Source organism: Amblyomma mixtum, chromosome 1 (genome assembly GCF_055824585.1).
Source record: "Amblyomma mixtum isolate Tamu chromosome 1, ASM5582458v1, whole genome shotgun sequence".
In the NCBI taxonomy this organism is placed as follows: domain Eukaryota; kingdom Metazoa; phylum Arthropoda; class Arachnida; order Ixodida; family Ixodidae; genus Amblyomma; species Amblyomma mixtum.
Window position 1 is genome coordinate 66,025,625 of NC_143012.1, and position 71,673 is coordinate 66,097,297.

The 71,673-nt window shown below is 49.9% G+C and overlaps 2 protein-coding genes and 1 non-coding gene across 3 annotated transcripts; 2 read left to right on the forward strand and 1 right to left on the reverse strand.

The window, feature by feature from the left end:
- Nucleotides 1-1,737: 1,737 nt before the first annotated feature.
- LOC149366566 (uncharacterized) lies at nt 1,738-18,830 on the forward strand. Its single transcript, XM_089571286.1, has 6 exons — nt 1,738-2,244; nt 2,338-2,475; nt 3,774-3,890; nt 12,997-13,242; nt 15,743-15,897; nt 18,709-18,830. Exons 1-6 carry the CDS (start codon nt 1,738-1,740, stop codon nt 18,716-18,718), a joined length of 1,173 nt encoding a protein of 390 aa, XP_089427412.1. The 3' UTR covers nt 18,719-18,830.
- An 18,015-nt stretch (nt 18,831-36,845) lies between these two features.
- TRNAT-AGU (transfer RNA threonine (anticodon AGU)) lies at nt 36,846-36,919 on the reverse strand. The gene has a single exon. It is a non-coding gene; the product is annotated as a tRNA-Thr (tRNA).
- A 6,139-nt stretch (nt 36,920-43,058) lies between these two features.
- Nucleotides 43,059-54,182, forward strand: LOC149366568 (uncharacterized). Its single transcript, XM_089571298.1, has 3 exons — nt 43,059-43,385; nt 49,938-50,159; nt 53,994-54,182. The coding sequence occupies exons 1-3, from the start codon at nt 43,155-43,157 to the stop codon at nt 54,180-54,182; spliced, it is 642 nt and encodes a 213-aa protein (XP_089427424.1). The 5' UTR covers nt 43,059-43,154.
- Nucleotides 54,183-71,673: the final 17,491 nt, after the last annotated feature.

Below are 71,673 nucleotides of genomic sequence, written 5' to 3' on the forward strand. Positions count from 1 at the left end.
CTCCCCCGTAACATGGACACCGACATGCACGTAAACAGGCGACAAGCGCGGGCTCGGGCTCTTGAGAGACAACACGGCTCCCGACCTGGTGTATATTATGTAGACGTAGCAGGCCCATCGCCCACGGGATTTTACACGGCCGCTGTCGTTCACCAGGAAATGCACGTTGATGGACTCTCTTTTCGAGCCCCGAATTCAATGCGAGCCGAGGAAGTAGCGATAGCGCTTGCTGCCGCCCACGCCAATTCGAGAATCATCATTACGGACTCCCGAAAAGCATGTGATCATTACTTGGCAGGGGAGATCTCCCCCTTAGCTGCTTGTATTCTAAGACGGACTGCCACTGATCCAACACCCAAAAGAATCATTTGGGCTCCTGGCCACCAGGGCTTACGAGGTAATGAGGCCGCTGACGCGGCTGCCCGAGCGCTTACTCACCGGGCTCCTCATCCCAGCTCTCCTGGCTCGGAGACTAACCAGCCGCTGCTGCGATTCAAGGAAATTATAACGCATTATAGCGACATCCACCGCCTTTTCCCGGCCCCTGCAAAGGGGCTGAGTAAGACGGAGGAGCGAACTTTAAGGCGCCTGCAGACAGGTACTCTACTCTGTCCTGCAATCTTAAAGCATTACGATCCTAACACGGATGGGCGATGCCCACACTGTGGGGAGACCTGTGATATCTTCCACATGGTGTGGGCATGTACTCAAAATCCCCACCTCCCCCCTTCCCCTACCCCTTCCAGAGAGGCATGGGAGACTGCCCTTCTCAACTGCTCCTCGCTTGAGTCCCAAAGGGCTCTGGTGAAACGGGCTAGAGACGGGGCATTGTCATGCGGTGTCCCGGACTAGGGACGCCGACCATGTAGCGGGGCCACAGTGTGGCTCCCAAACTCTATTTCAGTAATTAAAAGTTTTCACCACCACCACACGGCTGCTAACGACAGTATGAGGCATTAAAGGCTTTCGCCTTAATACGTGGTGTCCACTTCCTGTCATTACCGTGGTTCATTGCGTTCTCTTCAAGAAACTCGCCAAGATAGTGCCGCCTCTTTTCCTTATCGGTTGTCTTCAAAAACTCTGTGGCCTTGAGCTCACAATTTATTTTGCGCCGTAGCTCGGCAGACGACGGAGGACAGTCATCGCCAGATACGTGGCCGCAGTTTATCAGAGTACGAAGGCAAAGAAATAATGATGCGGTATAACACTGCAGCCGGCTCGAAGTGAGCGGCGCAGGCGTTCCAAAACGTAAACACTATAAACTAGTTCTGAAAACGCGTTAGTGAGCATTGCCTTTTCTTTTATCATCGTCTGTTTGCTCTCAACTCTGATTATGAAGGCAATCCAACTTGCCCTATTCAGCACCTCCTTGTATGTGAAAACTGCATTCTAGTGTCACTAGGTCCACGCACGGTTGCATTTTACTGATACGTCTAATATCTCGTGCCAGTCATCCACATCGGGCGAAGAAGATGAAGAGCCACATCTTGCTCGAGGAGCGCGCAGAAGGAGGCGTTCCCCCGCGAGACTGGTCGCGGCATCCGCACTGTCCCAGAATTTCTGCTAGGCCTACTACTCAGCTGAGAGGCGAAGTCCATCCACTGAAGAACTGCCTGAGGACAAGCCCAGCAGGGTCGCTGCACCCTAACTCGCCCAGGATATCTACTGGGCCTACTACTCAGCTGAAAGGCAAGGTCCATCCGCCAAGGAACCGCCCGAGGTCGAGCCCCGGAGGTCATGGAGAAGCGGAAGAGGCGTGGTCGACAGGAAGATGAAAGCGTCGAACCAAGGGGCCGCCGTGAACGTCCGGCGGCTCCCTCGAGGGCACGCAGCTACGACCGAAAGGAGGAACGGGAGCAGTCGCGCTCTGGCAGCGAAGCAGGCAGCGTGGAAAGGACGCGTCGTGACGGCGAGGAACAGACTTCACCCTCGCCGAACTTTTCAAGGCCTGACAACGCCGTCTCACCCGGCACAGACGAGCCGGACAAGTCGCGGAGGCAGTCCAACGAGGACGTCGATGCGGAGCCTGTAGCACGACGAAACCTGGCTAAGTCTTCCTCCTACAAGTCCGGCCGCAGTGCTCCTGTCGACCAGAAGAAGAAACGGGGACTCGAAAGGGACCAGAGCCAGAACAGCATCCACTCGGACCGTGACGCGTCGGCTGCCAGCAGAAAAGGGCAGCCGAGGCGGGGCGAAGGCAGGAAATCCCCGGCGTCCGATAGCCCTGCTAAGACCGCCGGCAAGGTCAGAAAACGTAACGAAAAGGGAGAAGGCCCTGAAAAGGGTCCATTAGGCGCGAAATCGAAACCTAGCGCTGTTGGAAAACCTTCTTCCCAGGGAAAGAAAGGCAGCTCTCCCGTATCACCTCAGAAGCACTCGGACGCGTCCCCTGCTACACCCAAGGGCGAAGGCGACGAGGAAGATGCGGACGAGAAACCAGAGCCGCAACTCATTGGTGGATGGCTAAACATTCTGGTAAGTGCCTAGCACTCGTTATTCACTTACGTCGGTCTCTGTTTCGGTTCCTGATGTCGGCTCCGCCGTAGGACGTGAAAACAGTAGCATTATAGTTTTTACTTCTTGTCTACACAACCGGCCACTTACTCGGTGCGGTAGACGATATCAGGTACGTGGGAGTACTTCATATCTGCTTCCCACCTCATCTGGAAATTCCTCCGCAATTCGCCCTACTTTAGATTGGGGCCTAGTAACGCACCTAGTGCTAGGAACCTTGTGCGAGTAACTCGCCGATTTTTCTTCCATATACAGCGTCACCGAGTCTAACGGTTTGCCACGCGATTCTTCACTATACGCGTTTTGTTCAAAGCTATGAAAATCTGAAGGAGGTTAAATTCCGGCAAATTGCTGCCGCGGTTGCTGAGTGGTTGTGGCGCTCTACTGATGTTTCGAAAACGCGGGTTCGATCCCGGTCACGGCGGACGAATTTCGATGGAGGCGAAATTCTAGAGGCCCGTGTAGTGTGCGATGTCAGTGCACGTTAAGGAAACGCCGGTGGTCAAAATTTCCGGAGCCCTTCACTACGGCATCCCTCATAGCCTGAGTCGCTTTGGGACGTTAAACCTCCGTAAACAATACATTCCGGCAAATTAGGCTCAGATTCTTGAAATCGCTACTCCAAAAGGAGGACCAATTTCATGGGCGCCGGCATGTTTTCTAAGAATATGATTCTTTTCGCTCTTTTTCTTACCCTATTTGGGAATAACTTTTTAGTATTGAGGTAAGATTGATACAAGTGAAATGTTTTCGGTATCCTCCAGGGTTCTGAGTCTGGCTCCTTGAATTACACGAACGATTCCGTGATCACATATTATGATCCAACCAATCATTTTAAACGAGAGAGGAGAACTCCCCCCCCCCTCCGCACAAAAACCTGACTAAAGAAGAAGAGGTTACGTGGCGTCTACAGACGACATCGATACGCGCCCCATTATTCCTCGCGTTCATTTATCCTGATCTCAACAAACTGAACTATAAACACTGCGGCCAACGAGCCAACTACAATCATATCCTATGGGACTGAAAAATAGCGCCACCTCCGGGTGATCTAGTTACCGCTCCTTCTCTCGAGTGGTGGGAGACCGTGCTGGCTAGCTCTGACCCCAGAACGCAAGTTTCGGCGGTGGAGTGGGCTGACAAAGTCGTCGAGGGCTATGCACTCTCGACCACTTACCGCGACCTCTTAGCACCAAGTCCTTTCCCACGAATAAAATGCATCACAGTCAGCAAAGATAACCGTTCACCTTTACTTGCAGCGTGGCGCCGCTCCCACCCCGCTAGATGTCCCCCAGGACGACGAACGCGACGAGGCGGGAACTCCTGGCCCTCAGGCGAGCCGGAAAAAGCTCGTTACGGCCAAGAGCGACCGCAAGGTACGTTATACTCAAATTTCGCAGCTTCTCTACCCCCTTACACCAGGCGTGAGCACCAATAGTTACAGTCGTTTCCACCAGATGGTCCGAATGGGGCTTGTAGAGCACTGCACGTTAAAGATCAGGTAGCATGGTCGGGCGGGAGAGGGAATGAGGGAGGTCGGAGACGAGGATGCGGGAAAGACAAGGAGGAAAACTTTATACAACTAAATATACATTATGTACAAACAAAGGAGCTTGTGGCGAGACGCTCAATGGTGAAACGCCTGATGTTGAGACCCGCCCCTCGGCCGTACTTGCTGCCGAGTTTTTAAAGCGTTTTCTTTCCCTAGATTCCCTATATGGGGGCCGGGCCTGCTGAGGAAGGAAGTTCACTGTGGCACCCATCACACACTCTCCTTAGGAAACACGCCCCCGTCACGTGTTGGGAGAGAGAGAAATATGTCAACCACGTCGCGCAGAAGCTGGAATGTCCTCGAGCGGCGTTCCCGCGCATTTCATGCGTTCGAACGTGCGTTCGCACCTCGTGTAGCGGAGACGCTCGCTGAAAACTTCCTGGCAGACGGACGCTGTTTCCGCGGGTAATCCAGGCGTTGACCCAACGTGTCTTTCGTTCCAAGTCGGCGTTCCGCTGCAGCAGCGCCGTTTTTTTTCCACACGACGAAGGCGAAACGTAATTTGGCGTGGGGACACCCCCTTGCCAATCGACTGGTAAACGGCTCTGGTCACTCTTATTCCTAAAGCAGGAAAACCAATTGACACAGATAACCTCCGCCCCATCTCTCTCACCTCATGTGTGGGCAAACTAATGGAGACGATGGTGCGGGATCGGTTACCTGGATATCTTGAAAGCAAACATATCTTTGCGAGCACCATGTTCGGAATCCGCCCACACAGATCCGCACAGGATGTCCTCCTGCAACTTAATCGGGAAGTCCTAGACCCCCTCGAATGCCCCCATAATGACCGGGTAGTACTCGCCTTGGATCTTAAGAGGGCATTTTACAATGTAACACACGAGGTCATACTCACTAACATTAGCCTGACCGACTGTGGCCTCAACACATTCTGGTACATAAGCAAATTTTTAATAGATCGTCAATCCCACATCCGAATCCAAGATAGAGAGCATGGTCCTTATCTACTCGGCACGCGGGGAACCCCCCCCAAGGCGCGGTACTTTCCCCGCTGCTCTTCAATCTTGCCATGATGCACCTGCCGGCACAGCTGAGTGGTGTCGCCGGCGTGCAGCACGCCCTGTACGCTGATGACGTCACTCTGTGGGCCACGCAGGGCAGCACAGGTGACATTGAAACCAGCCTGCAAACAGCGGCGACGATAGTGGACCGCTACGCCCGCCGCTGCGGTCTTCAATGTTCCCCTTAAAAATCTGAATTTATGCACCTCCGCCACTCCCAAAAGTGCACAACTAAAATATCTCTTTCTCTTGGGAGTGGTCCCATACGCGAAAATGTTGAGATACGGGTACTCGGACTCTACATCCACAAACACAGACGGCCAGACACTACATTGACCAAACTCCGTAAGGTGGGGGGCCAGGTGGATCGCATTGTACGCCGGGTTTACAACAAACGCGGGGGGTTACGAAATAAGGATGCCTTGCGGCTGGCAAACGCCTTTGTAACCAGTCGAATTCTCTATTCGACTCATCGACACCTATGGAAACAAGGGGAGGATGCGCTTGAGGTCATCCTTCGCAAAATTAAGCGTGCCCTTGACCTCCCCGTCACTACTTCAACCAGCCGGCTTATGGCCCTTGGGGTGGTGAATACTTTCTGGGAGCTCCGGGAGGCGCACCTTACAAACCAGTACACGCGCTTCTCGCTAACGGAGTCGGGTCGCCGCCTTCTTACTCATCTCCATATCCAACACTCCTCTCCCATGGAAGACAGGTTTCACATCTCAGAACTGTGGAGACGTTGCCCTCCACGTGCGGCCTCTTCCAGCCAACATGTCACACGAAAACCATAACGGTCGGCGCCTGGCACGAGCGGAAGTGCTAGCCCGACATTATCGCAAGAAAGGTGTATACTACGTGGACGAATCCGGTCCTCACCACGGGGGATGGTACACGGTCGCTTGTAGTTCACAACAGCAACACAGTTAACGGCCTCACCTTCAGAGCCCCTAGTGCAACACAACCAGAAGAGGTCGTGATTGCTCTCGCGGCCTCACATTGCGATTCAAAATACATAATCACCGACTCGCGAGGGGCCTGTCGGAACGTCGAACAATTCTACACTCCCTTCCTAGCCTTTCGAATCTATCAAAATTGCATACGGGATACGGACCCCCCCCCACACCGTTACCTTATATGGGTCCCTGCTCATCAGCGGTTGGCAGGAAACGAGGCAACAGACGCAGCCGCCCGCGCGCTCTCTCACCGGGCTGTTTTCTCCTCCCCACCCGATCATGAACCCGATCCTAATCCGATCTATATCTGCAAAGATATTACAACCTATCATCAAGACAATCATCGCCTTTACCCTGGCCTATGTAAAGGAATGAAGAAGGCGGATGCGCGGCTCCTTCTCCGCCTTCTCACCAACACATTTCTGTGCCCGGCAGCACTAAAACATTTTATTGCGAAAGCAATACTGCTTGCACTTTCAGCCCGTCGCGTAGCGAGGCCGGTAGCTACCAAGCGCGGCCTAACTCCTGCTCCTGCCACGCGCGGCGCGCTTAGCGGTCTGACGTCACAGCTAGAAGAGCGGGGCTCCAACTTACGCCGTCGCGTAACGAGGCCGCAGCTACCAAGCGCGGCCTAACTCCCGCTCCTGCCGCGCGCGGTTCGGGTGTCCACCGAGATGACAGAGAATTACTGCGCCATTTTCTTTCCTCAAAAAGCGGTGCGTTCAAAGGGTAAAGGCATGGGGCAGTAATTGTCTGTCATCTCGGTTGACACCCGAACCACAGGAAGGGAGGAACGCCACCACCCGTTCGGCGCGATGTCTTGCCCTTTGAATGCAACGCTTTTTGAGGAAAGCAAATTCTCTGTCATCTCGGTGGACCCCCGAACCGCACCGTACAGGAAGGGAGGAAGTGGGAGTTAAAGAAAAGGGAAGCTTTTAGACAATCATCCGTTAGCGTCAGCCGCTCGTTTCGGCGACCGAGGCACGCATAAATCTCCCAGCACAATCTCCCAGCACGTGGGGGCCCTCGTGTGGTGAGTATAATGCCATGTAAAACAAATGGGCAAAACTTTCATAAATAGCTTTACTAAGACCACTACCAAGAAACACCACCAGACAAACCAGGCGCAGCCAGGGCTACTGCTTTCGCTACTTACCGGGCTTAACCAAGCTAAGCCTCTAACAAATTTTTGACCCCTCCTTTAACGGCAGCTGCCTGCACTGTAGTGCGGTATCTTCTGCCACCTATCACACGGTGTCCCTCCAACCCGGCTATTCCACCCATCCCCAACCGAACCCTGGAGGACTGGGAGGCGATCTTGCTCGGCTGCCACGACTTGCAGGCCCAACAAGCCTTAGTCGGGCGCGCCCGGGCTGCGGCCACCGCCACTGGAGTCCCATACTAGGGACCTCCACCTTGTGTTTGTAAGGATCAGTCCCTTAAGGGCTGATCCAAACATACCTCCTGTCCCTTTTTAATAAATGTTTTCACCACCACCCCCAAGGCGAAACGTAACAACGTGACGGGAATTCGTAGGTAGGAATCCCTCTGCAATCGTAAGTTGGTAAAATTTAAGAAGCTATATTGATTACAGAAATAATTATCCAGTCCTGTAACACTTAAAGAAAGAACTTTACCTATTTTTCTTGCTTTCAATTAAATTCGTTCTTTCCTATGAATTCGTTCTTCGTTCTTTCCGTAAATTCGTTCTTTCCTTTTCCCTCCGCCTCCTTCCACTTCTTTGTGGAGAATAAAACTTGTATGTATGTATGTAATATCAGCCGAATCCTCATTTCCCTATGCTTCTTTGCTGATTATCTAAATGCGTCTAGTATAAACGCTATCTGGAGTGGCTGATACGCTAGCAGCGCAGCTCGTGGCAACTCTTCGACGTACCATTGCGTATTAGTTTTATTAGAACGATGCAACACCGACGCCCTATCCTACCGCCATCTTTTAGTGCACTTACGCTTCACCTTTTCCTTCGGAGAACACCTCATCCACGCAGGGAATGCAGGAAGGCAAGATTTAGAGGGAAAATTTAGGGGCGGTGAATTGGATTGAAGGGGACGAGATGCGAGAGCATTCCCCTTTCACTCGTCAGACTTCTCCACTTTTGATTCTGGAATCATATTCCAACTGCGCCACTATGCACCCCATGCCACATGCAATGGGCGTAGACAGGTTGATGATGATGACAGACGCACCCGCGGATGCTACTTTATAGTGACGTGGCTGCCATCGCTACAGAATCATTCCACTATCTGAATCAGGAAGTGTCACACTCCAGCTCTCCTACATAGTGTGCCCTTTCTCCGGACTTCACCGCGCAGGTGGAGAGGAGTAATCCGCAGCCGTCCAGGGATGCTGCTCACAGCCAGCCGCCCAGCCACTCCGAGTCGACGTCTTACGTACAGCCTTACGACACACCGCTGAGCGTGCATACGAGAGACTTGGAGAGCGAGTCGGTAGGCTGACGTCTTTGCCGGGGGGCACTTGTGATGGGCACAACCGAAGCACGTTTTTTTTTTGTTGCACTACGGCAACCAGCGGCGCCTTCGGCTTTGAACCGTCAGCGAATGTTTTCATGAAGGGTTGGAGGGCTGTTTACCTTAAATGACTCTTGATCATGCTCTGGTCGAAAATGTGTTACTCCGCTATGGGGTGAGGCATGGCCCGGGGAGCGTGTGAGAGTAAAGGCCCGGCTACATAGACACTTCTGCGTGCTACACCCCATGCGCGCTGCGCGCCGCGCCCCGACGCGCAAAAAAACAAAACGGTACACAACTCCAAGCGCATGGCGCGAGTATGCGTCCAGTCGAGCGCTGCAGGTAACGCTTGGAAGACCCGCTCTGGAAGACACAGAAGCGGAACGCTCACTGATTGGTCGATGCTGGCGCGCCGGAAATAGCTCGCGCGCTGCCGCGAGTTACGTGCGCGCCGAATATCTGGTTTACTCGGATCCGAGCGTCGTGGACGCGTCGCGCATGCGCAGACTTCCTCTGGCCGGCGCGCGGGCGCCCAAGCGCGCAAGACGCGCGCCGAAAAGGGCCCGTGGAGTTGGTTCTTAAATTATTCATAAAAAAGAGTAACAGTGGAGTTACAGCCATCGCATTCGAGTGGTTTCGAGAGGTCCTTTCATACCATACCCTCTACGAAGATTTTTATTGCGAAAGCAATACTACTTGTACTTTCACGAAAGCCTTTGCCGTGCCGCAGCGGTGACCACCATTGACCTTCATTTGACCTTGATTGCATTAGTTTGGATTAGATTGGATTCGATTAGATTAGATTAGATTACATTAGAGTAGATTACATTGGATTGGAGTGGATTGAATTGAATTGGATTGGAATGGATTGGATTGGTTTGGATTGGATTGTATAACCGATGCATCACCACAAGTCTAACCACAAGCACCACCACCAGCTACACTACGAGCTGTACCATGGGGTAGGTACGGATATTGCTTTCGCAATTACCGGGCTTAACCAAGCTAAGCCACAGCGAATTTTTTTCCGTCACTTTGAGTAGCTACCGCCAGTGAAATTTCTCCGCTTAGTCCTACTTTAGCGGGAGATAGGATAGAGGTGTACGCCAGATGCTTAATTCATCACCTGCCTTGACAAGTATTCTTGACTTTTGCGACGTGGCGTATTTCCCAATGCACCCCCGGTGGCGTTTTCATACTCTGTGCGCTTGTTTTTTTTTCTTTTGTAACTCGAAGTTCGTGGCGGAGGCGTTGTTTATCCTTGGGATTGGGAAATTAACGGCCTCCTTCACTTTGGAACGTGCCCCGCCGTACGTGCTGAGTGAAAGGCCTCCGGGGAATAATCCAGCGGGTGCGAACAGTGCGCTATTAGGCGTTAGCTTCAGGCCCAAGGACGCGGTTATCAGCACTGCTGTGCACGAGACATTGCAGCGCGTGCTAGAAGTGGTCTCAATGTGGAGTTACACATTAGCTTTCTTGAAAAGGGTTTGCGTGCGAGTGCTCTAAGATGAAAAACTATGAGCGAGATCAGGGCTATACGAAAGTGACAGCACAAAGAATGCGCTGAATCATTCGTGGACTGGGACAAAAAAAAATCTAACTAAAATCTAGTTTTGGTTTTGTGTGTGCTGAAAACGAAAATTGCGACGGGCAGGCGACGCGTTGTTGTGGGAAATTCGTCATTCCGTTTTGCCATTGGATTTCCGTTCGCTTATACGTCACAACGGGTGCTTGGGTGTCAGCATAGAGTTCGAGGTGGTAGGCCTAGCGAAAGTAAGTGCGGAAGTGCTTTGATATGAATTTTTGCCGCTCTTCGGAGCGAGCGTGCCTCCAGTATTTTGCATACTTTCACCGAGGCACATTGCACGCACTGCGCTTTTTTGCATAAACTATCCAATGCTGGTCAGTGGCTCTTTAAGGAGATGCAGGATTGGTGGGCTGTAAACCTTCAGTCTATATTCGTAAGTTGACAAACATACCAACTCTATGCATACCATTCGAGGGCGGGTAATCTCTGGTCTACCCCGTTAGTGTCAACAGCTGCATTTATCCTGCCCAGGTTATGTTAAGCTTTGACTTTGGGCTATACATGCCGATTCATTTTCCCAATTGTGTTGCGGATGTCCTTTTTTTCTGTTCTTCCCGTCATGGGCTAGCTGCTCTTGTTCTGATAAGGACTGTGGCCTAGATTACCTCACGCCAACTTCAATCAAGTTTTTCAGTCACCTTGGACCACTTTATTATCCTTGCACTCTGCCTTTTTATTAATGTGGTCGATCTCAGTATCATCATTAGACACTGCAAACCACTCTCACAGGCGTAATTTTTAAGCCCGACGCACTCATGCGTATTTTTTCACACCTTTAAAAATGTTACCGCGGCCTGAGTTATTGCCCTAAGTTTACCACTCGCATTTATTTATTTATTCAAGGTACCTCCAGCGCCTTGAGAGGCATTATTGTAGGGGCGGTAAGTACATTAAAGGTGCACTGAAGAGGAATCTGAACTTGTCTTTTTGCCGCGGGAACTCGATCTACACGTTCCGAGCTTTCTTAGAAACCGCGATTTACTGCCCTGTGTGGCCGATTTCCCCAATTACATCGAATTAACGTCCGGCTCCCGCCTTTTTTTTTGAAATCTGCCTCGTACGGTGGGCGGAGTCGACCAACGCGTGGAGCGCCTTTCACCCAGTCCCGTGGCGGCTTGCCGCTCTGCCATCGGCGTAGTAATACGTAGTAGTCCGTAGTAGCAAATAGACCACGCGTATTTTTATTTCTTCGGGCTTATTTTGCGGCTATATTATCTGCGAATGAAACTATTTATTCATGGAAACCTAAAAAACAAAATAAAGCGAAAGCAAAGCCTCCACGGGACTGGGTGAAAGGCGCTCCACGCGTTGGTCGACTCCGCCCACCGTACGAGGCAGAATTAAAAAAAAAAAGGCGGGAGCCGGACGTTAATTCCTTTTAATTGGGGAAATCGGCCACACAGGGCAATAAGTCACTGTTTCTAAGAATGCTAGGAACGTGTGGATCGAGTTCCCGCGGCAAAAAGACATGTTCAGAATCCTCTTCAGTGCACCTTTAACAGTAAAACTGAATACAGCACAAGAGAACAAAAGAGAAAGAAAAGTTACAAAAAAATGTTACGAACTTCCAAAAAGATAAAAGCATTCTGATTGCACCCGACACGCAGAACCAACACTGACAACAGCATAATCATATTATTGCATGGTCAATTGCGGCCTGGAAATTCTCGCTCTCAAACACTTCATTAGGCAGCAGGTTCCAGTCACTTATTGTGTTGGGAAAAAATGAATATTTAAATGTATTAATCCGGCAGTTATACCCTCTAATTTTCATGGTATTGTCCCTTCTACTCGAAACGTAGTGAGGTTTCCTTAAATAGAGGCTTTTATTGATTCCTGTTTTATTATTGTAAATGTCGTACAAAAACTTTATTCCAAAAACTTTTCTTCGGTGGGATAATAACTTCCAACCAAGAGCTTCCCGAAGTTCAGAACTTCTATTGTCTTCGGAGCTGTGTGATTGCAAATGCTCTTGATCCATATAAATAAATTTCTTACTGCCTTTCGTTTGCGAATTTAATAACTTTGTGTTTGGAATGTCCGGCCAGTCATCATTCAGTTTATTGGACACAGGAGCTTAACAGGAAAAGCGACAAGATGTTTCTATTTTTCGGCTGACGAGTACAGTTTTACGCCAATTACACGTCACAACACATCTGCAGGCGACAAGAAAACGTGGCTGTATTACGATTACTTACCCCCTGTCGGCAGAGCCAGCGAATACGTCTTGTGAAGAGACCGTGACATCCAGTGGCGTAGCCAGAAACATTTTTTGGGGATGTTTACGCCGACGGTAGAAAAAAAAAAAGAGCCTGCGCCCAAAGAATGTCTTAGACATTTGCATTTTGCGGGAATTTACACTCTTATGTTGGCACGTTTAGTTCAGCGCGTGTAAACGGAGACACAACTGTAACTTCAACTCAGTGGCGCCATCTGGTTTTGGAACAGGAACCATTTTTGCAAACAAGCCGACACTCTTATTTTCGTTTCTGCATTTTTTATACATCCATGCGCTGTAAAATAACATGTGCGAAAAAAGCTGAAAGAAGGGGGGATACAATGCGCAGAAAATTTCGGGGGGAGTGGGGGGTGTTCTGACACCGAACCCCCCCCCGACTACGCCCCTGGTGACGTCCAACCTAAACTTCTGTCCTCTCCTCAAATTCATATTCCAAAGCACTGCAAGAATTCGTTCATAGCTGGCACAAAAATTCACGCCCGTTTCGAATCTTAGCGGCGTCTTTAAAAAGTGCATCGTTTATTGGAGAGAACGGACAATCGAGGCTGTTGGTACGTCCTCTTAGCTGCACCCTGCAGTCATTACCGATACTCTGGTTGGTGGCACCCCATGTCATCAACGCTGCGTTTGTTCCAGCTCCTGGAGGAAGACGACGGCGCTGATGTGGAAGAGGCTGAGGGCTGGTGGTGGTGGTGCACCTGGTACAACATATGGCTGGGCGGTATCGTGTTTTCCATAGTGGTGGTGCTGCCCATCGTCCTCCTCCTGATGGGCCAGAAGGGACACCTCTTCCCGCACGAGCAACCCGACAACGAGTCCGAGTCCAGTGACCCCTGGGCCATAGTGACGCCTCGCAAATCGCCAGCTCCCATGATCCCTCTGGTAAGAAGCCATGACAACCGTCTTGAGGTTCCCTTGGTCACCAGGGGATCAACAAACAAGCGCACACTGAAGCAGAAATCAAGGCAGGGCTGTGTTTTGGAACGCTTTGTGTCCTTGCCTCCCTAGACTCCCTACTGCCAGCTCTTCCAGAGCGGCCTTGTTGCAGGGACTATGCTTTACTAATTCGTCTCTAAACCAAAGCTTAGTTTATTTCCCTAAATGGGAATGCCTCAGAAAAATTGGCAGTCACATACGTAGCGAAAGCGACCGCAACGAACAGGCAAGCGGTGTGACGTCATGCCAAACGGCGGCGGCGGCTCCGCGGCGAGGCGCGCGGTGTGACGTCATGCCAGATGGCGCGGCGAGCGCGCGGCTTCCGCCAGCTGCGGTGGTTGCTAGGCAACGGCTCAAGGTTCAACGGCTCTGTGCTTCCTCGGAGCACCGCCCCAGAAAAATCGCATGTAAAATGTGTCGTCGTGTTCAGTCAGTCGTCGGTGCTGGTCTGTCAGTACAGCGGAGGCGTGAAAGCGTTTAGGTATTAAATGGCCTCGGGGGTGCGTTTCTGCTGTGACCAAAGGGACATCAACCATTACGACCTACGTCCCCCGGAAAAACGGCCAATAAGCGGCGATCAAGTAAAATGAAAACTAAATGAGCTACAGGAATATGCGGTCCCCGATTCTCTTTAGCAGCAGAATTATACAGTGGGTTGCTTGTTCTGTAGCCCTGCGTCTCAGTGGTGTTATATAAGGAAAAGGCGCAGGATCCATGGTAGTATACAGAAGTGCTTTTTTTCTGTAGCGGCGCGTTTATTACAAAGCATAAGGCACTCATTGTGGAGCCTCCTTGTTGCGGTACCACACTGTGATCTGCTGTATTCTAACAGTATGTGGAACCTTCAGGGCACACCTTCAGAAAACTCTCTAGAAACCGTTGCCCAGTAACTCAGGTTAATCTCAAATACATCACAGGCGCTCCATTTTGAAGGAAGCATACCGACAAGTACAGCCCATACAACTCCAGTCCAGAACCGAGGGCCTCGGTTCTGGCAGCCGTGATGCCATAGGAAGCATAAGAGGGTTCTCACACAGCTTCAACCTTCGTCGTTTGATGACGTTCCACGTCACACCAGCGGTAACTCAGGACGTACTACGTCCGCCGTTTATAGGCGTGGGTGGCGCTGATGAACACTCTCAAGGTTGGATCAGTTGCAAACTAAGTACCCCCGATAGTAGAAGATTAGACAGCAGCAGCCAAGCGAAGTTGATAGAGCACTGTACTCAAAATTCTGAGGTCGTCGGTTCGGATAGCAACTGTGGCATGTGGTTTCTCTGTCTTCTTCCTTCTAATAACTTACCTTTTAGCCGTGGAATAATTAGTGTTTATTTTCAGTTGATTAACGAAACGCATTTAAAAAATTGAATCATTTCCCTTACGCTTTTCGTGTTATTCGGCGACAACTAGCTTTGTTCATCCACCGGTCAATTGGCCTTCCAGTTGCGGAAGTGGAAGATCCCGGCATAGTCCTGGTTGAAGGACTGCTCCTCGGGCACCACATGATAAAAGAGCTCATCGATCAGCGTCAGGTTGGCGGCAGAGGCAGCCATCTAACAGTTCCCACACTTCCTTGTACGACGGCAAACCTTGATGCTCCATCCACAAAGAGCATTAGAGAGTGACACACATCCGGAGGTCGTAGCCACATGATTGGGGGAACTTGGGGCTTTGTTGCCCCAGACTGAGCTGCCCTTACAGGGGAACTCGGGGTCCTCAAGGAGCGTCCCATGGGCCCGGCACTCCTTGCGGAGCTGGTCAAAATCCTGGCTGCATCCACTGCGGTTCTTCAGGCCAGCACCACGCTCACCTGCACCCCGCCGCTACATGTTTTTTCCGCACCAGCACATCGCCCACCGTACAACACGTCGACCGGCCCGCCTGCGCGAGCGAATTCGTCTTCTTCCTCCCACGTCTGGCATGCGGCGGAGCCCACCTTCAGACAACGCCACTGACGCTACGCCAGCGATCGCCGGCGCCCAGAGGCTTATAGAGACGTGGGAGATTCATTTGCCCTGCAGTGGGCGTAGTCAGGCTTATGATGTTGATGGACTCGTACATAGCACTTAGGCCATGAGGAACGCACCAATAGTACGCAGCGCGGCTTCCTGTGTCAGTTTGGGAAAACGAAACTATTTTTCTTGCAGCAACCAACAAAATTTTCAGGGGAGTTCAACGCAGTAAGGATTGCAACTTAATGCACGAGAGTATCGCAGCTAATCGTCAGAGGCCAGTGTTGTTTGCTTTAAATCTAATATTGGAGGATCGTGCGGCAATTATTACAGCGTTGCTTATGGCACCATAACGTGAATATGCCAGATCAAGTAGGAAGGTGTAGCAGCCTGAACGGCTCAGTACAGAAATTTGTGCATATATAGGGTGCACTTTTTGCGCGAGAGCTTCTTACTGTGTGCTTATTGTTGGTGCATCAATTTTCGCACTGCAGGAAGACGCTTACAACGAGGACGAGATGGGAATTCCTAAATGCGAATTTGTGGGTATTTCATCTGAAAGTCTAATAATGCCGGCCGAGCCCCCCGCTACCACCTCCAGCACAAATAAGCCCCAGTACAGGCAGGTCATCTGCGTTGTCGATGCCATGTAAGTAAACGACCCTGATTCATCGGCCTTTTTCCTGTTTTGCTGCGCGAATTGTCGCTAGTGTTTTATTTAGTCTGCGGCGTATAACTGCACTCTATTTCTGCTTCGAGGCCATGACATCAGAGGCGGGCTTGCATCAGTCTTAAGTTATTACTTCTTGGAGTGATGCCTCTAAGCGGCCAGGGGCATTATGGGGCGCAGTTTCCGTTTGTAAGTTGTTCTACACTCTGCCAATTAGCCTGAAGAATGAATAACGGGCAGAGATGGATGCACCTGGTGGATGCGCGAATCTCGGGTGGCTAATTCGGCATGAATGATGGTTGGCTGGGGATATAACGGAAGTTCTCAGGTTATAATTTTTAGTATTTATTATAAAGGCGAAGTCTATTCATCGTTCGGCGAGATTCGAAGGCAAGAGAGGTTAGCTTGAGATATTAGTGACACAATACTAGAGTGGTTACACTAATCTCAATATAAGAAACGCACCGCGCGATTCTGGGCGGATTCCGGGATGAATGATACGAGTGACCACTTATCATACATCAAATGATCATACGATGTAGAAACGCTCTTGTGCAAGACGTGCGATGGTAGGCCAACCTGAACCACCTAGTGCGCTTCGGGAGATACCAAGGGAGTGGCCAGATATGAGGAGAGCAGGTGTTGCGGAGAGGCAGACCTCGCCATCGCCTGTGTATTGACAATAGGGAAGTGCATGGGATTTAAAGTCAGGCCACGAGAAAACCCTGGGTAGAGGAATCCTGATTATTTTTTTTTTGACCGGCTCGGATTATTTTGTGTGCCCTGACATGCCGCAGAATACTCGCGTCTTTGCATGCCGCCTGGATTTGGTCGCTGTCTTAATGGGATTGCCAACTAACCAGAGGGGCGCACTGGGCTTGCGGAAGCATTTAAGTTCAGTTCAGGCGCAGCCTCCGAACGGCGCTAAGTAGTCGTTAAGGTGAAAACAATCCGAAAGCAGCACATGAGAAAGCTACCCTGGGATCAGTGCGGAAAATGAACTCGAGGCACACCTGAGGCAGTTTACAGAGTCACGTATTTCGTTCAACTTGATGCCAATGAGTGCATTCGCATTCAGGACACTTAACTTGTTCGGGCACTTTTGTGGTGTGCTGCGTTAGGTCACACTAAAACCAAACCCCTTGATTCTGAAAGTAACGACAAACTCCTGTGCGTCCTCAGTTTCCACCTCGCCTCTCTTCGCCCGCTTGGTGCGTGTTGCGCACAGAACGTTTTGAAGGCTGCAAGCGCTTGCCGCACATACCCAAGAGCGGGAACGAGTGGGCGCGACGGCTTGTTTTCTCATTTCTCGCTTCTATATCGACAAGAGTTGCTCGCAAGCGATTCGGTGTGTTTGGTGGTATCATAAGCGCCGTTTTAAACTTTAGGTACGGACCAGAAGTTCCTGAAAAATTAGGAGTGGCTTAGCTCGGCTATGGCAGGATATACGCAGCGAAAGCAGGCATGCGGCACAGCTGGCAAAGCGAGCGGAGGCGAGCGCAACGACGGGGCAAGCGGTGTGACGTCATACAAAACGGCGGCGGCTCCGCGGCAAGGCACGTGGTGTGACGTCATGCCAGATGGCGCGGCGAGCGCGCGGCGTCCGCCAGCTGCGGCGGTTGCTAGGCAACGGCTCACGGTCGGTCTCTGTGCCTCCTCGGAGCACCGCCACAGCGAAATTGCAAGTTCATGGCCAATGTAACTTTTGGTAAAAAAATTTCGGCAGATGCACTAAGACTACTGCAACGCAAGACCATTCAAGTGGGACCAGTGGGTGGTATTGGTACACACACTTGGTTTATTGATGTTTAACGTCCCGAAGCAACTCAGGCTATGAGGGACGCCGTAGTGAAGGGCTCCGGAAATTTCGACCACCTGGGGCTCTTAACGTGCACTGACATCGCACAGTACACGGGCCTCAAGAATTTCGCCTCCATCGAAATTCAGCCGCCGCGGCCTGGATCGAAACCAAGTCTTTCGGGCCAGCAGCTGAGCGCCGCAACAACTGAGCCACCGCAGAGGGGTGGTACACACACTGTGGACCACCTAATTGGCATAGGATCTTTGGAGTAGTTTCATATGGTTCACAGCATTAGGATCATAATATTACTAGTCGAATAAAAGAGTATCTTATCATAGGAATTCGCACCTACGACCTTTGCTTCCGCAAACCGTACTTCTTGAAACTTCAAACGTCCATTGTGGCCAAACCAATGGACGTAGGACATTCTAAGTGGTGTCGAGGTATTTGTCCTTTTACGATGTATACGTTGGCGTGAAAAAAAGTAGATATCCGGATATAACGAAAAATGTTTACCCGATATAGTGAAGATGGCTAATGACGCAATATTCGTTCGATATTGCAAACGCCCGATACTCATACGATGCCTCAGCGTTTTGCTCTTTTTATATCTGAAACCAGCGCACAACGATTCGAAACTTTCAGGAAGTGTGATCTTTCAGCGACAGCTTTTAGGAGTATGTCCGTCCATGTGCTTTGTCATTGGTGGCTATGTTGAAAAAAGTCAAGAAACTTTATGCATGAAACTTCGGGACGTTAAACCACGCATCCAAAGCCCTCCCTGATGTAACTCCTGAATGAAACGATCATTGAGAAGTTATTTGCACTGCCGCAAATCTCGGACCAAAGCGTCTCATTTGGACACGGTATGAGTGCGGGAAAATAAGCATTAATTTTAAGCCTAGTCGCCGTTGGCTTACCAGCATGAAATATGCTTAGTTTGCTGCCGAACATGATGTGGATTATAGATCACATTCTCTGAAATGCAGCGGCAAATAAGGATGCCCAGCCGTGAAATCACTCCTGCATGAGTGGACGATGAGAAGCTGTTTGAGCCTGGTGCGACGCCACTGCCGTCTACAGAGGACGCAAAAGGAATTCAAGTGGTTCAACTTTGCTCAACCGAGTTTTAACGTATCCAAAGCAGAGCGCACAGCTCCTGTTGATACACCCCATACCCTGACTTCACAACTGTAAACTGAATCACGTGACACCACGAAATTACCACGTGGCTTCTTACCGCCCTCTACCGACCACTTAAAAGGTCAAAGATCAAGTGGAGCAGCACCAAGGTGGACAACACATAAGGCAGATGTGCGACCACTACTTATTTCAAGGTCGTTTCAAGGTCATTCGGAGCCTCATGGCGACATGTGTGTCGTTTGTCAAACTTCAGTCACAGTTAAAGGCCACAAGTGGTTCACTAAGTGGAAAACACACTGTTATTTGTTCTTACCAACACACTTATCTCAAGGTCGTTTCACGGTCACTCGGAGGCTCACGACGAAATGCGTCGCAGCTATAGTAGTGTGGCTTTCGCTACAAAAAATCCTGCAGTTGCAATCAATCTCTCGATTGGGGATTCCGATAACCCGCCTAATCTAGTAACATTCTAATCTAGTAACATTGAGAAGGGGCTTTAATGAGCACCCTAAACAAAGATAGTCCAGTGCGTGTCCCCTTGTGCACACTCAACGGTGTTATATATATATTGTCACGTAGTGGTGACTGCAGTCAGACGAACAGGAAAACAACGAGGATGTCTCCGAAACGGAACTCTTTATTTGGGCTGACTTGCGCCCGCGAAGAACTGAATCACTCGGCGGCGGCGTAGCAACGAGCGTGCTCGGCGGTCGTCGAAAAGAATGCCCGCCGCTGTCAGCCGTGCTCTTTTTAAAGCTGATAGCGAACATTTCAGATAAAGCTTGGAAAGTTACTAGAATATTCTGGTGGAAACTAGAACCGGCTCCGCCTGCATGCGATGAATCGAGATAAATCTAGGCGCGTCCTGCGTCACAAACGAACCGATAAATCGACGTGACGGCAGCCTTGGAGCATGTACAAATAAACAGAACAAACACTACAAAGTTTCGCGGCATTACTCCCCTCTGAAAGAAGCATCGACTCGATGCTTTAGAGCATAATGCGGTTATAAACAATCAAAAACGGATTGTGCAAAAATAAACACCGAAAGTGGAAACACGGCGTCCTTTAGCGTGCATGATATTGCATTAGGCGTACGGAATGGACTGCTTCTGGTCGTAACGCGGCGTCGCTGGGATGCACTCATTTGATCAGGGACGACTTCATAGTCTAATTCACCTAGCCGATGAAGAACCTTGTACGGGCCGAAATAGTGGCGGAAAAGCTTGTCACTCAATCCTCGGCAGCGAATGGGCGTCCAAACCCACACTCGGTCTCCTGGCTTGTATTCTGCGTTGCGTCTTCGTCAGTTATAGCGTCTGGCGTTGGTCCGCTGCTGGTCTTTGATCGTTAATCGGGCAAGTCTTCGGGCTTCTTCTGCGCCTTGAAGGTAGGCGGCGACGTCGACGTTATCATCCTCGGTAACGTCCGGTAGCATGGCGTCCAGCGTGGTCGTGACCTCTCTGCCAGGGACGAGCCTAAAAGGCGTCATCTGCGTGGTCTCCTGCACTGCGGTGTTGTAGGCGAAGACTACGTAAGGTAAGATGACGTCCCAGGTCTTATGTTCGGCATCGACATACATGGCGAGCATATCGGCGAAGGTTTTGTTGAGGCGCTCGGTCAGTCCGTTGGTCTGCGGGTGGTATGCAGTTGTTCTCCGGTGGCTGGTTTGGCTGTAATGGAGGATGGCTTGCGTCAGTTCCGCCGTGAATGCTGTTCCTCTGTCAGTGATGAGCACATCGGGGGCGCCGTATCGCAGAAGAATGTTCTCCACGAAAAATTTGGCGACTTCTGCTGCTGTTCCGTTCGGTAGGGCTTTTGCCTCGGTGTAGCGGGTCAGGTAGTCGGTCGCTATAATGATCTACTTATTTCCAGACGTTGATTTCGGTAAAGGGCCAAGCAAGTCCATGCCGATCTGCTGAACGGGCCTTGAGGGGGGTTCAATGGGGTTCAGAAATCCTGCTGGTCGGGTTGGAGGGTCTTTCGTCGCTGACATTCTCGGCAGGTTCTCACATAATGTGAGACATCAGCAGACAGTCGGGGCCAGTAAAACTTGTCTTGAATGCGGCGGAGGGTGCGTGAAAACCCGAGATGTCCAGCTGTCGGCTCGTCGTGTGAGGCCTGAAGAACTCCACGCAGACTAACAGGCACAACAAGGAGGTAGGCTGTTTCGTTCGCTGCGAAGTTCTTCTTCACGAGGACATCGTTCTGTAAACAGACCGAAGGCAATCCTCGCTTGAACGAGGCGGGGGGTGAACAAACCTTGCCTTCCAAGTATTCGATTAGGCATTTTATGTCGGGGTCCGAGCGTTGCTGTTGTGCAAAAGAGCTGGAGCGGAGGGGTCCCAGGAAGGCGTCCTGATCGTCATCCGGCGGCGATGCATCTACAGGGGCTCGTGACAGGCTGTCGGCGTCAGAGTGCTTGCATCCCGACTTGTAAACGACGATTACATCAAACTCCTGGAGCCGCAGGCTCCATCGAGCGAGGCGGCCGGAGGGGTCCTTAAAACTGGCGAGCGAGCACAGTGCGTGGGGATCGCTCACCACCTTGAACGGTCGTCGGTACAGGTAGGGGCGGAATTTCTAAGTAGCCCAGATGATGGCAAGACACTCCTTCTCAGTTGTCCAATAATTAGCTTCGGCTTTGGACACGGAACGGCTAGCGTACGCGATGACCTTCTCCAATCCGTCAATTTTCCGAACGTGGACAGCGCCTAGGCCCCCGCTACTTGCGTTGGTATGAATTTCAGTCTCAGCGTTTTCATCGAAGTGCGCGAGGATCGGTGGGGACTGTAAACGACGCTGAAGTTCCTTGAAGGCTTCCATTTGCGGCGCTTCCCATTTAAATGGCATGTTTGCCTTTGTAAGGTGTTTCAGTGGCTCGGCGGTGCGCGAAAAGTTCTTCACAAATCGTCCGAGGAATCTGCGCACAGCTTTCTTATCGGCCGCTGGTGGAAACATTGCGATAGCAGCGGTTTTGTGCGGGTCTGGCCGTACTCCCTCCTTGCTAACGATGTGGCCTAAAAACAGCCGCTCTTCATAGGCAAAGTGGCACTTCCCTGCTTTCAAAGCTAGGCCGGACGATTTGATTGCGTCTAGTACTGTTCGAAGCCTTTTTAGGTGTTTCTCAAAGTTCGACGCGAAGACAACAACGTCATCTACATATACCAGACAAATTTGCCACTTCAGGCGTGCCACCACTGTATCCATTACTGGCTAAAATGTGGCTGGTGCAGAACAGAGACCAAATGGCATCACCTTGAACTCGAAGAGGACATCTGGAGTGATGAATGCGGTCTTCTCGCGTTCTCTTTCATCGACCTCAATTTGCCAGTAGCCGCTCTTGAGGACCATCGATGAGAAATATCTGGCGTTGCAGAGTCGGTCCAGTGTGTCGTCGATGCAAAAGAGGCGGCAGACGTCCTTCTTTGTGATGTTGTTCAAGCGCCGGTAATCAACGCAGAATCGAAGTGCTCCGTCTTTCTTTCTCACTAGAACAACAGGTGCCGCCCTGGCCCCGCCGCGGTGGCTCAGTGGTTATGGCGCTCGACTGCTGACCCGAAAGACGCGGGTTCGATCCCGGCCGCGGCGGCTGAATTTCTTTGGCGGAAAAATTCTAGAGGCCCGTGTACTGTGCGATGTCAGTGCACGTTAAAGAACCCCAGGTGGTCGAAATTTCCGGAGCCCTCCACTACGGCGTCTATCATAGCCTGAGTCGCTTTGGGACGTTAAAACCCATGAACCAAACCAAACAGGTGCCGCCCAGGGGCTCTTTGAAGGCTGAATAACGTAGTCGCGCAGCATTTCTTCCACTTGGTCCCGGATGGCTTGTCGTTCTCGCGGCGACACTCGGTAGGTGCTTTGGTGGAGAGGTTGGGCGTGCTGGTCGGCTATAATGCGATGTTTGGCAATCGGCGTTTGTAGGACCTCCGGTGATGACGAGAAGCACTCGCTGTAGCTTCGAAGGAGATTGCGGATCTGGTCTTGACTGTTCCGGGGCAAGGCTGGGTTTATGTCGAAAGTGGGCGAATTCTCTTGGTCAGGCGAATCTTGTACGCATGATCGGAGAGCGCGAAAAAGTCTCGTACGTCGGATATTTCATCGAGGAATGCAATCGTCGTTTCTCTCTTAACGTGCCGGTATACTTCGCTGAAGTTAGTCAGCAGTACTTCGGCTTGTCCTTTGCGGAAATGTTCGATGCCTCGCGATGCTGATTCCTCGGTCGAGAAGCAACTGCATGTTCCCCTCGATAATATCTTCAGTGTTATTCGCTTCCGTGGCGCCTACGGTGATGACGATTGAGCGGGGTGGGACACTCACTTGCGCAGGGTGATCGCCTGATGCTCATTAAGGAAATCCGTGGCCAGGATCACTTCGCGGCAACATTGCGGTATCACTGCGAAGGTCGCGGGATAGGTATGTCCCTTGAGAGTCGCTCGCGCTGTACACCGTCCTGTTGGCGTATTGAGGTGGCCCCCTGCGGTGCGAATTTGTGGGCCGTCCCATGCGGTCGTTACTTTTCTCAGCTGCGCACCGAATGGTCAGTTCATCAACGAATAATCGGCTCCTGTGTCCACTAGAGCGGTGACTTTCCGGCCGTCGATAACCACTTCTGAGTCGGATGTCCTGGCTCTGGCGTTGCGCGTCGTCTTCGGCGTCGGGTCACGGCTTCGTCGGATATGTGAATTGTGGGTGGGGCGTATGGTCGAAGGTTTTCCTGACGACGGCGTCGTTTTGAAGGTGCTTCGCGTCGTGGTCGAGGTAGTCGTTGTATGGGGCGTCCGCTTAGTGGGTGCGACGTCTTCATACGGCATGGTCGCTGGAGGATCTTCGTCGTTTCTTTGGCAAGCAACCAGACCTCCACAAGTTGCTTTGTTTAGTTTCCCCAACGGGGGCTACAGGACCTTCCTCGGACAGCCGCGGCGCAGCTGCGGCCCGGTGATGCAAATCGTGTGCGATGGACGGCGACGGCGAGCCGGAAAGACGGCTTGACGACCCGTACTCCCTTCTGTGCAGGTAGTGGTCGATCCCTTAGCCCACGTCGGTAGACGTGGGCTAATGGATCTTCCTCGGTCAGCCGCGGCGTAGTTGCGGCCCGGTGATGCAAAACTTAGTGGACGGCGACGGCAAGCGGGAAAATCGGCATGACGACTCGTACTTCCCTCTGTGCAGGTAGTTGTCGATTTCCCGTGATCGCTCGCCGGGGAATGGCCGTGGGGCGTCGATAGCGAAACCTCGCAGGCCGATGCGTCTGTACGGGCAGTGGCAAAGTATATGACCGGTTTCGCCGCAATGGAAGCACAACGGGCGGTTGTTGGAAGTTCTCCAGGCGTCGCACCTCCTGGGGCTTGGGCGTCGTTCGTAGGCTGGGCGTGTGGGGGCAGGGAGATGGCTTTCGGGAACAGCTGGTTCACGTCGAAGAGGCGGACCTCGCCTTTCGCGTTGGGGCTGAGGACTGCGTAGTGCAGTGGTGTAGGTTAAGGTGGAGCTTCAGTTGGAGGCGAAGATGGCGGGGTGCCAAGCGCATGCTGCACTTCTTCGCGTACGAATTCCTGAAGGGTCGCTACTTGAGGCTGGTTGGAAGACAGTAGCAGGCGACGCAGCTCTTCCCGTACAATTTCTCGGATAACATCCCGCAGGTTGCCGCCGAAAGCTGTGCCATCCGAGAGGGCAGTCGAGGTCACTTGGGGCTGTCTAGGAAAATGACGCGCTCGTGCTTCCAAGGTTCTCTCAATGGCGGCTGCTTCACTGGTGAACTCCGCGACCGTCTTCGGTGGGTTGCGGGTCAGACCGCAGAAAAGTACCTCTTTAGCACCACGCATCAAAAGCTCCACCTTCAGCTCCTCCGCCATGTGACGATCGACTCGTCGAAAGGCGCTTCATATCTTCTACGTATGCGGTCACTGACTCGTTCGGGTGTTGGATGCGTGACTGCAGAAGCAGCTGAGCTCTTTCTTTCCTGATGATGCTCGTGAAGGCCTTCAGGAACTCCCGTTTGAATAATTCCCACGTCGCTAAAGAATCTTCGTTATTCTCGAACCAAATTTTCGCTGGTCCTTCCAAGGCTAAGTAAACAAGGCTCATTTTAGTCTGGTCGTCCCAGCTGTGTAACACGGCGACACGTCCAAACTGTTCCAGCCATTCCTCGGGATCCTCGCCCGGTGAAGCGTTGAACGTGGACGGCAGTCGGGGATGGTGTAAAATAATGGGGGCTGATGTCGTCTCCACTGCTGAAGTCGAAATTGAGTGGTCCTTCTTCGCTCGCGTGCGGACCGGTAGCAGTCCGAATTCTGGTGGACACCTCTGCAGACAAGGGCTGCTTCGCCCTTAGCGTTCGGTTAGTACGGATTGTGCGGCTTTCGCGTGATCTTCTTCGAGACGGCTCGGGCTGCTCTGATGCGTGGTGCTAAAGAGGCACTTTTCGGCGGTCTGACACGCAACCCAGCGGAGACGGTCGCGGAATTCACCAGTTAAGCAGCCGCCATAGAGAGAACCTTGGAAGCACGAGCGCGTCATTTTCCTCGACTGCCCCAAGTGACCTCGACTGCCCTCTCGGATGGCACAGCATTCGGAGGCAGCCTGCGGGATGTTATCCCAGAAATTGTACGGGAAGAGCTGCGTCGCCTGCTACCATCTTCCAACTAGCCTTAAGTAGCGACTCTTGAGGAAATCGTACTTGAAGAAGTGCAGCATGCGCTTGGCACCCCGTCATCTTCGCCTCCAGTTGAAGCTCCAGCCTTAACCTACGCCACTGCACTACGCAGTCCTCAGCCCGAACGCGAGAGCCGAAGTCCGCCTCTTCGACGTGAACCAGCTGTCCCGAACGCCGTCCGCCTGCCCCGCCCGCCCTGCCTACGAACGACGCCCAAGCCCCAGGAAGTGCGACGCCTGGAGGACTTCCAATAACCGCCTGTTGTGCTTCCATTGCGGCGAAGCAGGTCTTGTACTTCGCCACTGTCCGTACAGACGCATCGGCCTGCGTGGTTTCGCCATCTACGCCCCACGACCATTCCCCGGCCAGCGACCGCGGGAAATCGACGACTACCTGCACAGAGGGGAGTACGCGTCGTCAAGCCGTCTTTCCGGCTCGCCGTCGCCGTCCATCACACGATTTGCATCACCGGGCCGCAGCTACGCCGCGGCTGTCCAAAGAAGGTCCTCTAGCCCCCGTTGGGGAAACTAAACAAAGCAAACTGTAGAGGTCAGGTTGCTTGCCGAGGAAACGACGAAGATCCTCCAGCGACCACGTTGTATGAAGACGCCGCACCCACTACGCCGACACCGCATACAAAGACAACCTCGACCACGACGCGAACCACCTTCAAAACGACGCCGCCACCACGAAAAGCTTTGACCGCACGCCCCACCCACGATTCACACACCCGACGAAGCCGTGACCCGACGCCGAGGACGACGTTAAACTCCAGAGCTAGGACATCCGACTTAGAAGTGGTTATCGACGGCCGCAAAGTCACCGCTCTAGTCGACACGGGAACCGATTATTCGGTGATGAATGGATCATTCGGTGCGCAGCTGAGGAAAGTAACGACCGCTGGGGACGGCCGACAAATTCGCACCGTAGGAGGCCACCTCATTACGTCATCAGGACGATGCACAGCGCGAGTGACTCTCAAAGGACATACCTATATCCCGCGACCTTCGTAGTAATACGGCAATGTTCCAGCGAACTGATCTTGGGCATGGATTTCCTTAATGAGCATCAGGCGATCATAGACCTGCGATCCAAGATGATCACACTTTCCACGGACGAGGCCATCCCAACGATGAGAACTCCAGAACGTGACGTGGCGCTTAGTGTCCTGGAGGAACAAGTGAGTGTCCCACCCCGCTCAAGCGTCATCATAACCGTAGGCGCCACGGAAGCGAATAACACTGAAGCCGTTATCGAGGGGAACATGCAGTTGCTTCTCGACCGAGGAATCGGCATCGCAAGGGGCATTGCACATTTCCGCAGAGGACAAGCCTCGGGCACGTTAACAGAGGAACGACGATTGCATTCCTCGACGAAATGTCCGACGTACGAGACTTCTTCCCGCTCTCCCAGCCTTGCCCCGGAACAGACAAGATCGGATCCGCAATCTCCTTTGAAGCTACAGCGAGTGCTTCTCGTCATCGCCGAAGGTCCGACAAACGCCGATCGCCAAGCATCGCATTATAACCGACCAGCACGCCCGACCTCTCCGCCAGAGCCCCTACCGAGTGTCGCCGCCAGAACGACAAGCCATCCGAGACCGAGTGGAAGAAATCCTGCGCGACGACGTTATTCAGCCTTCAAAGAGCCCATGGGCGGCACCTGTTGTTATAGTGAGAAAGAAAGACGGAGCACTTCGATTCTGCGTTGATTACCGGCGCTTGAACAACATCACTAAGGACGTCTGCCCCCTCCCTCGCATCGACGACACACTGGACCGGCTCTGCACCGCCAGATATTTCTCATCGATGGACCTCAAGAGCGGCTACTGACAAATTAAGGTCGATCGACGAGATCGCGAGAAGACTGCATTAATCACTCCAGATGGCCTCTTCAAGTTCAAGGTGATGCAATTTGGGCCTCTGTTCCGCGCTAGCCAGATTTCAGCGAGTAATGGACACAGTGCTGGCTGGCCTGAAGTGGCAGATTTGTCTGGTATATTTAGATGACGTCGTTGTCTTAGCCTCGAACTTTGAGGGACACCTAAAAAGGCTTCGAACAGTACTAGACGCAATTAAGTTTTCCGGCCTAACTTTGAAAGCAGAGAAGTGCCACTTTTCCTATGAGAAGTGCCACTTTTCTTGAAGTTTTTTCATGTATCAGAGCTACAAACAATAGCAAGTCACTAGATGCCGATGGTATCCAGATTCGCCCTGTAAAGTTTGTGCTCGATATTATAAGCCCTATTCTTGCCCATGTGTATAACATAATATTATCAACAGGTACCTTTCCTAAGAGGATGCAAATCACCCGCGTTGTTCCCGTCTTCAAGCGCGGTGATAAAACTGCACTGAATAATTATCGGCCTATATCAATAGTTCCAGTATTTTCTAAGGGCATTGAGAAGATAATGCATGAGCGATTACTCTCATTCTTCAACCGCCACCATTTGATTGCAGACTTTCAACATGGTTTTAGAAAGCATCGCTCTACGGAAACAGCCCTCCTGAGCCAAAAAGAAATAATTTTAGACACGTTCAGGTGTAAGCATATGGCGTTAGGCATATATATAGACTTCTCTAAGGCTTTTGATTTAATTAATCATTCCATTCTTCTTAACAAATTAGAAATGTATGGTGTGCGTGGAATCGCCCACTCGCTTTTGTCATCTTATCTGTCCCACAGGTCACAGTTTGTAGATGCCAATAACGCAATATCTTCACGGAAGGCAGTTACCACTAGTGTGCCGCAAGGAAGCATTTTGGGCCCACTTTTATTCTTAATTTACATAAATGACATTGCAAGCTGCACAGATAATGCTACATTCGTTTCGTATGCCGATGACACAACCATTTTTATTACAGGCAACGTGGAAACAGATTTAGAAATAAAGGCTAATAAGACGCTGTCTGACTTAGAACGCTGGTCCGCGATAAACTGTTTAAAAATCAACCCGAAGAAAACAAAAGTAATCTTGTACACGCCTAGAGGTAAGATGTTGACAACTAATATGAATTTGTGTCTGGGCAGTGAGCAGTTAGAGATAGTGGACTCCGTTAACATCCTTGGGGTGCATTTTTCAAAGCACCTTACCTGGAATGAGAATGTTGATCACCTACAATCAAAATTGTCATCTGCCATTGGTGTCATTGCTCGTCTGCGTCGCATTCTCCCGACCAAGGTAAAATTAATGTTGTACAATGCACTGGTGGTATCTGTCATGCAGTATTGCATGGTGTGGGGCACAACTGGCGTGACAAACTTGCAGAAACTACATTTGCTACAAAAAAGAGCTGTACGTTACATAGCTGATGTCCATTATACATACTCCACAAAACCACTTTTTCCAAAATATGAAATTCTTCCTGTGTTTTGTTTTTATAATTACAGGTTGATGTTGTGCTACAAAGGTTTTGTAAAGTTTGGCATTGATTACATAACTCATCTGGCAAAACTCCAAGAAAACACAAATATTCGTCAGACCCGACATAAAGAAATGTGGTTTGTACACACTCCGAGAACCTCCTATGATGAACAATCTCTATCTTATACACTACCTTCGCTGCTAAACTTACTAGACCGACAAAATTTTGATCCCTCCAGAAACCAAAACTGTCGCATTAAACGTTTTTGTCAACTTCTTCATTTGCAAGACTAAACCATGCCTTCCTATTCGCCTAATTTTGTTCACTAATGTTGCTTATGTGTGTTGATTTATCTGTATTACCTTTTGTTGCTTCTCCGATTGATTGCCGTCTTGTTTCATTCTCTATTACCCGTTGCTTTGTGATATTTTTTCATTTCTGTGTAAGACTGGCCGTCATCCTGCTGTCATGCCAACTAACAAGGGGTCGGGACCTCGTCAAGCTGCTCGAGCTTTTAGTCCCGTACTCCTCCTTTTCTAAGGAAATAAAATGATTGATTGATTGATTGATTGATTGATTGATTGATTAAGAGCTGCTGTTTCTAGGCCACATTGTTAGCGAGGAGGGAGTACGGCGAGAGCCGCAGAAAACAGCTGCTATCGCAATGTTTCCGCCACCGGCTCATAAAAAAGCTTTGCGCAGATTCCTCGGACGATTTGTGAAGAACTTTTCGCGCACTGCCGAGCCACTGACCCACCTGACAAAGAAGACGTGCCATTTAAATGGGAAGCGCGGCAAGTGGCAGCCTTCAAGGAACTTCAGCGTCGTTTACAGTCCCCACCGATCCTCGCGCGCTTCGATGAAAACGCCGAGACTGAAATTCATACCGACGCAAGTAGTGTGGGCCTAGGCGCTGTCCTCGTTCCGAAAATTGACGGAGTGGAGGTGGTCATCGCGTACTCTAGCCATTCCCTGTCCAAAGCCGAAGCTAATTATTCGATAACTGAGAAGGAGTGCCTTGCCATCTTCTGGGCTACTTCGAAATTCTGCCCCTACCTGTACGGACGGCCGTTCAAGGTGGTCAGCGATCACCACGCACTGTGCAGGCTCGCCAGTTTGAAGGACCCCTCCGGCCGCCTCGCTCGATGGAGCCTGCGGCTCCAGGAGTTTGATATGACCGTCGTTTACAGGTCCGGACGCAAGCACACTGACGCCGACTACCTGTCACTAGCGCCTGTAGATGGCCCGCCGCCGGACGACGATGAGGGCGCATTCCTGGGACCCATCAGCTCCAGCTCTCTTGCACAACAGCAACGCTCGGACCCCGACATAAAATGCCTCATCGAATGCTTGGAAGGCAAGGTTTGTTCATCTCCCGCCTCGTTCAAGAGAGGATTGTCTTAGTTCTGTTTTCAGAACGATGTCCTCGTGAAGAAGAACTTCGCAGCGAACGAAGCAGCCTACCTCCTTGTTGTACCGTAAGTCTGCGTGGAGAAGTTCTTCAGGCCTCACACGACGAGCCGACAGCTGGACATGTCGGGTTTTGTTGCACCCTCCGCCGCATTCAAGACAAGTATTACTCGCCCCGACTGTCTGCCTTTGTCTCACATTATGTGAGAAACTGCCGAGAATGTCAGCGACGAAAGACCCCTCCAACCCGACCAGCAGGATTTCTGAACCCCATTGAGATCCCCTCAAGGCCCGTTCAGCAGATCGGCGTGGACTTGCTTGGCCCTTATGAACATCTGGAAATCAGTGGATCATTATAGCGACATACTACCTGACCCGCTACGCCGAGGCAAACGCACTGCGACGCCCCCGATGTGCTCATCATTTACAGAGGAACAGCATTCACACCGGAACTGACGCAAGGCATACTCCATTACAGCCAAACCAGCCACCGGAGAATAACTGCATACCACCCGCAGACCAACGGACTGACCGGGCGCCTCAACAAATCCATCGCGGATATGCTCGCCATGTATGTCGGTGCCGAACACAAGACCTGGGACGTCATCTTGCCTTACGTAGTCTTCGCCTACAACACCGCTGTGAAGGAGACCACCCAGATGATTCCTTTTATGATCGTCCATGGCAGAGGCCACAAGCACGCTGGACGCCATGCTGCGGAACGTTACCGAAGAAGATAACGTCGACATCGCCCCCTACCTACAACGCGCAGAAGGCCGAAGACTTGCCCGGTGAAGGATCAAAGACCAGTAGCGGACCGACGCCTCGCGCTAGAACCTACGAAGACGCAACGCCGATTACAAGCCAGAAGACCGAGTGTGGGTTTGTACGCCCATTCGCCGCTGAGGATTGAGTGAAAAGCTTTTGCGCCGCTATTTCGGCGCGTACAAGGGTCTTCGTCGGCTAGGTGAATTGGACTATGAAGTCGTTCCTGACCAAATGACTGCATCCCAGCGACGCCGCGTACGACCAGAAGTCCATTTCGTACGCCTAAAGCCCTATCATGGACGCTAAAGGACTCCGTGTTTCCACATTCGGTATTTATTTTTGCACAATCCGTTTTTGATTGTTTATAGCCGCATTATGGTCTAAAGCATCGAGTCGATGCTTCTTTGAGAGGGGAGTAATGCCGCGAAACTTTGTAGTGTTTGTTTCTTGTGTTATTTGTTCATGCTTCAAGGCTGCCGTCACGTCGCTTTGTCGGTTCGTTTGTGACGCAGGACACGCATAGATTTATCTCGATTGACTGCATCCAGGCGGAGCCGATTCTACTTTGTGTCAGAATGTTCTAGTAACTTCCGAAGCTTTATCTCGAATGTTCGCTATCAGCTTTAAAAAGAGCACGGCTGACAGCGGCGGGCATTCCGTTCGACGACCGCAGAGCACGCTCGTTGCTACGCCGCCGCCGAGTGATTCAGTTCATTGCGGGCGCAAGTCAGCCCAAAAAAGAGTTCCGTTTCGAAAACATCCTCGTTGTTTTTCTGTTCGCCGGACTCCAGTCACCACTACGTGACAATATATATAATATATAGTAAAAACGTCGACCAACGTTTGAAACGATTGAAACAATTTATTGGTGTTTTGACCGTGGAACGGCCTTCGTCAGAATGTCGCATCTGAATTGACATTCTGACGAAGGCCGTTCAACGGTCGAAACGTCAAGAAATTGTTTCAAGCGTTTCAAACGCTGGTCTACGTTCTTACTACACATACCGTGCCAAGATTTTCCCTTTTGTGCTGGATTATATATATATATATATATATATATATATATATATATATATATATATATATATATATATATATATATAACTTTAACTTCCCAAAGCGATTCAGGCGATGAGGGATGCCGTAGTTAAGAGCTGCGGAAATTTAGACCAAATGGGGTTCATTAATGTGCGCCGCGGTGGCTCTGGCTGCTGACCCGAAATACGTGGGTTCCATCTTAGCCTCGGCGGTCGATATATATAATATGTTGTAATGTTTCATGCCAGCGCGGACCCTGTGCAGGCAACCGCTGAAGAGGAAAAAGCCGATGGTAACCAGTGCGCGAGCCCTGTTTTTGGTGAACCGCCTTTCTGAGCTGACTGGACGTCGCGCCGAAGCTGCTGTGATCGCTGCCTTGCCGCTATCTTCTGAAACACCTAGCCCCCTTACGATATATATATATATATATATGTGAACCTTGAAATGCGGTTACATGCAAGCATAAATTCGTGTTCAACAGTAACTTCTGCGCAGTAGTGGCTGGGACCTGTGGGCTGTCTATAACAGTCGTTTTCACTTTTTGCTCCGGCAGGTACACCTTCAATCGAGACGCCAGCAACGGCTTCCACTACAGCCTTAAGGCCATCCCCAATCGTTACTGCACAGCAATGGTCTTCTACTCGGTGGCCATCGGGGAATCAGGCCGGACTGAGTACAAGTTTGATAGCAACCGAGTCAATGATGCCCTCGATGCGCTCGTGACCGCTGCCGGTCGCCGTCACCGCAATCAGACCATTGACATCTACCTGACCATCGGCGGCTCGCGGAGTGACAGTCACGGAATCATTAAGGAATTAGAAGCGTTCTACTCGGATACAACCAGGCCACTATTCCTATATAATGTTCCTGGAATTGAAAAATTTCAGGCAAGTGACATTCCGTTTTACAGTGCGCACTCCTCGACGGCTAGTTAAATCAGCGCCTACTTTGCAGCATTATTTTGCAGTCCAGTTATGAAGGCGCATGTGACCCTTGCTGATCTCTCCGTCGGGTCGATTTGGTTTGGTTTATTATGGTTTAACATCCCAAAGCGACTAAGGCTATGGGGACGCCGTAGTGAAGGGCTTTGAAAATTTCGACCACCTGGAGTTCTTTAACGAGCACTGATATCGCAGAGTACACGGGCCTCTAGAATTTCACCTCCATTGTAATTCGGCCGCCGTGGCTATGATCGAACCGGCGTCTTTCAGGCCAGCAGCCGAGCGCTGTAACCAACTGAACCACCGCGGTGGGATTCTCCGTCGGATCGAGTTACCCGACGGACTCACCCACTGAACATGTTTTCTTTCATCCCGTCCATAGATTGTTTTCAGTTTTATTTTTTTCCACACACTGCTGAATTGTGGAAATACTTAGGTGGTTCTCTGCGTTCATTGCCAACTAATCAGTTTAAGCTAGAACTGCCTAACCATTTTACTTGACGTTGTATTCTGCCTAATCATGTTACTTGACATTGTTGTATTATGCTTTGTAACGCACCCCTGCTAAGTCCCTAACAAGAGACAGCAGTATTTCTAAATAAATAAATATATCTACCTTCACAATGCTCAAACCACTTGTCGATCAGCAAATGGCTGCTACGAAAGTTCTCGTTAGTCTGGCCTGACAGCTCAAATATTAGACTAAAGAGTGACAGCAGTGAATGTTGCTAAGAATCTCTGGCTCCGGACAGGCCGCCATTGGAAACTAAACCTGGCAGCGTTTAACACTAGAACCTTATCCAGTGAGGCTAGCCTAGCAGTGCTGTTCGTGTAGCAGTGCTAGAAGTAGGTGGTGGGTTGGTTCGGCAGGATACCGGCAAGCTATCTGAGGAGACGAAAAATGTGATTAAGAAACTCCAAACATGAAACCACCTAACCCTACACAGTAAAAAAATTTGCACCCTTAAAGGCGTAGCCCTCATGGCTGCCCTTTCACACCCTCATTTTGTATTATTTTTTTGGAAAAGGGTGCGCTGAGCACGTTAGCACGTTTAATGCATCCATGGACCCTTCAAAGATGCACGGGTGCAAGGGTGTTGTAGCTCCTTCAGTTGCAAGGGTGCGCAAGGGTGTACGGTATTCTTTGACTTGTCGAACAGCATTCCAGTAGTTCCATCAAGCGTGCTTTTAATATGGTGTGAGCTAATTGAGTTTTCCATTAAAAGACAGCTGCAATCTTGATGCGAGCAGCTAGGACTGGGATGTGCGTCCCCAGAATGTGATAATTAACTGAATTATTTTAGCTGAAGTGCTAAGCGTCACTGACTCCAAATAGGGGGTGGCTGGAATGGCTTATATAAACTTAGAGAAAGTGCGCCCGGAATGGTATTTGTTGTTTCAGCCGGCGTCTTCGCTTCGGCGGACGCGGTTGTTGCGAACACCGTGAGACTCACATCTGGGTATTGTATTTATAGTTGGAGATGCCATAACGTTAGTGCAATGTGGGGCAGGTCGTCGGCAGCTTTTCGTAGGAAATGTTTAGCTTCCATTCAAAAGTGTGCCCTAAAAAAGAAATTGGACACCACCTTTTAAAGCAATAAAAATCTATGAAACTTTAAAGCAGTCGTTAAAAGGGTACGACAAGCATACTTTGCACCCTTTTAGGCTGCCAAAACATAAGGATCCCACCCTTGCTATGGGTGCGACGATCATACTTTGCACCCTTTTAGGAGGGTGTGAGTTATAGACACGGGAATGCACCCTTAAGGGTGCGATTTTTTTTAGTGTACGGTGGCAGAACTAACAAAGTTAACAAATAAGTGCAAGCTAGTCGACTTAAGGAAGTCTAACAAGGAGAAAATCGAGCATGTTCTAAAAACGGAGGCAGCCTAAAAGCAATGAAGAAAACTAGGCACAGTTAAAAACCAGATGGCGCTAAGAAACAGAGGGAAACGACATTAGCAATACGAACAATGTAGGTAAAGTAGCCGTTGAGTTCTACACAAGTCTTTATAGTAGCCAAAGTAATCGGAACATTACTGAGAGAGTAATGGAACAGCAATGGGATATCCCGCCAGTAACGAAAGAGGAAGAAAGCCTCAGGAACAATGCAAAGGGAGAGAGCAGCTGGTGAGGATCAGGTAACTGCAGATAAGGACGGAGGGGAGATTGTGCTGGAAAAACTAGCCACCCTGTATACGCAATGCCTTATGACCTCGAGCGTGCCAGAAGCTTGGAAGAACGCTAACATTATCTCAATTCATAAGAAAGTCGACGTCAAGGACCTCAAAAGTCAGACGGATAAGGTTACTATTCGTTGCCTTCAAGATATTAAGGCGAAAGCCTTTGAAGCCTCATCGTTGTCGACAGACGGTTGCCAGCAGAGGTGTCACGCTTCAGGAATCGTGCCAAGTGTGCCTCTCCTCCGTGCAGCGGCGCAACCTCCTCCCCTCCTTAGCAACCGGCGCGCCGATGGGGGGGGCGCAGCTGTGCATAGTAACCGTGACGTCACACAGTAGTGGTAGAACGAGCGCGCGCCCATCGGCGGTGGGCGCTGCACTGCCGCTTCTTCGCCAGACGTCTCGTTGCAGTCGAGTAAGTGAGACCTATGGCTCCGAAGCGGCCCAGTGATTCCGCGCCAAGTGGTTCGGGGAAGCGGCACTGGGTTGACCACAAGGCTTATTTCCAAAGTGTCTTCGGAAATGTTTTGCTAAGGTAATCGCAAATAGAATCAGGACAACCTTAGACTTCAATCAAGCAAATGATCAGACAGGCTTTCGTAAAGGATACTGGATAATAGACCATATCCACGCTATCAATCAGGTGATAGAGAAATGCGCAGAATATAACCAGCCCCTAAATATAGCGTTCATTGATTACGAGAAAGCAATCGACTCGGTAGAGTCCTCAGCAGTCATGCAGGCAATGCGGAATCAGGGTGTAGAAGTGTTTTGTGAAAATATATGAAGATATTTATAACGATTCCACAGCTATGATAGTTCTCGATAAAGTCGGCAATAAAATTCCAATAAGGAAAGGTGTCATGCAGGGAGACACAGGAGGTATTCCGGGGCCTGAAATGGGAACAGTTGGGGATAAGAGTTAATGGAGAATACCTAAGTAATCTTATTTCGTGATCATTGCCTTGCTGAGTCACAGAGGACATGAACTGCAAAGAGTGACCAAGGAGTTAGGCAGAGCAGAACGGTGAGCCTAAAAATGCAGAAAACCAAACTAATGTTCAACAGTCTAACAAGGGAACAGTAGTTGACAATTGGTACCCAGGTGCACGTCTACTTAGGGCAGCTAGTGACCGGTGATCCGTATAATTAGAGGGTAATAATTAGATGAATAAGAATGGGGTGGAGCGCATATGGCAGGTTTTGGTCAAATGTTTAGGGGAATCCCCCAAGGTGGAGTAGATTTGTAATAAGGGAGTAATTACTCATTGACATCCACCCAAGCGCAGCCATACGGCTACAAAGGAAAGCAATACAGCTTTCACAGAAACTTCGCAGTTAAAGAAAAATTCGTCCTGGTCCGGGGATCGAACCCGGGACCACCGCTACAGCGGTGCAGTCGCTCTACCAATTTAGCTAACCGGGACGGCAAGCTTATGGTAGGGCGAGAGCGAATTGATCGATAGCTCGAAGTGGGCACAGTGTTGGTCAAATGTTTAGGGGAATCCCCAAGATGGAGTAGATTTGTAATAAGGGAGCAATTACTCATTGACATCCACCCAAGCGCAGCCATACGGCTACAAAGGAAAGCTATACAGCCTTCACAGACACTTCGCTGTTAAGAAAAACTTCCTGGTCCGGGGATCGAACCCGGGACCACCGCTACACTGGAGCAGTCGCTCTACCAATTGAGCTAACCGGGACGGCAAGCTTATGGTAGGGCGAGAGCGAATTGATTGATAACTCGAAGTGGGCATAGTGGGCGAAGTGGGCACAGTAGGTTTTCTGAGATCATGAATGGGAGTTTGCCAATATCTCTCAAGAGAGAAGTATACAACAGGTGCATCTTACCGGTACTCACGTACGGGGCAGAAACGGGGAGGCTAACAAAGAGGGTTCACCTTAAGTTAAGGACAACGCAGCTAACTATGGAAAGGAAAATTATTGGTGTAACGTAAGAGTCCGGTAGTCGGCAGAGTGTGTGAGGGAACAAATGCGGGTTAATCACATCCTGGTCGAAATCGAGAGGAATAAATGTGCTTGGGCGCTTCTCATCACCCTTACCCGGCACACTGGTTTCGTGGAAGAGTTGGTGACAGTAATATTTAGACCATATTTTAGAGAAATCGCATAACGCTTTTTTAAGGCGGGTAAACAATTAATGATGGCTGTTTAATCGCACCACTTGGCAACGATCACATTTGGAGCTGTAGTTTATAAATCACCTTTGTCCATGAACCGTCTTGTAGGTTGAAAGGTTGTAATAATTTACCTTCCTACGCAACCGATTTTTCCCCCACCCCGCAGGGGCGTCTGATTGATACAGACGTTGGTGAGTTGCTACACCACGGGTTTCTGAGCATCCGCAGGGACATCCCCGCAGGGGGATGATGGTTAGCAGTGTGCAACCACGGACCCGAGCACCCGCGCTAAGCTGTGCGTGGCATCGCCGTGTCCGGGGAAAGAAAGAAGGATCCTGGTGGTTGAGCCGATGCCGAGAGTTTGGACCCTTAAGGCGCCTCGGTGGAAGCAACACACCACTTTGGCCCCGGCTTCTTGTAGACAGCACCTCCGGCCTGACCCGACCGGAGGAAATCGGCAGTAGCCTTTTCCTGTCCTCCCCATCCATCTTTCACTTTCCTGTCTGTTTTTTACAAATCTCCTGACTCCTCCTCCCTTCTTCGTTTTTCCTTTTCTCAGGCGGCTAGGGTTAACCTTGTGTGGTGAACTACCCTGGGTTTCGTCATATTTGAGTATAGTCAGGGTGTACAGCTGGCGTGGGCAGATAAGTTCCTGCTCCGTCCCCTCGTTGGGCTCCGTGGTGGGTGCCTGCCACCATGGCCGAAAAACACATCCTTTTATGGCTAGCTCTTTCCTACCAACTGATCGCCCTCCGAAACGGAGGCGCACCGTCGTAACTGCCAAGTTCTTTTCAAAGAACTAGGCTAATTCCTCGAGGTTCCACGAGATTCACAGTGAACACTCAGAAAAACCGCACGGCATATCTCGCCTTTCATTGTTTCAAGGACTTTAACAGAGGCCAAGGTTATAAAATAAAGAAGCTTGCAAATGGAGACCTACTTCTAGAAATTCTGTACAACCATCAGTGCGAGAAACTAGCAGAAGTCACAGCCTTCGGTGACATTCAACGAGTAATAAGCCCTCACCGATCACTGAACACTGTTCGCGGTGTCCTCTCTGATGATGACCTGAAGTACATGACGGAAGAAGAATTACTAGATGTACTCAAAGACGAACATGTCACCAATGTGTACAGAATAAAAATAACGCGAAATAAGAAAGAAGTAGAAACAAAACATTTTGCCCTGACCTTCGCCTCAAGCACTCTCCCTGACTCTATGGAGGTAGGGTACTCCAAAATTAAACTACGACCGTGCATCCCAAACCCAAGACGTTCCTTCAAATGTCAAAGTACGGCAACGGCTCCCTGAGCTGCCGGGGCCAAGTCACATGTGCCGAGTGTGTCTCACATGATCATCCCACAGATAACTGTAAAGTTGAACCTCAACTTTGTGTACATTGTGAGGGCAGTCATCCTGCCTGCTCGCGTGCTTGTCCAACTTGGAAACAAGAGAAAGACATAATCACTCTCAAAGTTAAAGAAAACATTCCCTTTCAGAGAAGCGCGCCAGCGCTTCTTAATGGATCAACGCCCTACTTTCGCCGATGTGGTACAACAGGGCACAACATCACAGCGGCTTCTGGCTTCTGCTCAGGCCACACACAGTGAGGCTGCAGCAGGGCCATCCGTGCCCCAGGTGGCAGCAGCTAGCGCCGCGCCACCACCCACAAAACAGGGTGCGCGGACCTCCAGGTCAGCGGGCCCCAAGGCCTCACCTCACATGGCAAGGTCTGAAGCACAGTTACCTGTGCATTCTGCACGATCCTCCAGCGCCTCTGAGCAGGCGATGGACACAACTCCTCCCTCGCCCCCGCTGCAGTGGCGGCAAAGCTCTGTTGATCGAAAAAAGGGATAAACTCCCAATAACTGGTACAAAAGACCCATCAACCTAACCTATCCCCAACAAGTTTATATCGATGGACATTCTAGTTCACTGGAACTGTCGTGGAGTTTTAAAGAACCACACTGACATAACAGATATTTTAAATTCATTCTCCCCGGTAGCAGTATCTTCAAGAGACACCTAGGACCACAGAAAAAAAATATTCTTAAAAAATATCAAGTCTTCCACTGTGACCGACAGAATTCAAGCAGGCTCTGTGGAGGCGCTGCTATTGTGGTTCATGTTGGTGTTGCAACTAAGAAAATTGAATTCAAAACTTCATATGAGGCAGTTGCCGTCACCGTCCTGGATTTTAAAACCATAACATTATGTTCCATATACATTGAACCTCTTCTAACCATCAGACTTCATGATTTAGGAGCACTTTTAATACAACTACCGGATCCATATCTTTTAGTTGGGGATTTTAATGCTCACTCCTCGTTTTGGGAAAGTGAACAAACCGACGTCAGAGGCCGGATTATAGAAGATTTTATTCTCAGCAACAATGTCTGCCTCCTGAACACGGGCAAACACACTTACGGCTCTCCCAGCAGTGCGAAAATGAGCTGCCTAGATTTATCTTTTTGTTCGTGTTTTTACAGATTTTAAATGGTATGTTCTTGACAACCCGTATGGGAGCGATCATCTTCCTGTCGTTATCAGTCCGACATCCTAGCCATCAATCACATTAACCAAACCATGGCGTTGGAAGTTGGCCACGGCCGACTGGGCGCTCTTCCAAAAAAAGGCCCTTTGGAAGGAATTTTTTCAGATGGCCTTAAAGTTGATGACATAAATGCGATGTTCACAACATGTATCATTACCGCTGCTCAACTAGCCATTCCCAGACTTCCGGAGTGGTGCGAAAAAGCCGAAAGGTCTGGTATACACGGGAATGTGCGGAAGCAAAAAAGAGGCAAAACAAAGACTGGGGAATTTTCCGTCCATACCCCACACAGGAAAACCTAATAAATTTTAAAAAGGCGAAGGCCAAAGCTCGATATATCCGGCGAATTGCTGAGAAAACTTACATGGCAGGGTTATATATCTTTCATAAATACTTCCACTACATCAAAAAATATGTGGCAGCAAGTTCACAAACTTGATGGCAACTTCTCTCCTTTTGCAGTTCCTTTCCTGACCCCCCCCCCCCCCCCCCTGATGCACAAACAAGTATACACGAACAGGCCGACATACTTGGAGGGCACTTCTCCCATGTTTCCAATTCACACACTATACTGACTCTTTCTTAAAGTACAAAAACACAGCAGGGAAACAGACTTTCAACTAGTGGCTACACTAACGAACCCTACAACAGTTGGATTACACTTCATGAACTTCACACTCTACTAGCTAGTGGCAAACAGTCTGCACCAGGGCCCGACCAGGCACATTATCAGATGCAAGCCCATTTGTCTGAACCTGCTGTAAAAGCACTCTTGAAATTTTTCAACAAAATCTGGGTATAGGGGAAAATGCCTGAGGCTAACTCCCAACCTCTCCTAGTTTCAGGCAAATAGCCCTTACAAGCTGCCCTGCCAAATCCTTCGAAGGCAGAGTAAAAATTAGGTTAATGTTTAAAAAAACATACACCTCAAGTCACATGATACAGGAGTTCTTAGCGCTGAACGAGAAACACTCTGATCATACAGCATTTTATACAGATGGTTCCAAAACAACGCTTTATGTTGGCTGCGCTGTAGTTCAGGACAAACGAGAAAAAATAGTAAGGTTGCCTCAGTATGCGTCAGTTTTCACCGCCGAATCTTACGCCATATCCTTAGCGGTAGAAAAAATACTGAAGAGCATCATCGAAAACAGTATCATTTATACAGACTCCATCAGCGTCATTACTTCACTGCGTGGCAAAAATGCAACAAAGCCTTTAATAGGAGACATAGGCCACAATGTAGTAGCTGCCAAAACACAAGGGCTTGAAACTAAATTCTTTTGGATACCAAGTCACGTAGGAATCTACGGTAACGAGAGAGCCGATGTGTGTGCCGCAGCCGCCTGTAGTGCTAAAACACAAAGTGAAGGTGCCGCATAACGATACTCTAAAATTTGTACAAAGAAAACTAAAGAAAAAATGGCAGGGAGCATGGGATAATGAATAAAACAACAAGTTACACCTAGTAAAGCCAGTTATAGAAGAATGTAAAACATGCAGTCACCAAGAGCATTTTATTGAAGTAATTTTATGTCGCCTTCACACTGACGCACGCACTTAACGCACAATTTCATTCTTGCAAAAAAAGACGAACCCACATGCGCACAGTGTGGAGAGATTGTCACTACAAACCACATAATCATATCCTGTGCAAATTTTGATCCGCTTAGAACAAAGCATTTCCCACAATTTTATGAAGAGCACATCCCATTAACCCTTGCTTACTCCTAGGAGAAAGTTCCCTAGTAAAACCCCCTCTCCTGTTTCGTTCCTAAAAGATGCAAACGTCCTAAACCTCTTGCAGGGTTACAAAATAATATTTAAACTTACTCACACCAAACAGACGTATTAAAACTTGCGTTTGGCGCATGATAGCCTTAGCTGCCTATGTGCCATAAAACACAGCACAACACGCAACCGCTTTTTTCCGCATATATCCGTATAAGCTGCATAGATTTATGGGGGCAGTCGTAGTCGTCCCAGGTTTAGTTTTTCCACACAGCGCAAATGATGTTTTGCCTTAAGTTCGTCTCTCTTTCATAAGGGCAGAGACTGTGAAGACTTATTCATTGTTAAGCAATCAAGGCGCAAAGAATGCCGCCACTCGGGCTCAGTGGTTATAGCACTCGGACGCTGACCCGAAAGATGCGGGTTCGATCACGTCAGCGAAGGTCGAATTTCGATGGAGGCGAAATTCTAGAGTCCCGTGTACTTTGCAATGTCAGTGCCTATTAAAGAACCCCAGGTGGTCAAAATTTCTGGAGCCCTTCACTACGGCGTCCATCCGTAGCCTTAGTCGCTTTGGGACGATAAATCGGGACTAAACCAACCCAAACCAATCCAGGCGCAAAGAGTAATCAAGTATGTCATAATCATCACCCTAACTACGCACACTGCGGGGCAGAGACCTCTCGCATGTCTCTCCAATTAACCCTGACCTTTTCCAGTTTAGGCCACCTTAACCCCGCAAACGCCCACCTAACTTTCTGCCTCCCCCTACTACGCTAGCCTTCTCCTGGAATGCACTCCGTTACCCTTGAGTACCGACTGTTTATACAACTCTAGGCTTGTGCTAGTTTAATATCGGGACTTTCCATTCTACTCTGATATTTCAATTCTGATATTAAGGAGAAAGCCTTTAATGCCTCATCGTTGTCGACAGAAGGTTGTCAGCAGAGGTGTGACGCTTTTCGGTTGGTCGAAATGGTTATGACGTTAGAGTGCGCGGATTTGGAGCAATGAGGTCACCCTTGGGAATAAAAAAATAAGAAAAAATGAAAAGAAGAATTAAAGAAGTTAAGGAAATGACAAAGAAATCAAAAACAAAGAAAAATCGGAAAAAAATCAAGAAATTTATAAACGGGAAATATATTGAAGAAAAAATTGAAAGAAGAGAAAAAAAAATAAAATGGAAATCAAGATAAACAAAAAAAAATAAAACTTCGAAAGGTAAAAAAATAAATAAAGAGATCAATGCCAGACTGTGCGCCAGGAAAGGGGAAAGGCTTTCCCCTTGCAGCACTTTAGGAAGCCAAAGTGCCCACTGAATTTCTTTTGTATTGATATGATTGTACACCATTTTTAGCGTAAGCCGACTGCGCTTGGTTTTTTTTTTCTCCCCTATCGCAGGGCATCAATCTCGACTGGAATCGGCCGGGAGACGCATGCACCTCAACCTATGGCGGCTTATCGGATTTTCTGCAAAAATTTGTTCTGTCGGCCAAAGGGACGTACAAGCTGATGTTCACGGTACCGCCGCTGGCCAAGTTCGTGGAATCTTACAATTTGACGACTCACCTGAAGTACTTGCAGTACGTGGTCGTGACGACGCACAAGCTCCGTCGGCCGGCAATGCTCGCATGCACCGGCGAACGGCTCCTGGCAGCGTCAGCCTTCCGCAAGATCAGGGACCAGTACGTGAAATCTAGCGACGACCTCGAGACGCTCCGCAAGTTTGCCTACAGCATTTCGGTGCGTCGTAGCGTAAGCACTCCTCGGATGTACCGCTTCAGTTCGAGGGATTTGTTTCCGCATAGTGGTCTCAGGGTCACTGCGTATTAAATGCCTTATCGTTGTCGACAGAAGGTTGTCAGCAGAGGTGTGACGCTTTTCGGTTGGTCGAAATGGTTATGACGTCAGAGTACGCGGATTTGAAGTAATGAGGTCACGCACGAAGTCTTGACGCCCCCTTTTGGAGCAGACAACTAATAAAATAGTTGTCGTCCGCTCCAACAGGGGGCGTAAGGCGTCCGTGGGTGACCACATTGCATATACCTCATTACTGCGAACAGAGCCATCGATACAATCGAACTCATCGAAGCAGAGAGAGAGTCGTGCTAAAGAAGCAGTCAAAGTGTGTTGTTGCAATGTGTAGCCAAATTGTGTAGTCAAACAAAGCACTAGTAAAGCACGAACAGTCTTGCAGAGAATTCCCAACAGTGCGCCAGGAAAGGCTTTCGCCTTGCAGCAATTTAGAGAACCAAAGTGCCCCCTGAACTTTTTTTTTCTTTTTTTAGCGAAGAGACCCCGTGTTCTCACGTTGTGCAGCTGCTCTTGTGTACGGTGTTCTTCAAACGATCGCGCATTTCTCGTTCGGTAGTGAGTTCGAGATATTTCCGGCAATGACGAGATTTTCTTATTCTCACTTTACTGACCAAATTAGGAAGTATTAAAAAATATACTTCCCCAAAATTATGCTAGGCAATAGACCCGCGTTTAAAAGCAGATATCAAAATGTGCGATGTCAGTGCGCGTTAAAGAATCCCAGGTGGTCGAAATTTCCGGACTCCTTCACTACGGCGTCTCTCATAGCCTGAGTTGCTTTGGGACGTTAAACCCCATAAACCAAACCAAAATGTTGCCAGCGACGCTAATTGTTGAAAAAAAGTGAAATTGAAAATTGCTTTTGAGGAAAGGAAATGGGTTGATACCTGTCTCACAAATCTCGGTGGACACCCGAACCGCGCCGTTAGGGAAGGAATAAAGGAGGGAGTGAAAGAAGAAAGGAAGAAAGAGGTGCCGTAGTGGACGTCTCCGGAAGGAAGGAAGGAAGGGAAAACATTATTTCTACTAATGCTTATCCTGCGGTTGGATGGATGGAAACAACTTTATTACACCAAAACAAAATAAAAAATCTTCCAGGGTGGTCCCCTACTGGTCCAGGAGTCCATGGGCTTGCGCTTCACGTAAAGCCTGATCCACTAGCCATTTCTGGCCGGCGGGCTGAGCGGTCCGTAAAGCAGCCTCCCAGGAAGAATGAGTGGGATTGGGGATGGGGGGTACTGCCTTTGGGGAAGGACATTCCCAAAGGTAGTGGAAAAGTGTAGATCTGGGCACGCCACAGGTGGTACAATCAGGAGGAAAGGTGGGGTGAAAGCATGAGAGACGGTGGGGGGAAATAAAACAGCCTCTCTGTAATTGCCGCCATGTGGCGCTGGATGAGGGCGACAAGGTACTGTGGGGTGGTGGCAGTGTCATGCGGCTGAGTTTGTAGAATGTTGTAATTTGATGATATGTATACAGGACCGATGTAGCCTCGTTCTCAGGGTTGGGTGCCTGATTATCCGGGGTCCGGGAGGAGAGTTCTCGGGCCAGCGCATGAACGCGCTCATTACCGGGGATCGAGGCATGCCCAGGGACCCACGACAGAGTAACCGTTCGGTCGAGAGAGGTGATTGTGGCAAGAATACGATGTGCGGTTAGGGGGCATCTTCAGAGACGTCTTGGTTCTATCCCCAGAAGGCTTCTCTGTCGAAGTCGTCCGCCTCTAATGAATGGTCGGTTGCCCTCAGTCCAGGGCTCCTCTGACCACTGCCGCCCGTTGAGCTCGCTGTACCAGACCTTGGTCTTCACAGCGGTCGCTGGACAGCAGAGTCTCCCATTGCTCCGCAATCGAGTTTTGTATTTTGGGGACGACGTCTATGTTTTGGATGGCCCATGTAATGTGATAGAGAGTAGGTTTTTCGTCGCACCAGGGACATTTGTCCGCGTATATCGTCGGGTGCATTTTGTTTAGTATATGTACGTTTGGGGAAGAGCCTGTTTGTAATTGTCTCAAAGTGACCGCTTCCTCTCTGCTGAGTGATTTGTGCGGTGGGGGATATCGCATTCTTCTGCCTCTATAGTTTTGTAGTATGGCCGAGTATTCCCTGGGTGCTGGTGCGAGTTCCGCGGTCTCGTCGGATGCTCGGAAAGTATTGTATCCACGAGCTCTCCTGTCGGCCTCTTGATTCCCTGCCACCCCCATGAGCCCCGGTACCCACACAATTTTTTGTGGGATCTTGTCGTTTTGTTCTTCCTGGTTTTCAATTATGTCGCTCGCTGCGAGGAGTATACGGAGCGCGTGACGACCTATTCTGCAATTCATGTAATTTCGGCAGGCTGAGAGTTCGTGAGTATTGTTAGCGACCGCCCGGTTCTATAGCCCTCCGCCACCGCTAGAGCAACGGCTACTTCCTCGGACTCTGCAGCTGTGCAGCCTCCGAGAGACGCGCTGGTCATTTCGCGTAAAGACGAATCGACCACCGCCGCCACAGTGATTTTGGTGTCTGCTCCTCTCCAAGACGCGTCTGCATACACGGTCGTGGCTTGAGGAGCGTATGTTTTCTCGATGAGTTCGGCCCTTGCTTCTCTTCTGCCTCGATGGAGGTTGGGATCCATGTTTTTTGGCATTGGCGCTACCTTGAGGGTCTTGCGAAGCACGTCAGGGATCGTTTCCGTCCTCGTCATTTCTCGCATCTGCTGGCGGTATCCGAGCCTCTTTAGGAGCGCTCTTCCAGTCGTTGTCTGCAGCAGCCTTAGTTTTTGCGACTCAAGCTGCGCCTCTCGTAGCTCTTCAAAGGTGTGCTCCTTCGAGGTGTTGTGTTGTGGCATGCGTTGTGTTGTGTTGTGGAATGCCATGTCGCCTGTTGGTGATGCGGGTGATCATGCGTGCGACTTGTAGCGTTGTTGCTTTGAGCAGGGTAAAAGTGTGAGTAGTGCGCTAGTTGGATTGAACCCACATGCCCAAAATTCCTTTTGTTTTCTTTTCCGGTATGGGCATCCCTTCTAAGTAGACGTTGAGTTTTAGGTCCTCGTTGGTTGGAACGTTCCGGTTTCGCTTGCCTCTCCAGACTCTCAGCAGTTCCGATTTCTCGGTCGAGCATGCGAGTCCTCTTTCTGCGAGGTATTGCTCTACTCAAGAGGCCGCTTGCTGTAGCCTTTCTTCCTTCTCTCCGAGACAGCCCGTGTCTGTCCAGACTGTTATATCGTCAGCATACATGACATGCCTGATGCCTTCGATGTTCTCTAGTTTTCGAGCTAGGCCTATCATAGCTATGTTGAAGAGTAGGAGTGAGATAACTGACTCTTGGGGTGTTCCCTTGTTTGGAATGCGAATTTTATCCGATCGAAGGTCTCCTATGCCGATGGTGGCAGTTCTATCGTACAGGAAGGCTTTGACGACGCCGTGGATTCTGCGTCCGCAGTCCAGGTTGTCTAGGCCCGTAAGGATCGCTTCGTGGCTGACGTTATCGAATGCCCCCTTGATGTCCAGGGCCATTATGACATTTTCTCCCGTCCGAGGTACGTTTCACAGCACATCTTCTTGTATTTGGAGGAGAACGTCCTGCGTCGAGAGCTTTTTTCTAAAGCCGAACATGGTATTTGGTACACAGTCGTTATCTTCCATGTAATTTTGCAGTCGTAAAGTTACCACCCGTTCGTAAAGCTTGGCAAGGCACGACGTGAGCGATATTGGCCTGAGGTTTTCAATTTAGAGCTTTTTGCCAGGTTTAGGTATCATTATTATTTCGCCGTGTTTCCAATCTTCGGGAACCATCTCCGCCTCCCAATGTTTGTTGAGGAAGCTGACGAGCTCTTGTATGAGGTCGTCGCTCAGGTCGTGTTGCGGATTAGGGCGCGGTCGATTCTGTCCGCTCCGGCTGCCGTGTTTCTGGTGGTGTTTCTTATGGCCGCGTTAACCTCTTCCACAGTTATGGGGCGGTCGAGTTTCTCGTTTTCGCTCTTCGATACGTTCCTTGCTATCGCCGAAACATTTTTCTGGTGCCTTCTACAGTTGGGCGATGTCTGATCCCTCGAAGGAGTGGATGAACCTGCGGATGGCTTTATTGTTTTGTGATTTTATTTTGGTCGGCTCGATTAGTGCTCTTAAGAGATTCCAGGTTCTGGCCGTGCCTACAATTCCCATAAGCGAGTCACTGAGTTGTTCCCAATTTTGTTTCGTGAGTTTCATCGCGTATTCTGCCTTTGTCGTCATTTCGGCTATCTTTAGTTTTAGTTTCCTGTTGTGTTTTTGCTTCCGCCATATTTTGGTGAGACTGCGTCTCGCTTCCCATAGTCTGAGGAGGTGTGCGTCTACTTCGGGCGTTGCTGTCATTCTCCTTACACTTTTTGTGCATCGTTCTCCGGAATAATAATTTCGATCACCTGGAGATCTCTAACGCGCACAGACATCGCACAGCACACGGGCGCCTTTGGCGTTTCGCCTCCATCGAAACGCGGCCGCCGCGGTCGGATTCGAACCCGGGTACTTTGGCTCTGTAGACGAGCGCTTTCTGAACATTTGAGGAAAGGAAATGGCGCTGTAACTGTCTCACATCTCGGTGTACAGCTCAACCGCGCCCAGAGAGAAAGGGGGATGGTGAGGTGAAGATGCGCCTACAAGTGCGCAGGCACTAAAACAAAATTATCTTTGACTTGCCTGCTTGCACAAAGTTTTTTCGGGGAACTACTGCACCATAAACACTCTCAATTAAATGTTATCTCAAGAAATGCCGAGGGATTTTTGCACCAGAGGGTAGTGATTTAGAAGTGACCCTGTAAATAAGAAAAAACTAAATACTGATATTATTAATGAACAAAAATTTGTATTTCTATCACAAGCGGGAGGGTCCTCAGAGATCGCTCAAGCAGTGGAAAAAACCAGTGGCCGATATTATGCTAACAGATAATGTATACTACTTGGACGCCTCCGGCGCTTATCACGGGGGACGGTACACGGTCGCGGTAGTTCACAACAGCAACACAGTTAACGGCCTCACCTTCAGAGCCCGCAGTGCAACGCAAGCAGAAGAGGTCGCGATTGCTCTCGCGGCCTGACATTCCGATTCGAAATACATAATCACCCACTCGCGAGGGACCTGTCGGAACGTCGAACAAGGCTGCACTCCCTTCCTAGCCTATGGAATCTGCCAAAATTGCATACGGGATACGGACCCCGCGCACCCTTACCTTATATGGGCCGCTGCTCATCAGTGGTTGGCAGGAAACGAGGCAGCAGACGCAGCCGCCCGCGCGCTCTCTCACCGGGCTGTTTTCTCCTCCTCACCCGATCAGGAATCCCATCCTGATCCGATCTATACCTTCAGAGATGTTAAAACCTATTGTAAAGATAGTCATCGCCTTTACCCTCGCCTATGTAAAGACCTGAAGAGGGCGATGAGCGGCTCCTTTCCCGCCTTTTCACCAGTTGCTATGACCGGCAGCACTGAAACATTCTGACCCCTCCTTTAGCAGCAGCTGCCCGCAACGTTGTGCGGTGTCTTCGGACACCTCTCACATGGTGTGGGCCTGCCCCTCCAACCCGGCCATTCCCCCTATCCCCAAACCAACCCAACCCGGGAGGACGGGAAGGGGATCCTGCTCGGCTGCCACGACTTACAGGCCCAACAAGCCTTAGTCGGGCGCGCCCGGGCGGCGGCCACCGCCACTGGGGTCCCAAACTGTTGACCTCCACTTAGTGCTTGTAAGGATCGGCATACCTCGTTTTCCTTCCAAATGTTTTCGCCACCACCACCAGAGGCCGTGCAAGCGTGGGACGCTGCCATAATTGAGGCTGCGGTATGTGACCGCCGTCGCACATGAGAAATGCTCACATGCAAAGGGAACGGAGAACTGTGACACATAATGTGCTATGATACAAAGCATGCAAATGATATGGTACGATATGACATGCTATGATACAAAGCACGGGTGTCCAGGGTCAACAAGTTGGGAGGCTCTAACAGGCCTCAAAATAAAGCACCCTTATTAACCGTCCAGTACAATCCTACGGTGAAGGCTAGACGGGCACTATAGGCGGGGACAGGAACGCCTGGTATAAGTAATAAATACTGCTATATTAGTACCATTAAGAAGGTGATGGTTTATGGTTCATGGGGTTTGAACGTCCCAAAGCGACTCAGGCTATATGGGACGCCGTAGTGAAGGGTGCCGGAAATTTCGACCACCTGGGATTCGTGCACTCACATCGCACAGTACAACGGGCCTCTAGAATTTCGTCTCTCTCGAAATACGACTGCCGTGGCCGGGATCGAACCCGCATGTTTCAGGTGAGCAGCCGAGCGCCATAACTGAGCCACTGCGGCGGAGCATTAAGAGTGTGATCAGATGCGAAGGTTTCAATACTTGTCAAAATTTATTATGTCTAGCATTTAGAGCGCTGCTTAGTCGGATAAAAAAGATCTAATGTGCGGCTCTTCTATGCTCGCGTGATTGAACTTTTTGAGAATTGTTCGCTTCCAGGTGGGCGCCGATATCTACCACCTGGAGCACGAGACGGAAGTGCAATACCTAGCGCCCACATTGCGCATCTCCTCTGTCTTCAACGGGAGAGGAATTATGCGGGGCAAGACAAGCTACAAGGACGTGTGTGACCTGTTGACCGAAGATCAAGATGCCGATGAAGAGTGCCGGGTGGTGAAGGGCCGGAGCATCTCCACCCGAAAAGATGGCGCTATTCAGGAGGTGGGTGATGCTGACAGTGCGTGCGTTTAACCCTAGCCATCGCGTATTTTGCCCACTTTCAGTTTTCTATTATGCGCTTGTTAGAATGACGTGCTTAAAAAATTGGCAGGGGTTTAACGCAGTTAAACAGAGTAGAAGTGCGAAAGCATGCGCTCATTCTTCAATTGGAAGGGATACTTAAACTCCGCCTTGAAGGTATGACGCGGGAGCTTAAATGGGTTGATTACCATATATGCAGAATTGGTCATTCTCCTACTTGACGTTCATAGAAAGCTGAGAGTCCTCATACAACTCCAGGCGCAGTAGTGCAGCGGTTAAGCGTTCCGCTGTCATTCTTTGATTTGCTCGTTTCGATCCCGGCCGCGGCGTCCTTTTGAGGAAAAAATCTAGAGGCCGATGTACTGTGCGATGTTGCGATGTCAGCGCACGTTAAAAAACCCCAGGTGGTCGAAATTTCCCGAGCCCTTCACTACGGCGTCTCTCATAGCCTGAGTCGCTTCAGGACGTTAAACCCCATAAACAAAACCAAACCAAACATTTTCAAATTTTTTATGTATACTTGTTAGAAAGACGTTCTTGTATACCTGAAGCCAGGCTATAGCAAGCGCTAATAGCGGCCGAGACGCGATAGTGCGGCCCCTAGATCGTCGTCTTCCAGGTCAACTGTGCGTTACATTGCCACATTAGTTGGCATTATGGACAGCAGGTACGCACTAGTCTTGTTCAGTCGTTCGGTTAGTCCATTGCTCTGCGGACAGTACGATGTGGATCTGTGGAGGCTCGTGCTGCTGAACTGAAAACTGTGGTTGATGAGTTTAGCTATAAACACCGCCGTGCGAAGGGGTTCCGTTCCGCAAGACGATGTTTCGATGAAAACATCATTAACTTCGCAAGCTGTGTCGTGAGAAGTTGCGCCGCAGGGAAATCTGCAAGATGCAGTTGACAGTGAGTTGCGACACCCCACCACGATCTCCCGAGCATCCCCAGGGACATCCCCGCAGCGAGATTTGGGTGGGCACAGAGGGCTCACCAAACCCACACTTAGCAGTGTGTGGTAGCGTAGTTCCCCTGGAAGAGGGGATCCTTGTGGTTGAGAAGAAGGCGAGTGTTGGGACCTTTACGGCCCATCGGCGGAGGCAACACACCCAATTTTACCTCCACTTCCCGTAGACGGCACTTGTGGTCTGGCTCGATTGGGGAATCGGCAGTCTCCTTTCCCGCCCTCCTCTCCACCTTTCACTTTCCTATCTTCTTTCTTTTAACTATCCTTCTTCTCCTCCTCTGTTTTCTCTTTCCTTTAATCCTGGCGGCTGTGGTTAATCTTGTGTGGCGGTCGGCCCTGCGTTACGCCATGTTGGGGTGGGCAAGGACTGCTTCCAAGTTCCTGTCCCGTCCGCTCGTTGGGTGGGTGGCTTGCACCCAGGCTGAACAGTATATATATTTTATGGCTCCTCCTTTGCCTAAACATGATCGTCCTTCGCATTAACAGGGCGAACCAAAGTCACAGCTGAATTTTTCCGGTGAGGATAAGAAGCATTCCTAATGTACCATGCCCCTTATTAGTTAAGAAGCAGAAAAAAAATTAACGAACAATGTTCTTTCCTTAGTCTCTAAATGTATAACTGATGCCTGAGGTAAGAGAAACCGCTGGTCCTTAAGGGTGAGGGAGGGGAGTCCAAGAGAAGGCAAGCGTAGCAGGGGGCAGCAGAAAGTTAGATGAGCGGATGGGATTAGAAATTTGCGGCGACATGGTGGGCGCAGCTGGCAAAGGGCATGGTTAATTGGAGGGACATGGAAGAGGCCTTTGCCCTGCAGTGGGCGTAGTCAGGCTGATGATGATGAATCCAGGAAAAAAAACTATCAAAGATACGCAGTAGTGTCATACTAGCAGAGCTTAAAGATACTGTGCAATACTCCCAACCTTTTGTCCATTGGATATATCTCTGTCTGTTACTGCACACCGATCCCTGAATACCGTCCGTGGTGTGATTTATTAAACAGATTTCGTCCACAGGATTTATCATGAGATTCTGGAAGGCCTCAGGGAGCAAAATGACATAAATTTACATCGTAAGAATATCAGGAAGGAAGACAAAGAAATCCCAACAAAACATCTATTCCTGGCATACAAGTTGAGAGCACTCCCGGAGGGCATAGGAGCAGTCCAGTTGAAAGTAAATGTCCGTCATTACATCCCAAATCCACGAAGGTGTTCAGAGGTAAAAGGTATGATCATGTGTCACAAAGCTGCCGCGGGCAGAAGACTCGCGCTAAATACGTCTCAAAAGTGCGTGCTTCCGAAAACTGTGAAGGTGCAGCACTTCGTTGCAGAATCTGTGAAGGTGATTACCCCGCCTCTTCAAGGTCATGTCCCTCATGGAAGAACGAGAAAGAGATTAAAACGATCAAGACAAAACAGAGTATCACTTTTAAGGAAGCGCGACGACTCTTCAATGCATAGAATACTTTCAACTGTTCTGCAAAAACAAACTTCGCCGATGTGGTGCGCACCATACAGCACTCCGGCACCTGTCCAGTCCACTTTCACCAAGCCTATGGCAGTGCCATCCAAGCCGCAGCCAGGAACATCGATTTCCAGGAATTTCACTAGTGGTGTGCCTAATCCTACACGCAGCTCTTCGCTTCTTCACTCCTGAGAATTTCTTACAGGCGCCCAAGGTTGTAATTTCGTTTATTGTGTAACGACCATGAAAGGGGCCTTAGGGAAGGTTTAACTCTTCTAAACCTATTTATACAAAGCGAAAGCTGGCGATATCCGCGGGGTGGTCAGTGGTCGCTTAATGACGACATTGCAAGGTCCTCTGCGTAACTTTCCGAGATGGCCCAGCTTCGCTCGGTTCCATGGAAGCGCGCACTGCTTAGGCGAGCGGTGCGCTGCTCTTTAAACCGCTGTCAAGAGCGCCATGAGTCAGGTGGACTCAAAGCGGGAGAGCGCATGCGCGGCGGTGGAACCACAGCGGCGAGTGACGTAGCAAGTCACATGGTCGAGCGTGCGCAACTCCGGAGCGCCTGGAGGTCACTGGAGGTCAAAACGACGGGGTCGGCGAAACTCGCGGAACGTGGTGTAGCAAAGTTTTCGCTTTGAAATACGTAGCAAGTGCCTCGCAGCCTCTGTGACAGGCTGCTCAGCGCTGTACGATGTTCAGGCTTAACGCCAGGCTAGTATGGTTTGGTTTGTGGGGTTTAAAGTCCCACAGCGACTCAGGCTATCAAGGACCCCGTAGTGAAGGGCTCCGCAAATTTCGACCGCCTGGGGTTCTTTAACGTGCACTCACATAGCACAGTACACGGGCCTCTAGAATTTCTCCTCCAAAGAAATTCGGCCGCCACGGCCGGGATCGAACCCGCGTCTTTGGGGTCAGCAGCTGAGCACCATAACCCCTGATCCACCGCGACGGCTCCAGGGTAGTATCAGAGGAAAGTAAGGTATTCAGGAATTCACACCTTAGCTACGGTCGAAACGTGTGGTCGGACATCTTTACGTTTGTCGCCGCCGCGGTGGCTCAGTGGTTATGGTGCTGGCTGCTTACCCGAAAGACGCGGGTTCGATCTCGGCCGCGGCGGTTGAATTTCTTTGGAGGAGAAATTCTAGAGGCCCGTGTACTGTGCGATGTCAGTGCACGTTAAAGAACCCCAGGTGGTCGAAATTTCCGGAGCCCTCCACTACCGCGTCTCCATAGCCTTAGTCGCTTTGGGACGTTAAACCCCATAAACCAAACCAAACCATCTTTACGTTTGTTATGGATGGAGAGACACACTTTTTCGCTCAATGTTTCTGCAAGCTGTCTTTGATGGACTGCTCTGTGGTCGCAGGCGGCAGCTCTGGCGGGACCTCAAGAGCTGAAGCATCGCATGCAGAGGTCGTACGATGACGGCATGGGCGAGACACCCGTGGCGGTGTTCGACGTCTTTCTGGACGATGATCCCCGCAGGGTGTGCACGGATACAGACATGGAGGCGCCGCTGCTCCAGACCATCGCTGAGACGGGGCCTGGGGAATGACTGCAATCCCGCCAGTGCAGCTCTCCCTGGTGACGAAACCTAGAACTGACGTGCCCCCCCCCCCCCGGCAGTGGACGTGGATTATTTTTTTTAAGCTGTCACGTGGACAGTAGCTATGGTGAACAATGACCTAGGATATTGAGTCTGAGTATTGTTCGGGACCACTGGCATCCTTATCCGGCCAAAGCTACAAGCTACGGAGGCCAGCTATATAGTAGCTTCTCGTTGTAAAAAGCAAAGCGAGACGCACGTTTAGCACCTACCAATAGAGTGTACAGGTGCGGCCAGAATAATACCCCAGCAAACCAAGAACCTCTCAGAGACGACTAGCTGGACGTCTCTGAGAGGTTTTTGGTTTGCTGGGACGCAGCATGCGAAAGGCGGCCAAGCTAGAAGAAACTGTATATAAGTGCCACCTGATCTCATATTCTTAGACTTTTCGAAAGCTTTCGACCGCGTATCACATTCAAAACTTATTATGAAACTTAATGCAACCATTGGAGCTGGCCCTATAGTAGATTGGATCTTTGATTATTTGACTGACCGTACTCAATTCGTGGAAATTTACAATGCTAAGTCCGAAACAGCTAATGTTACATCCGGCGTGCCACAAGGTGTTCTTGGCCCAGTATTATTTTTTAATTTTTATAAACGACTTACCTACTAGTATTTCTCACAATATTAAACTCTTTGCCGATGACTGTGTACTTTACCAGAAAATTAACTGCGTCAATGACCATATAGCTTTAAATAACGCTTTAACAGCAGTGACCAAGTGGTGTGAAGAATGGCAGATGACTATTAATGTTAAAAAACCAGTTGCTTCATCCGTAACCAGAAAGATACGCCAAATTTCCAGTACACATTGAACAACATTTCTCTTGATTCGGTGTCCGAATATAAATATTTAGGCATAACACTGACCTCTGACCTCAGATGGGATTCTCATGTTAACAATGTCTCATCAACCGCCTTAAAACAGTTATTTTTCATTAACAGACGCCTCAAACTAGCACCATCAGAAACAAAGCTCCTTGCGTATAACACATATGTCAGACCAATTCTAGAGTATGCTAATGTTTGGTTTCCTTTCACTAACAAGCTTACTAAACAAATAGAAGCAGTGCAGAGGAAGGCGGTGAGATGTATATTTAATAAACACAGGTTGACAGACTCACCAACAGAACTACTCAAACACGCAGGACTACTAACCCTTCAAAACAGAGCCAAACTAGCGCGCCTTAAAACCATGTATCAACTCGTACACAATCAATTAAAAGTCGACACTTCAAGATACATGCCAAAATCACAAACGCGACAAACACGTAATAAACACATACACACTCTAAACGAGTTTTCATTCCGCACTAACACTCAAATATTCATACTTCCCTCGTGCTATACGCGAATTCCTTTAGCACACGTGTGGAAAATCAACTACTTATATCTTAGTATTTATTGAGTTCATATATGTCATTACGAAGTTATTCCTTCCATTTGTGTTTTCACTTGTGGTATTATTGTCCGCCAAAATCATGTCACATGCTCCTCATTCTGGTTTATTTGTCATACGTATCTTCTAATGTATAATCTCGTGTCATATTTTTATGTACTTTGATTAATTACCATTGCTATTTTTTTTGTGTGCTTCTGTACTTTTGAATGCCCTCCCTGTTACGATCCCTGATGGAATTGACTGTATCGAATAAATAAATAAATAAAATAAATCAGCACAACAAAGACACCCCTGGCTATCCGCGTGCAGCGAGTGTGTCTGCCGCCGAGCCCCCCTCTTTGCTGCAACCCTGCCGTTATATCACTGTTCAAAAGATGCTGAGCTGGTTCGGGCAACACCGCCAAGTGCTGCCTTCATCGAGGCGTGCTCACTTCAGCCTCGGTGGCCGCGCGGACTGAAGGGCCGAGGTAACACGTGATGCCAAAACGGCCGTCTTGCGCCCGTTTACAGCGCGCGCCGCTCCTCGATGCGAGAAACGGGGCAACGAGGCACATGGCGCTGTCAGCGGAGTGTCAGTCGATCACAGAGCAAGGGATTGCATGCTATACGCTGTGATGTTGATAGGCCTGCGGAAAAAGTGGGTCCGTGATACCGGCGCCATCTCGCCAAGTCCAAATTAGGATAGTTCCTGTCGCCACTCCTAGGCGGCGCGCATAAGCACGTTTCGCTGCTCCGAGACCCTTCCTGTGCTCCGTATTCTGACCGCTCCTGTACATATACGGTAGATTTGAGGAAATAAACTCGCATTTTTTTTATATAGCTATACACGTTCTGATTGCACTTTTCACCATGGCCTGACAGTCATCTGCCGCTTCCGTCGTTTGATGTCAGCAGCCAGTTGATTTGCACCTTTAGGATACGAGTCGTCTCTTAGCTAATAAAGGAGCAGTTTGTTCAATAGGACACGCACTGCCAGCGTTTCTTGCCTAGTGATGCAAAACTATCGATAGTACTATCGATACTATCGATAGTTGATTCACTATCGAGCTATCGATGCTAAGAAAGACTATCGATAGTACTATCGATAGCGCCCTATCGATAGTACTATCGATAGTACTTTCGATAGTTCTCTTGATAGTGCTATCGATAGCTGTATCGATACTACTTGTTATGTATATAGTACTGTCGATTCTATAAAATCAACCACGCGTACCCATTGCATCCTAAACTGTTTCCCGAGTGTGTGGGATGGAGCTGATGGTATGAGTAACGGACAGGACTCTCCGCGGCCTACGCGTCACCGAGCTCTGCAGACGTTCCCTCGTAAAGTATCGCAAATTTTTTGGTTATATTGGAGGCAAGAAAATGTAATATCAATATTGTTACTATCAATAGTCTTACCATCGACAGTTTCACTATTGATAGTCTTGCTATCGATAGCGGTACTATCGCTAGAAATACTATCGATAGCAGCACTATCGATAGTAATACTATCGATTCTACTATCGATAGTACTACTATTGGTAGTAGAATCGATAGTATTACTATCGACAGTAGACTATCGATAATACTATCGATAGTCTATCCATAATAGAACTATCGATAGTTCTTTTATACTATCGAGAGTTTCAAAAAAACTATCGATAGTCAGTTTTTCGATACTTTTGCATCACTACTCTTGCCCCAATAAATTTCTGCACGTAGCCCCAATAAGCGCCAGCTTGTTACCGTGCAGAAGCGCAACAACGCTCGCCATAGACAACAGCCGGCCAGTGCAGCATGGGGTCCTTCACAAAATGATTGCAACTTGCGCAAGGGCGCGGACATCAAGGCACCCAATCCGTGTCGCCTATTGATGCTGCATTTATTGAAAGATTTTTCAAAAACCTACACCTTGCATATTTGCGGCATAATTTTCATGTCAGTGGATTTGACAGCCATATCCCTTCCATGAAAACCTCCTTTTGCCCAGTGAACTGAAGTAGTTGGCACAATACATGACAACGGATTTAAGAAAATATGCAAGGTGAACCGGGTGCGCACCCAGATTAGCGAAGGAGAGCCACCTTGCATGGTTTTGATCCTTTCGTAATTTTGCTATGATACCACTCTAAATTAATCGTATTGGATTATTATCATGGCGCTCTTCGTGTAGTTTGCGCTTTTTTCGTGTGATTATCATGGGGCAGACAGCTAATGGGCAATGTATCTTCGGTACTGTGCAACTTACTCTATCATATTTTTAGTAAGATGAACACCTCACTATGCAACTGACCACTGAATATGCCTCAAAAGCAAATTACCTTAAATTTAGAATTTTTTTGCTCAAAATCCCGACGTTTTCGTATCTCTCAATTTTAACCGTTGCTTTGCTTTCTAGACAACACAGAACGATAGCTGGAATGACTGCTGTGACAACATGAAGTTTGATCAAAAATTTCGAAATTTCATACTTTTATGCCTTCTTCCAGGGTCTGTATTGAAAAAAAATCAAAGAAATGTATGTAATTAGCTGCGTACGAAACCGCAGTGTCTTTTATTGTTATGAACAAAGTTTCGTACTAATGCTTCAAGAAATTTCTTACTAATTTATACGAGTTTGTCTTCCTGCCGCTTGCAAACTTAAGCTAGCGGCCACGACTTGAAGAAAATTTTTTTCGACCAAAAGGTGCACGGATAATGTTCGTCATTCAAACGCAGCAGCCGTTTTTTTTTTTTGACGAAATCGAAGACTCTGGAAATCAAAGTGTGGACAGCATAGCTCACCGCGATAACCTCGGTGGCTGCACCAGCGGGGTTTGCAAATATAGCAAAGGTTCAGCATAAAGGAGCCTAGGGTGATATCGTTCCGCCGGCATTTTGTAGCGAAAGCTACATTGGCCAGGAACTTGCGATTTCGCTGTGGCGGTGCTCCGAGGAGGCACAGAGACCGACCTTGAGCCGTTGCCTAGCAGCCGCCGCAGCTGGTGGCCGCCGGGTGCGCGCCGCGCCATCTGGCATGACGTCACACCGCGCGCCTCGCCACGGAGCCGCCGCTGGCGTTTGGTATGACGTCACACCGCTTGCCTCGTCGCTGCGCTCGCCTCCGCTCGCTTCGCCAGCTGTGTCGCATGTTTCGCTACGTATAACCTGGCATAGCCGAAAGCCACTGCCAATTTTTTGATCATACAGCTTTGTAGCTTCTTAGCTCATGGGAGGTAAGGCTGTAGCCTACTCCAGACTGCAAATAAGGGCCCAACCTTCCTCTCGCATCAATACTGTTGTGATTTCCAATAAATGTTTTCAATGAATCAGATTTCAGCTTCTTTATTATGACTCCAAATGCAGTAGAGGCGTTCATGACAGAATGAGTGCGAATAATATGCGCATGAACTGCGAAAGTTTAATGTTTTTGTCGCTTATACAGGGTGTCCAGGCTAACTTTAGCCAAGGGTTAAAAAATAAGGTATTTGAGGTAGTCCAGGGAAACCACTCACATACACCTACCAACAGGACTGCGCATCATAGGCAATTTTTGTTTTGCGGTTAATGATCAATTAAGGCAATTTTCCTAAATGCTTAAATATCGACTTTAGACACCAAATGTGAATGGCAAAGTTGGAGAGCACCTTCAGAAACCCCCATTCCATTTATTTGCGATAAAGAAAGCCTCACGTGTATTTTTTTTCCGAGCTCCACAGAAATCCCGCGAAATACCAAAAATCACGTGTCTAGCGCATTCGCGCGCCACGATTGTGCTGCTCTCAATCCTGGCTTGTGTGAAAGAAATCAGCTGCTGGTATGACGCGACGACCCTATTGCTCTGGCAGGCCGATATGTCGACGGTGGTTGCGACGCCCGCGCGAGCCAGCCTGCAAGCGTGATGGTGCAACCACCGTCGTTACACCTATCATTTTCTTTCCATAGCTCGCTGCATTGTCATTATATTAAGCTGAACCCTTTTTGCTAGCCTCCACGTTTCTGCCCCATAGTTGAGTACCGGTAAGATACAGTTGTTGTATACTTTTCTCTTGAGGGATATTGTTAAATTGCCATTCATTATCTGAGAGAACCTGCCAAGTGAGCTACAAACCATTCATATTGTCTAGTTATTTCCCTCTCACGATCCGGATCAGCGGTTACTACGTGCCCTACGTTACTTTTGTTTTCTGCATGTTATTTTTTAGCTTCATCGTCCTGCTCTGCCTGTCTAACTCATTGATCATGCTTTGCAGTTCATGTCCAGAGTGACTTAGCAAGGCAATGTCATCAGCGAATCTCAAATTACTTATGTATTCTCCATTAAAGGTGCACTGAAGAGGAATCTGAACTTGTCTTTTCGCCGCGGGAACTCGATCTACACGTTCTTAGCATTCTTAGAAACTGCGACTTATTGCCCTGTGTGGCCAATTTCCCTAATTAAATCGAATTAACGTCCGGCTCCCGCTCTTTTTTTTTGAATTCTGCCTCCTACGGTGGGCGGAGTCGACCAACGCGTGGAGTGCCTTTCACCCAGTCCCGTGGCGGCTTGCCGCTCTGCCATCGGCGGAGTAATACGTAGTAGCCCGTAGTAGCAAATAGTCCGCGCGTATTTTTATTTCTGCGGGCTTATTTTGCGGCTATATTATCTGCGAATGAAACTATTTATTCATGGAAAGCTAAAAAACAAAATAAATCGAAAGCAAAGCCTCCACGGAGCTGGCTGAAAGGAACTTCACGCGTTGGTCGACTCCGCCCATCGTACGAGGCAGAATTCAAAAAAAGGGCGGGAGCCGGACGTTAATTCGATTTAATTAGGGAAATCGGCCATACAGGGCAATAAGTCGCAGTTTCTAAGAATGCTAGGAACGTGTAGATCGAGTTCCCGCGGCAAAAAGACAAGTTCAGAATCCTCTTTTAACTCTTATCCCCAACGAGAAAACAAGACGCGGGATCCTGTCGGAACGTCGTGTAATTTTAAAGTGTGGCGCCCAGGCCTGGCTCCTGGAGGGCAACCACGGCTGGTAGGGACTCGAAGGTTTCAAGGTAGAGGCGGAAATAGGCCCGCTCAGTGCGGTCTTTAAAGCCTCTACAGTTCCATTGTGTTATTGAAGTTGACACGGCCGAATTGGGGATGACGGAACTCCTTTGATTAAGGTGTCTCGCCATGATTTAAATTTTTTAGGGGGGAGGAGGAGGTATTGGCTGCCCCAGAGCCAGCTACTTGCGCCATAAAGGGGGTGATGACGGAAGGAGCGGGGCAACTGTCCTCATTGTCAGAATCAATAATGAAACGGTTGAATTTTGAAGGACGGCATACGTCCCTAATGGGCCCCGTCCGACGGAGGAGGCGGGGGTTGTCCAAGATGTGTTTTGAGACCACTGCGGAGACGGCAGATTTGACCTTGGTCAAGGTCTGGTCCATGGCGGTCTCGATCGAGAGGGTTCTCGATCGAGAGGGTTCTCACGCAGCTTCCACCCTCCCCGTTCGATGACGTTCTACGTCACACCTGCGGTAACTCAGGACGTTCTACATCCGCGGCTTATGAACGTGGGTGGCGCTGATGAACAGTCTCAAGGTTAGGTTACTTGTAAACATAAATACCCCCGAAAGCAGAAGATTTGACAGCCGTCGCCGTAGCTCAGAGGTAGAGCACCGGACGCGTAATTCGGAGGTCGTGGGTTCGGATCCCACCGGCGGCATGTGGTTGTTTTTTCTTCTGCTTTTCTAATCAATTAGCTTTAAGCGATAACCTATTCAGTACTATTCTAAATTGATCAACACCAGGAAATAAATAAATACATTTAAAAAAATCCCCTGTGCACCTTGGTTTCTGTGGCTGTTGGCTTCTTTCATATTTATAACGAGCCCCTCATTTCCCTTCCCTTGTTTGCTTAATTGCTTAGCGAGGGCCTCGGTTCTGGCAGCCTTGACGCCATAGGAAGCATTAGAGGGTTCTCACGCAGCTTCCACCCTCCCCGTTCGATGACGTTCTACGTCACACCTGCGGTAACTCAGGACGTTCTACGTCCGCCGCTTATGAACGTGGGTGGCGCTGATGAACACTCTCAAGGTTAGGTTGCTTGTAAACATAAATACCCCCGAAAGCAGAAGATTTGACAGCCGTCGCCGTAGCTCAGAGGTAGAGCACCGGACGCGTAATTCGGAGGTCGTGGGTTCGGATCCCACCGTCGGCATGTGGTTGTTTTTTCTTCTGCTTTTCTAATCAATTAACTTTAAGCGATAACCTATTCAGTACTATTCTAAATTGATCAACACCAGAAAATAAATAAATACATTAAAAAAAATCCCCTGTGCACCTTGGTTTCTGTGGCTGTTGGCTTCTTTCATATTTATAACGAGCCCCTCATTTCCCTTCCCTTGTTTGCTCGATCATAGATCGTAATTTAGAGGTTAAGCGCTCCTCCATCGTGGAGATGGCTGTCACGGAGGAGCACCGGCGCTACCCAGCCCCTTGTAAGGGTCTGGATCGCGGTGAGGAGCGCCTCCTCATCAAAATTCTCACTAACACTGTACTCTGCCCGGCGTAGCTTAAACATTTAAACACATCCTTTGAATGCGCATGCCAGTTCTTTGCAGAGGTGGCTGACACCTCCCACATGGATTGGGCGTGTCAATCAAACTTGTCTATCCCCCCCAACTCCACCAGAGAGGACGGAGGCGGCCCGGCTCTGCTGTCAAGACCTAAAGATCCAAAAGGCCCTGGTTCAACGGTTCACAGCACACCGTAAATTAGTGCTTTTGCGCTTCCATCGAAACGCGGCCGCCGCGGTCGGGTTCGAAGCCGGGTGCTCCGCCTCAGTAGACGAGCACCTTAACCACTCAGCCACCGCGGCCGGTGAGTAGACGAGCGCATTCGGTCGAATTTCTATGGAGGCGAAATTCTACAGTGTGTGAGGGCACCTTAAAGAACCCCAGAAATTTCCGAAGCCCTTTACTGCGGGGTCCCTCATAGCCTGAGTTGCCTTGAGACGTTAATTAAACCCCAATAAACCTAAACCTAATCTCACCATTTGGGAACAGCAAATGTAGCAGTAACTGTCTCACTTATAGGTGTACAGCTCAACCACGCCCAGAGGGATGGGAGGGAGGGGAGGTAAAAGAAGACAAACAAATAGGTGCCGTAGTGGAAGCATCCGGAATAATTTCAAACACCTGAGGATCTGTAACGGTCACTTAACATCGCACACTGGCGCCTTTTGCATTCCACCCACAACATGGCTGCCGCCGTGGCTCAGTGGTTATGGCGCTTGTGTGCTGACCCGAAAGACGCGGGTTCGATTCCGGACTCGGCGGCTGAATTTCGATGGAGACGAAATTCTAGACACCCGTGTACTGTGCGATGTCAGTGCATATTAAAGAACCCCAGGTGGGCGAAATTTCTGGAGCCCTTTAGAACGGCTTCCCTCATAGCCCGATTCGCTTTGGGACGTTAAACCCCCCATGAACTCAAACGCATTAACCAAATCCAACGAAACGCGGCTGCGCAGTCGTGCCGCACCCGGGTACTTCGGCTCAGTAGCCGAGCACGCTAACCACTGAGCTACCACGGTGGGATCTGTCGGTGGACGCCCCAACCGCGCCGTGAGGGAAGGTAGGACGTGCATTGAAATGGCACAGCACCGGGCGTCGTCCATAACCATCTTCCAAGTCGTAACTGAGGTGCCCCCTGGCAAATAAGTTTTATTGCGAAAGCAATACTAAGCCAGGTGTCGCCTCTTCGCGGGGTCGCAGCCTACCCTTCACGTTCGGTGGTCGGTCATGTGACTACTGACGTCATACCAGAGCGAGAGATGGGGCACCAACTCGGCTCTTCAGCGCGCCGCAGCTAGACTTCACGGCCGAACGACAGTTGGCGGTCGGTCATGTGACTACTGACGTCATACCAGAGGGAGCGATGGGGCACCACGTCGGCTCTTCAGCGCGCCGCAGCTAGAACTTCGCGGCCGAACGACAGTTGGCGGTCGGTCATGTGACTACTGACGTCATACCAGAGGGAGAGATGGGGCACCAAGTCGGCTCTTCAGCGCGCCGCAGCTAGAACTTCGCGGCCGAACGACAGTTGGCGGTCGGTCATGTGACTACTGACGTCATACCAGAGGGAGAGATGGGGCACCAAGTCGGCTCTTCAGCGCGCCGCAGCTAGAACTTCGCGGCCGAACGACAGTTGGCGGTCAGCAGCCTGCAGTGTTCGTCGCCGCCGCAGCGTCTACTGTTCGCCAACTCCACGATCTAAGGGCGCGTTCACACTACACCAAAGTTCCGGCGAGCGAAGCGGATTCGCTTCGCTGGAAAAAAAGGGGGCTGTTCTCATTACCCCACCCGCGACGGCGGATCCGACGCGGAACTGCGGCTGCTTCTCGCTTTTTCACGAAAGCAGCGAGACCTCATGGCAGTTTCTTTTCCGGTATCGGGAATTCGCGAACGAAGCGAGAGCGCGCGTGAGCCCCGCAGACAGTTCGCGCGCTTTTGTCCCTGGTTGTTCGGCTGCACACTGTCCTGCGCCGTTTTATCGCAGAATGGCGAGCATTTCAGAGGAGGAGGAGATTGTTTTGATTCTTCTCTGCAACTCTGTAATGGCTATGCTGGAAGAGTTGCGGAAGGCAGAAGAAAGACCAGCTTCGCGGCGGAGGCGGTGGTGGGTGCGCTCGTAAGAGCAATATAAAATTTCCACCTCACCTGATAACCTGCGCCAGGCGCTGATCTACGGGTATCGCCTTACGTAATCTCGTGTCTTTTTTCTGAATACGAGCGCGAATACTGGAGATTTTATAAAAGAATGTTTATAGAAATGAAGTCTTGGCATTTATTTCATTAGTGTGCCTTTCGAGAATATGACCCCATGTATCTACGAAACGACATCAATAGGCCCAAAGGAAAATTGAAACTTCTTTGCTTGGTCCTTTCCTACAAGGTAATTAGGAAAATTTTTTATGAGCTTCACCTCCCACGAGCAGGGACCAAGTTTCATCTCTAAAACTTCGAAGAACTGACTGTAATTGGTTTCCACATAACGGGCGTGGAACTATAAATCACATCTGTTCCGCTTAAAACCAACCAGTTCCACTAAACGAGATGAAAGGAAGCTGCCTGTTTCACATAAATTAAGCTGGTCCATCTAACATGAAGTTCAACTCAAATTTAGATGTGCGTATCACAGGACACGCGCGCGTTACTAAAATTGTACAAAATTGAATATTCATCACATGTCACTATGTCAATACAAACATGCATGCTAACTGCAGGGAATAAAAAGTTAATTACTCCATTGGTTAAAGATAAGGAGCTCTGGGAAAAGATCGGCAAAGAACTGGGAGTGAGCGGTACGTACAATTGCTTTTATATCTTGCTTCACGCCGATACACGCGAGAATCGTTTTATTTTTTCGGATGCCAGTGTAGTACGTTTCGCGTTGTTCTTTTTTGGGTGCGCCTCCTAGCATCACATGATGTTTAAATAAAGGCATTTTGTATTTGTATTTGTACAGTTCAGATGTGGTAACTGGGCGCTCACATTTTCCTCGGTGTTATGAAGGTACACGCTCGTAAGCGCACACAACCAAGCTGGTACAGGAATCAAACTGATTATTGAGAGGATCCCCCGGCGGAGCCACATCAAGATCCTTGGCTTCACTTTTCAACAATATTTGGGATTCGCCTTTCGCCACACGAAATAAATCGCTAAAAATGCATCGCGCTCACGGTCCGCCCCAGAGCTTGTCACGCAACTCCCAGCGCTGCTACCGTGATGATATACACTCCAAGATATTCGTACGAGCTGAACCTGCATGGGACAGGAGCTGGCAGTGGCACAAGCAAAGTAACGAAAGTATGTACGTCGCGCGTGCTCGCACGAGCTGTGCGTGCATGCGATAGATGCAAACAGCGGCATAAGCAAAATAAGTGCGCCGGTTTTTCAGTGCGTAATGCATGCGTCGTACGATCGCGCGAGTCTGAATGCGTGGTATAAAAGCTAGCACCGGCGCGAAAACAACCATCCTTCCCGTAGGCTCAAAACGGGAAGACCACGCGAAACGTATACTGTATACGCCAAAACGTATACTCTACTGGCACTCGAAAACAGAGTTCTCAACAGCGGCATGAGCATGCGTCGTACACGATCGCGCAAGGTCCGCATGCAAGGGATAAAAGTTCACAGCATAACGAGAACAACGCGAAACGTACTACACTGGCATCCGAAAAAAAAAAAAAACGATTCTCGCGTGTATCAGCGTGAAGCAAGATATAAAAGCAATTGTACGTACCGCTCACTCCCAGTTCTTTGCCGATCTTTTCCCAGAGCTCCTCCTTATGTGACACGTCTTTAAAGTTCAGCTGCCGCTTATCGTAAAGGATTGGGTGCTCCTTTATAGCGTCTAGTAGCATCTCCACCGAGAAAGCGCTAGCCGGCCCGCTGCCATGCTTGCCGCCATGCTGAATTTGTCCGGACATGACGTCAACGGCCCGTCGTCGCTTCCGCGGCGAAGGCGGAAAAATCGGTCCCGCACCGATCACCCTCTCCGCGCCGCTTTCCGCCTTCGTCGGCGTCAAAAGCGGCCGAATCTGGTCGAATCCGCTTCGCTCGCCGGAACTTTGGTGTAGTGTGAACGCGGAGGCACACAGCTTCGGGCCCACAGACGCAACGCAGCCGGCAGCGTTCGTCGCCGCCGCCAGTGCCGCTGCGCCTTCTCCGGACATTAGCAATGTGCACCACCCATAAGCGAAACACATACCGTACCCAATTGCTTTAGCAATTACCTAGGCTTACCCAAAGCTAAGCCCCAGCAATTTTTTTTGCTGCGCCTTCTCTTTCCTCAACAACCCCAGGGGGTATAAATTACTCCGGAGCCCTTGAATACGGCACCTCTCTCTGTGTTAGTTCACTTCTATCTTCCTCCCTTTCATCAGGCGCGATTGAGGTGTCCATCGAGAAGAGATATTTCTTTTCTTCAAACTGCTAATTTGAGACACTGCGCCATTTGCATTTATCAAAAACCAACGTCCAATTTTCCTCGCGGAACGGTTCAGGTGTCCACTACGAAAGAGACATTTAAGGCACGTTGCTGTTTGTCATGCCCTCTCACATTAGAAAAGCCGTTTTCTCGCGAAAAGTAGAACAAAAAGATTTTGACTTACCTTGTTTTCAATAGAGCTCTAAATTTAATTAATAGATTGATGTAATTCATACCTCAAAATTTATCTATGTGGATATTTATCTATATTTATCATATTCGACTTATTTTAAGTAAGGCGGAAAAGACAGTCAATGCATTGAACTTAAGTGCGCCAGCTGTCAAGGCATGCAGTCACGGAGGTGCGGCGGGCGTCGGCGTTCGCAGTTTGCATTACCAGCGGGCGGTCGTGTAATTCGGAGGGTTGCGCTGCGTTAATAATACAAAAAAATTTTGGTGGTTTGACCAATGGCCATCCCGAGTAGAATTGCGGAAGCAACGGCGTGGCAATCGCACCGGCGGCGGCACCTCAGGGGGCACATTGGTTGTCTAAAGTGCGTCGAGGCGAAAGCGTTTTCCGCACCACTTGGACTGCCTCTGTGGCACTGGTGACGTCACCACTGGATGATGTTACACATAATTAAGTGCAATTTACTAAGGTATTAAGGCGGAAGCCTTTAATGCCTCATCGTTGTAAGCAGGGGTTGTCGACAGAAATGTCTGCTTTTCAATTGGTCGAAACGATCATGACGTCTCAGTGCGCGAATTTCAAACGGGGCCAATTGTACTTTGGCTAGTAACCATGCATCCAATTAAAGGGATCGTATAGCGATGCTTCAAGTAAGTGGGAAGGAGTTTAGTTAATTGCTTAATTAACCAATTAGCTTAATTAACCTTTGTAGTCAGGCCAGATAAATAAATGAAACCGAGTAGGAAATCGGGAATCGAACCCCGGTCTCCGGAGTGCGAAACGAGTCTGCTAACCACTCCGCCATGCCAGCTCGATGGTTTGGAATGAACAAAGGCGCGTCTAGTGAATACGGTGTCTTCCCTGAGCCACACGTACCAATTGACACCCGTCTTAATACCCTCCTCAATCCCCCCACCATACAATATGGCGGGGGGGAACACTAATTATCTCCCAATTATAACTTGGAACTGCCGCGGCTTCCGGGCAAAGCGCGCACCTCTGCAACTTCTCCTTCCCACCATCACACCCACACCCCACATACTTCTTCTCCAGGAGACTGCACACCGAGCAACCCTCCCCAGCTACACATCTACACACTCGGATACCACTAACACACCCAGGGCGTCCACACTCATCCACCGCAGCCTCACCTACAAAACTCATCACATTACGTCTGAGACGCCCTGCGTGATCACGGAAATTATACATCACACACATTCACTTCCTTCTATATTTATAGCAAACATATACCACCCCCCGTCCCTGCCGATGGCCCCGCTAGAATCACTTCTGCAAAAGCTACACCATCTAGCAGGGAAACATCCCCTACTCATCGGTGGGGACTTCAACAGTCAGCATACTGACTGGGGATACACAACCACGACACATCAAGGTCGCAGGCTCTGGCTGCTCCTGCAGAACCTCCAACTCACTCTGCACAACACGTTTCAGACGCCTACGCGGATCGGCAACAGTGTCAGCATGGACACCAGTCCGGACCTGACGCTGAGCCGCTGTATCCGCGGCGTTACCTGGAACAGAACACAACATACACTGGGCAGTGATCATTACATTATACAAATCACTGTCCCATACAAACCACCCCGTCACGCAAATCTGACACACGAACTCATTAACTGGGATGCCTTTCGCGCTGCACGCACCGCCCTCCCAGACACTCCCATCGCAGACATCGATGCATGGGTGCAATCACTCAAGCATGACATTCACCACAACATGCGACACATTGAAACTACAACCGAAACACCGACCCTTGACACACGCCTAGCCCACCTCTGGGAGGCTTATCACAGCATCCTGGAACGCTGGAAAGGCAACAAACACAACAGAACGCTTAAAAAGCGGCTGGCCGCGCTGCAGACACAAATCCAACAGCACTCTGAGGAGCTCTGTCGATCCAACTGGGGACAGATATGTGACGGCATCGCCGGAAACCTGTCCAGCAAACGTGCAAAGCAACTCCTCCGACACCTCATTGACCCCACACGCACCAAATCAGCAGCACAGCACCACGTGACACGCCTCACACATGAACACATTGACGATCCCGACACCCTTCTAGACACACTTCAAACCATGTACACATCTCCAGGCGGCCCCATACCTCTACCGCACTACACAGGACAAGCAAATCCAACACTCGACACCGACATCACGGAGACGGAAGTCAGAGCGGCCCTCCTGACTCTCCGCGCCAACTCCGCACCTGGTGCAGACCAAATCACAAACTCCATGCTCCGTAATCTGGATGACCAATCGATCACCCACATTACGAAATACTTCAACCAGTGCTGGAGGGAGGGTAACCTCCCGCAGTCCTGGCGCCACGCGAAGGTAATATTTATACCAAAACCCAACAAACCACTCACCATTCAAAACCTTCGCCCGATTTCGCTAACCTCATGCCTCGGGAAGCTCCTCGAGCATGTTGTGTTAGCGAGACTCGCAAGTCACATGGCGGACAACAATCTCTACCCGCAAAGCATGGTGGGATTCCGCCCTCATCTATCCGCACAGGATGCCATGCTGCAACTCACACACGACCTTTTTGACCCGCTTCTTCCGGGTCACACCAAGGCAGTCTTAGCTTTGGATCTCTCCAAAGCTTTTGATCGCATTGAACATCAGGCGATCATGACTGCTCTATCCCCATTGGATGTGGGTGTGCGCACGTATGCCTACATTCAAGCATTCCTGACTGACCGCACGGCTGAGATACACTTCGGCCCTCTGTCTTCCACCTCCTACACACTTCAGAGTATCGGCACCCCTCAAGGGTCCGTCCTTTCCCCCTTTCTCTTTAACATAACCCTCATACCCCTCGCCCGGAAATTGGCAACTATTCCCCACCTCAAGCACACTCTTTATGCCGACGATATCACCCTGTGGACCACCCACGGCAGTGACGGCGACATAGAGAACACCTTACAGGAAGCAGCCACCCTCACCCAAAATTACGCACGGACCATCGGACTGTCTTGCTCCCCAGAGAAGTCCGAACTGCTCCTCATCCGACCTAAGAACCACCGCTGTCCCCGCTCCCCCATTGCCATTGAATGGAATGGTTACCCGGTACCTGAGGTTGGCACCCTCCGTGTATCGGGCTTGCACATCCAGAACGATGGCAAAAACACCACTACCCTCAAGAAACTCAAGCAAGTTGCAGGCGCGATATCGCACCTCATCCGCAGGGTTTCGGGACATCATAGAGTCATGAAGGAGCGCGACCTATGTCGCCTCGTTCATGCCTTTGTCCTCAGCCGTGTACTGTACACTACCCCATATTTACAACTATCCAAACATGACATAAACGCTTTGTATGCTTTGATTCGCAAGGCATTCAAGGTAGCACTTCATCTTCCCCTCAACACACCCACAGACAGATTACTAGGCCTGGGCCTCCACAACACTATCGGGGAACTGGTGGAGGCCCACCGACAGGCCCAATACATCAGGCTCACAAAACCTTCCGCAGGTCGGTATATCCTGGACTCCCTGGGAATCAAAATACCGGCCAACGACCCAACCCTTCTCGCCACCCCACGATCCCTTCACCGAGAGCTTCTCATCAGGCCGCTCCCGAGGAATATGCACCCGTCCCACCATGAGCAGCGCCGCAGAGCCCGTGCGAAGGCACTCCATCGAGCGTACGGCCCCCAGCCGGACGCCGTATGGGTGGACGCTGCCTGCACGGGTGATGAAGCGACAGCAGCTGTGGTGGACTCCTCTTCATCCACCTTCCTCACACTACCTCTCCCTCCAGATACGTCCCCAGAGGCTGCAGAGGAAGCCGCCATTGCACTTGCTATAACCCGCACGGAAGCCCGGTATATTTTAACTGACTCTAAAACTGCGATTCTAAATTTCGCTCGAGGCCGAGTTCATGTCCCTGCTTTTGGCATACTGGACTCGCCCGATGCACCCCCGCCCCGCCAAGTGGAGCTGATATGGGTGCCTGCGCGCTCCGGGAATCCCGGAAACGAGGCCGCCAACCTCTTAGCCCGAGGTTCTTTAAACCGGGCTCAGGTGGCCTCGGATCGGGGATTCACGAAGGATCGCATGCACTCATTCAGTGAGCTGACCCAGGCATACAGAGCCTCTCGCCAGCTCTACCCCCCGCCCCACCCCTCCCTAGATAACAGACACGCAACACTCTGGCGCAGATTACAAACACATACTCTCCCCTCGCCCCTTACCCTAACCCACTATCATCCCTCCTTCCCCACTCCTGCTTGCGCCCTATGCCCAGAACCCTTCGCTTGTTCCCTCCACATCCTTTTCCTCTGCCCGGCGGACCCTCCCCCGCGGGACCTAGAGAACCTCAAGACCTGGGAGGACTGGGAGACCCTGCTGCACTCGGAGGACCCGGCCGTGCAGACCATCGCCACCGGCCGTGCTGCCAGTGTTATGGACCTCAGGAACATAAACACTTGAGTGCAGTGGGGTCGTGCGGGGACCCTGGGGCGTGCCCCGAATTCCTTTGTAAATAAAGTTTTCTCTCTCTCTCTGTCTTCGTTCACTCCCATCTTCATCCGTTCCCGTTACGGCGAGGTTAAGGTGTCCACCGAGGTATGCGAGACAGATAATTTCCTTTCCTCAAAAACCAATTTACCGACGAGCAAGGCATAGAACCGAACGGGCGATGGCGTTCTATGGACTCCCTGGCAGCGTTGCAAGACGCTGTCGCGTTTCTCTCTTAGAGGCGAAGCTTAACATCTTAACTACACATCAGTGACACAAGGCTTTCGCCTCACCCCACTTTAGGTCATCAAATTTCCCCCCTGAATTTTTTACTAAGGTAATCGCTAATAGGGTCAGGAAAACCTTACACTTCAATCAGCCAAATGGTCAGGCAGGCTTTCGTAAAGGAGACTCGACAGTAGACCATGATCA

Coding starts and splice junctions, on each gene's coding strand:
- LOC149366566 (XM_089571286.1), top strand. CDS start 1,738: ATGGAGAAGCGGAAGAGGCGTGGTCGACAGGAAGATGAAAGCGTCGAA. Junction 3,891..12,996: donor CGGCCAAGAGCGACCGCAAG/GTACGTTATACT, acceptor CGTTTGTTCCAG/CTCCTGGAGGAAGACGACGG. Junction 13,243..15,742: donor CAGCTCCCATGATCCCTCTG/GTAAGAAGCCAT, acceptor TTCGCACTGCAG/GAAGACGCTTACAACGAGGA.
- LOC149366568 (XM_089571298.1), top strand. CDS start 43,155: ATGTTCACGGTACCGCCGCTGGCCAAGTTCGTGGAATCTTACAATTTG. Junction 43,386..49,937: donor AGTTTGCCTACAGCATTTCG/GTGCGTCGTAGC, acceptor GTTCGCTTCCAG/GTGGGCGCCGATATCTACCA. Junction 50,160..53,993: donor AAGATGGCGCTATTCAGGAG/GTGGGTGATGCT, acceptor CTGTGGTCGCAG/GCGGCAGCTCTGGCGGGACC.